The sequence below is a fragment of the Pristis pectinata genome, chromosome 4 (assembly GCF_009764475.1).
Source record: "Pristis pectinata isolate sPriPec2 chromosome 4, sPriPec2.1.pri, whole genome shotgun sequence".
NCBI classification, from domain to species: Eukaryota; Metazoa; Chordata; class Chondrichthyes; order Rhinopristiformes; family Pristidae; genus Pristis; species Pristis pectinata.
The window spans coordinates 51,521,881-51,577,133 of NC_067408.1; the positions used below are offsets into that span (position 1 = coordinate 51,521,881).

At 41.6% G+C, this 55,253-nt stretch overlaps 1 protein-coding gene across 3 annotated transcripts; it reads right to left on the reverse strand.

Annotated features, from left to right (window-relative positions):
• Positions 1-777: 777 nt before the first annotated feature.
• On the reverse strand, positions 778-38,568 carry LOC127569013 (putative pregnancy-specific beta-1-glycoprotein 7). Of its 3 annotated transcripts, XM_052013266.1 has the most exons (10): positions 38,274-38,568; positions 37,692-37,740; positions 33,987-34,108; positions 31,873-32,237; positions 27,474-27,782; positions 20,416-20,694; positions 19,702-19,956; positions 17,463-17,573; positions 14,669-14,730; positions 778-4,639 (listed from the first exon to the last, which is right to left on the reverse strand). In XM_052013266.1, exons 4-10 carry the CDS (start codon positions 32,000-32,002, stop codon positions 4,508-4,510), a joined length of 1,278 nt encoding a protein of 425 aa, XP_051869226.1. In that variant the 5' UTR covers positions 32,003-32,237; positions 33,987-34,108; positions 37,692-37,740; positions 38,274-38,568; the 3' UTR covers positions 778-4,507. The 3 variants fall into 3 exon arrangements, with proteins under 3 accessions (XP_051869226.1, XP_051869225.1, XP_051869227.1); XM_052013265.1 differs by lacking the exon at positions 37,692-37,740; XM_052013267.1 differs by lacking the exons at positions 37,692-37,740; positions 38,274-38,568 and adding an exon at positions 38,067-38,259.
• Between the last annotated feature and the right edge of the window lie 16,685 nt (positions 38,569-55,253).

Genomic DNA, 55,253 nt, shown 5'->3' on the forward strand with positions numbered 1-55,253 from the left:
TTATTTCTCACATAACGTCACTAAAAACAGAAATGCTGCAAATGATAAAGGCATTTTCTGATACAGGTCAGTAAATTGAAACTTTAATTACATTTCTCTATAATATTACCTAACATGCTGAATAAATGCATATTTTTTTTAAATCACAAAATTAAGAAAAAAGCAATTATACTTTTAATATCTCTAGCATCAACAGTATTTTACATCTATACCATGCAAACCATATTGCCTGGTCACTTATCTATTATTGCTTCTGATCCCTTGCTCTGGACACATTTCCCTGTATTATAGCAATGAATACATTTCCAAAAGGTTCCTTGATGTTAGAAGTACTGGTGAGCACCTTGAGACCTCCTAAGGATGAGAAAGCTAATACAGAAATAGTGATTTACATTCATGGAGTTAAATGGTCAAAGAGACCAGAAACAGGACCTTTGGCCGACCATGTCAATTCCAACTATTGAGACCCCATCTATACCAATCTCATTTTCCAGTAGTTGGCCTTCTTTGCCTTGGCTATTTAAGTATGTATCTATACACCTAAATGTTGTTAGAATTCTTGTCTCCACCACCCTCTCAGGTCGTGTGTTCCAGATCCTAACCACCCTGATTTCCTATTGTTTATCTAGTTGTTACAGGGAATTGAACCTGGATTAAGACAAGCCATCTTCAGAGATTAGTTTCAGCAAATAAATGCTCATTGTGAATGGGTTCCAACATTTTATTGATCCATCAGCAAGCAGCAAGATAACCTGTCATTTTGAACAAGTTTAAAAAAATTGAACACAACAGCTCTTAATAATCCACAGATTTAATTTATTTTTCAGGATGGGTTAGTGGTTAATCTGCAATTATATGATACATACTTTTTACATCATCTTAATGAACAGTGTAATTGATAGACAAAGCCCACAGCTGTACAGTCATAAGGCTACTTTCACTAAATATATAAAAAAGACATTGTAATATACCATACGTCCCAGGCCACTGATTACTGTTTATCAGTGGATCGAGCAAAGTCTGGTTATTTTATCTGTGGTTTATGACAATGTCAAATTGGCTCTTCCAGTGACTTCAATGGAAAGAAGGATCTGGTTGGATACATACTAGCAGCCAATTTGATATCAGCACTGTCCCAAGTTAAGATAACCCTGCAGAGTTATGCTGTATATTTGACTCTACTACAGAGCCATAGCTGTCCTGCATTTCATTGTATTACACTCTAACCAGGCACAGCTGAATGAATGTACCACTTCCTTTTTGCAGATTTGTTAATGATTATAAACATTGTAAAATTATTCAGATTCAGAATATTAAAACAACATCTTGGTGAAATGCAAATCTCTTTTCCACTGAAGTGGTGGTATGTTTCATTCCTGAGATTCAGTGCCTGGAGATTCAGAGCATTTCTAGTAACAGAAATCAGTTTTTGTATATAAAGAATAGTGTAAAAAAGAACAAAAAAATGATTAGTGTTGATTTGATAAAGTTCTGATTAATTATTGAAATATTATTTACTGATTTAAGTTGCTGTATTTTTAATGTTAGATTCTAGTTATAAACTCCTCCCTATACATGCATTGACAGACCATATCTTAATTGCAATTATTCCAACAGATGCCAAATTTAGTTCCATATAAGTTCTACAATGGAATGTTAAACTACATTCTAATGTAAGTTAAAGAGAATAAAGGAAATCAGAGAGTAAGAGCAAGAGAAATGACAATAGGGATAAAAAGGGAATAAGTAGGCCAATATGTAAGGAAAAAGAAAGGGAGAGAAACATATGGATACATGCATGCAAATAGAGAGATGGTGAGATATAAAGTGCAAGAATAACACAGAGAAAGAGTGAGAAATATAGAATGAGAGAATAGGGGAGAGAAAAATATTTAAAAATGTAAATGGATAGATCGATAGATGCAGAGACACATTTAGAGGTAGAGATAAAATATGTGGATAACTAGTGAGCAATATGGATAGATAGGGATATATATATATATATGTGTGTGTGTGTGTGTATATATATATATAGAGAGAGAGAGAGAGAGAGAGAGAGAGCGAGAGAGAGAGAGATAGATAGATAGATAGATAGATAGGTAGATAGATATAAAATAGCAACATAGAGAGATGGATGTCAAAGTAGATCATTAACAATATAGATAGATGTATAAGTAGATAGATGTATAAATGTATAGATAGACAGATAGATAGATGATAGATAGATAGACATACAGATAGATAGATAGATAAATATGGGTCCATGCAGACCAACACATAAGGGTTGTCCGCCTACCTGGATTTTCCTGGATTCTCCAGGAATAAAGATTAATACTTCAGGATATTGCTGACAGCAACCAAAAGAAAAACTAGCAGAGAGAAAAATCAATATTGGGGATCGATGAAAGAAGGCTGCCCGCCAGTGCATTAATGAATGTGGCTTTGCAGTTGGCATATGCAGTGATGACCTGGTCAGATTGATATTGGTGAGGGCAAAAAAGTGGGACAATTGGGGCTTACATTTTGAAGCTGTCTGGAAAATGTTCAAGCAGAGTTGGGAACTCGAGGCACAAGTTGAATGAATAGGAGAGAGACAGTGAGATAATAGTAATTGTGAGATGAAGGGATGTTAGCTTGGAGTGTTGGGAGCAGTTAACAACGTGATAAACATATACTCATACTTCTGTGAATATTTGCATAGGATTTGGGAAGGTCCCAACATAATAAATTACTGGCTAATATACGAGGGTGTGGTATTTATGAGAAACATTGACCACTTGTGGTTGAGAAGTGTATACAAATATCTACATGTGTTGTAAAAAGGAGAAGAAATTGTGACTAAAATAACTTTTTTTAAACCCTTCATGTATGTGAGTAATGAGGCAGGGTTGACACATCTTCATCTTTCAAAGTCACTCACACTATACCAGCCACCTTCTGCTGTAAAGTTTTATGTTCCAATGAATATTGCTCTTCATACGTGCTTTTAGTTGTTACACTTTGTGTGTATTTCTCAGCATTAATTTGATAATATTTTGCTTTCTAACATCAGAAGAAATTAGCACAGGGGAGATGATAAAGGGTTAATTTTATTATCATATTTTGCAGACAGGACAAGCAATTGCTGATGACCTTACAGAGCTCAACACCCGTTCCACTGTACCCACTGATTTCTGGGTGAGTGTTACTGATGAGCTAGTTCTTCTGGAACATCATGCATTAAGCATTCATGAATTGGATGTTTAAATACAAAATAAAGCTCCCTTTAACCTACATCCTTGTGAGTACCCTAGCCCACCCAAAGTGAGCCAAGACATTTGAGCAAGACTGTCACTTTTACAGCATCTGGAATTGTTTCACTCATTCTGCATTCACAAACAATTTAAATCAGATCAGTCTGTCTTGTGCCACAGTCCCATGATAAATAAAATTTGAATGCAGTTCACTTCATTCAGATTGTACCATAACAGTCAGTAGACTGAGAAGATTCTCATCCCAGTGAACATGGGATGAATTTATGCTCAGGATGTTTAAGGTAAGAAGCCAATATTTAACCCACTGCACTGTCCAAAACTGCATATGCACATATTTTCAGTACTTTGACTTTCCAAATGCAAAAGCATGGTAGACCCTGTTAACATCCAAGGTTCAAAACAGTGACAACTCTTTAGCTGAGTAGAATACAAACGTTAGAGTAAGGCCTCTGTCAATCAAGCATGATGACCACATAGCTGTAGATGCAGGTTGATTTTATGCACATAATTTACATGTAACATTGCTTCACACATTGTACTTTTCTGGAGAATTTATCTTACTTTTATTGGGAGAAGCTGCTGCAGTTTGTTTTTATTGCTCTTTCAGTAGACTGCTTACCTAGTTTGCTGTGTAATACAGTTTGCTCTGAGCTATACACTCTGCCCCAACTTCATTGCATTGGCTGATACAGTTTTGGAACAACTGCTCTGCACACCTAAGCTTAAATGTTGATAAGTACTTACAGTGCCCAAGTGTACAGCAAGATTTGTTCACCCATTTATGGGACATTAACGGATAATCCACAGCAATACTCACACGAATGAGAGTGAACATTGGTTTAAAGTTGGTAGCAGGAAAAATGTGATGAGCAAACTGGGATGGGATAGATAAAGCAATGTAAATAAATTAGTGGCGTGCAAATTCTGTGTAAGGAGAAAAGTGTGAAGTGGAAACTCATGATTGAAAGAACCTAAAGGAGAAAAGTAGAATTGGAGAAAGTTTGACAGGAGAAAGTTGCTACAAAGTTTGACAGGAAGTAAACTGCAGAAGGACACATAATCTGCCAGATTTTTGATATATTATGTAGATAACAGCCTGTGCCTATTTTACTTCCATTGCACAAACGTACAGTCAGAGTTTACCCGTAAAAGTTACCACGCACCACTTTATTCAATTTCAGTATCAGGTGTTGCCGACTTTGTGCTGCCGCTTGTGTTATTGAACTGATTGCAGGCATTGGTTCCATGTTCTTTCACACAGCTCCCAAGAACTCCACTCTGTCGCTCTGACCTTTTGCTTGCTTGCCATTTGATTCGTGCTGCAGGTTGGCATAGGCAAATTCCTTTTCTCGTCTGCCACTGGTCTCGGACTGAGTCCCCTGGGTCTGCAGAGAGAGGGACAGTTTGAGAAGCTACTAAAGTTCCATCCTCACTCACGTTATTCCCTATTCACTTATCTCCACACACCACCCCCCCCCCCCCGCCACCCAAGCTCCCTGACTCATCCTTGGTTTTCCAATATCCCCATAACCTCATTCCCCTCTATCTCCAACACCTCCTCCAGTCCTCCAGCCCTCCAGTATTTCTCCATTCATCCATTTCTGGCCTCATGTTGCTTCATTGGCAATTCTGGCTTGAGCTGATAAAACTGAGATCAGAAATTGCCATGTTAAATGCTTCACCTTACTCCAACTCTGCTCCTTTAAGACCCTTCTTCAAATCTACTTCTTTGACCAAGTGTATGGCCATCTGCCTGCAATATCAACTTATGTGACCTAAGTGAATGTCAAATTTTGCCTGAAATTTTTCTTATTTTAAAGGTACTGTATGCATGCAAATTGTTGTGTTGTTTTGGAACAATGATGGTTTGATGAGACTATGAACCCAATCTCACAGAATCTCTGATAATTAGGGTTGGAATTGTGTGTCAATAACTTAATTACCTTGTTATTTGATTCTGCACTCCCATTGTTAGACTCAGGATAATGAGCCGAACCTTGCAATATTTGTTTTACTTTGCTCATGGTAAATTAAATGAGATTAGTATTGATGGTGCTTGATGGTCACTATAGACATGGTGGGCTGAAGGGCCTATTTCTGTGCAGTATCACTCTATGACTTTATAAAATAATTTCTGACAACTCTACATTCAATAATTCTGTTTCAGTTTTGCAGCTGCAGATTTATTTTTAAATTGATAAAATACCATTCAGTTGTCCATTATTGGATGTTAGAAATAAACTGGCCAAGAAACTGATGCATCATTATAGGAGCTTTAAGCAATCAGTGTAGGCAGGCCAGAGGTCGGCTTGTACAAGGATCCATTGCTGCAAGGTGTGGTAGCTCATGAGGTAGCTCATCTGTGTGCTACTGAACAGACTGTACACAAGGAAAGGAAACAAAATCACTGAAGTCAAAGCTTCAAGGGTTAGGCTGCGGGTAGAGGGGACAGTTGGTGATTAGTTGGAGGGATTCACGACTAGAGATGAGAGGTAGCTGATATTTGGTGGTCTGAAGAGGTCTGGGACAGGTTGGCCAGTTGGAGGTCCAGTGGTAGGGAAAAGAGAAGGGGTGGTGGTGGTGGGGTGGGGTGGGGTGGGGTGGGGTGGGGGGGAAGGTGGTGGGCAGGTCAGCTGATCAAGGGAAGCAGTGGGGTGTGGTCCATAGATAGTTAAAGGGTGGAGTGGGCTCATAGCTGAGGGTTAGCAATAGGCCTGAGTGAAAGCCATTGCAAGGGGTAAGAAGCCTGCATGATCAGTAACTCATTCAGCACCCCAAATATTCATTTCCACCAGCAAGGGGGCACTGTGGTGCAGTGTGTACCATCCTTAAAATATATTACATTTACTCATCAAGAATACTCTGACAGCACATCCCAAACATGTAACCTCTTCCACTAAGGAAAAGGCAGCATGCACATGAGAACACCTCCACGTGCCTTAAGCCACACACCATCCTGACTTGGAAGTACTTTGCTGTTCCTTCATCATTGCTGGGTATAATTCCACGAATGGCCTCCCTAACAGTGCTGTGGGACCAGCTTCACCAAAAGGACTGCTGCGAGTCAAGAAGGTGGTCACCACTACCTCAAAAACAGTTAGAAGTAAAATTCCAATGCAGGAAAGGCAGGTCTCCTCTGACTAATACTGAAACTGACTTTGAAGAATGGCATTCTAGGGTCCTTCTGCCACTAGTCATTGGGGTACTAAGTCCAGGGTAGAAGCCCCTCAAACACTTGAAATGTGTATTATGGCATGATAGTGTAACGTTTACAGTGCCAGCGACCCAGGTTCAATTCTGGCCGCTGTTTGTAAGGAGTTTGTATGTTCTGCATGGGTTTCCTCTGGGTGCTCTGGCTTCCTCCCACATTCCAAAAAAGACATACAGGTTAGGAGTTGTGGGCATGCTTTATTGGTGCCGGAAGCATGGCGACACTTGCAGGCTACCCCCAGGACACTCTGTGCAAAGGTACATTCCACTGTGTGTTTCGATGTACATGTGACTAATAAAGATACCTTTTCTTATCATCCCACAAAGCCACATGAGTGGTAATAGTCCGATGTATGGAATGTGCAAACACTACTAATGTATAGAACTGTTTGTGAATGTATAAACTGAACAACACTATGAATGTAAAGAGACATGTATTGCTTTTTTTGTATGTATATATTTTATTATGAATAAAGTTTATTTTTGAAATAAGAAAATATTGAAGATGCCCTCAGAAACACTGTGAAGCTTTGCTTCTGCATGTGTGCTCTGCCATCTACTGGCACCCTTGTGGGACTGAACATTTCAGAAATGGTGTTCACCATGACTGCACTCAATAACACTACCATTCATGTCCATGCTCTCCCCACATTAACAAATCAGGCAAAACGAGGACTCAGAATTAACACTGAGTGTTGCGGTAACCTTTGGCTTTCCATCACCATTGATATTTCATTGAAACACAAAACACTTACCATCCAATTCATATACACTGTGGCAGAGTCTACAAGTACCAGGGAAATGTGAGCAAGATTTCAATGTGACCACCCACAGCAGTAGTATATCATTTGCCAACAGAAGATGGCAAGAGGATATGCCCTGATCAAAGCATCATGCAAAAACTGCTGGAGGAACTCAGCAGGTCAGGCAGTATCTATGGAGGGAAATGAACAGTTGCCATTTTGGGCCGAGACCCTTTATCAGGACAGTAAAGAAAAGCTTTGATCAAAGTCCAGTTGCCCAGTGAGGAGCAGCTTAGATAACCTTGGCAGATAAATCCTTCAGGACCAGACTGAGCAACCTTGGTGAAGATAGAACCATAGAACCATAGAACCATAGAACAATACAGCACAATACAGGCCGTTCGGCCCACCATGTTGTGCTGACCTTCAAACCACACCTAAGACTATCTAACCCCTCCCTCCCACATATCCCTCTAACTTAAATTGCTCCATATGCTTATCTAATAATCTCTTGAACATGTCCAATGTATCAGCCTCCACCACCACACCAGGCAGCGCGTCAATGCACCAACCACTCTCTGGGTGAAAAACCTCCCTCTGACATCTTCCTTGAACTTCCCACCCAATACCTTAAAGCCATGTCCTTTTGTACTGAGCATTGGCGCCCTGGGAAGAGGTGCTGGCTGTCCACTCTATTTATTCCTCCCAATATCTTGTATACCTCTATCATATCTCCCCTCATCCTCCTTCTCTCCAATGAGAACAGCCCTATCTCCTTTAGTCTTTCCTCATAATACATACTCTCTAATCCAGGCAGCATCCTGGCAACTCTCCTCTGCATCCTTTCCAACGTCTCCACATCCTTCCTATAATGAGGAGGCCAGAACTGGACACAGTACTCTAAGTGTGGTCTAACCAGAGTTTTGTAAAGCTGCATCATCACTTTGCGGCTCTTAAACTCGATCCCCCGACTTATGAAAGCTAACATCCCATAAGCCTTCTTAACTACCCTATCCACCTGCTAGGCAACTTTCAGTGGTCTGTGGATATGAACCCCTAGATCCCTCTGCTGCTCTACACTGCCCAGAATCCTGCCATTTACCTTGTACTCTGCCTTGGAGTTTGTCCTTCCAAAGTGTACTACCTCACACTTCTCTGGATTGAACTCCATCTGCCACTTGTCAGCCCAGCCCTGCATCCTATCAATATCCCTCTGCAACCTTCGACAGTCCTCCACACTATCCACAACACCACCAATCTTTGTGTCATCTTCAAACTTGCTAACCCAGCCTTCCACCCCCTCATCTAAATTATTAATAAATATCACAAAAAGTAGAGGACCCAGAACCGATCCCGGTGGGACACCACTAGTCACAGCCCTCCAATCCGAATGCTCTCCCTCCACCACATCCATCTGCTTTCTACAGGCAAGGCAATTTTGAATCCACACGGCCAAGCTTCCCCGAATCCCTTGGCCTCTGACCTTCTGAAGAAGCCTAACATGGGGAACCTTGTCAAATGCCTTACTAAAATCCATGTCGACCACATCTACTGCACTACCCTCATCAATCTTCCTGGTCACCTCCTCAAAGAACCCTATCAGGCTTGTGAGGCAAGATCTTCCCTTAACATAGCCATGCTGGCTGTCCCTAATCAGTCCATGTTTCTCCAAATGCTCACAGATCCTATCTCTTAGAATCCTTTCCAACAGCTTACTCACCACAGACGTAAGGCTCACTGGTCTGTAATTCCCTGGACTATCCCTACTACCTTTTTTGAATAAGGGGACAACATTTTCCACCCTCCAATCCTCCGGTACCATCCTTGTTGACAACGATGACTCAAAGATCCTAACCAATGGTTCAGCAATCTCCTCCCTTGCCTCACGAAGCAGGCTGGGGAATATTCCGTCAGGCCCCAGGGACTTATCTGTCCTAATGTTTTCTAACAACTCCAACACATCCTCTCTCTTAATATCTACATACTCTGGAACATTACTCTCACCTACACTGTTCTCAGCATCATCAAGACCCCTCTCCTTGGTGAATACTGAAGAGAAGTATTCATTGAGAACCTCACTCACTTCCACAGCTTCCAGGCATGTCCTCCCACCTTTGTCTTTAATGGGACCTACCTTTACCCTAGTCATCCTTTTGCTCTTCACGTACAAGAAAAAAGCCTTGGGATTCTCCTTAACCCTACTCGCCAAAGCCTCTTCATGCCCCCTTCTCGCTCTCCTCAGCCCCTTCTTAAGTTCCTTCCTTGCTACTCTATATTCCTCACGAGGCCTGTCCGATCCTTGCTGCTTACACCTTATGTATACTGCCCTCTTCTTCCTAACTAGTTGTTCCACCTCTCTCGTCACCCACGGTTCCTTCACCCTACCATTCCTTCTCTGCCTCACCGGGACAAATTTATCCCTAACATCCTGCAAAAGATCCCTGAACATCGACAACACCTCCATAGTACATTTCCCTTCAAAAATGTCATCCCAATTTACACTCTCAAGTTCTTGCCTTCTAGCTTCATAATTCGCCTTTCCCTAATTGAATATATTCTCATCCTCTTTGCTCCTATCCCTGTCCATGACAATTCTAAAGGTTATGGAGCAATGGTCACTGTCCTCAAAATGCTCACCCACCGATAGATCTGTCACCTGACCCGGTTCATTAACTAAAACTAGATCTAATATGGCATTCCCTCTAGTCGGCCTGTCAACATACTGCGACAGGAATCTATCCTGTACACACTTAACAAACTGTGCCCCGTCTAAACCTTTGGCGCTAAGCAGGTGCCAATCAATACTTGGATAGTTGAAATCTCCCATTATAATAACCCTGTTATTTTTGCATCTCTCCAAAAACTGCCTCCCAATCTGCTCCTCAGTATCCCTGCTGCTACCGGGGGGCCTATAGAATACTCCCAGGAGGGTAACTGCCCCTTTCTTGTTCCTAACGTCCACCCATATTGACTTTAGAGAGGTTCCTTCTACATTATACACCCTTTCTGCAGCTGTAACGGTGTCCCTGACCAGTATCGCCACCCCTCCTCCTTTTCTCCCCCCCTCCCTATCCCTTTTAAAACACTGAAAACCACGAATATTCAATATCCATTCCTGCCCCGATGTCAGCCATGTCTCTGTAATAGGCACAATATCATAGTCCCATGTACTTATTCAAGCTTTCAGTTCATCTCCCTTATTCCTGATACTTCTTGCATTCAAGTAAATGCACTTTAGCCCATCCGCCTTACTACTTTTGTCACCTGTACTCTGCTTCTCCTTCCTCAAAGCCTCTCTACCTGTCAGATCTGCCTTTTCCCCATCCCCTTCTTCCTCTGACCTACTCCTCCAGTTCCCTTCCCCCTCACAATCTAGTTTAAACCCTCCTGAACCACCCTAGCAAACCTGGCCGCAAGGATATTGGCCCCCCCTCAGGTTCGGGTGTAACCTGTCCTCTCTGTACAGGTCCCACCTTCCCCAGAAGAGATCCCAATGATCCAAAAATCTAAAACCCTCCCTCCTGCACCAACTTCTCAGCCACGCATTTATCTGCCATCTCCTCCTAATCCTACCTTCACTATCGTGTGGCACTGGCAGCAATCCCGAGATCGCTACCCTCGAGGTCCTGTCCTTCAGCCTTCTGCCTAGCTCCCTAAACTCACTTTTCAGGACCTCATCCCTCTTCCCACCTATGTCGTTGGTACCAACATGAACCATGACTTATGGTTGTTCTCCCTCCCGCTCTAGAATCCTGTGGACCCAATCAGTGACATCCCGGACCCTGGCACCTGGGAGGCAACATACCATTCGGGATTCATGCTCACTGCCACAGAATCTCCAGTCTGTTTCCCTGACTATCAAGTCCCCTAACACTACTGCCTTCCTCTTCTCTTCCCTTCCCTTCTGAGCAGCAGGACTGGTCCCAGTGCTACAGACCTGGCTACTGCTGCTAGGCCACGGCAGGTCATCCCCCTCAACAGCCTCCAAAGCGGAAAACCTGTTACTAAGGGGAACAGCCTCCGGGGTCCTCTGCTTTATCTGCCTGTTTGTTTTCTTTTTCCTTTTCCCTCCCCTGACAGTCACCATTCTTTCTACTTCCTGGACTCCAGAATTACCTGCTCTAAGGGGGGTGTCCGTCTCCTTATGTACAGTATCTACAAAACTCTCCCTCTCCCTGATGCTGCACAGTATCCTAAGTTATCCTAAGCATCTAAAAATTCAGTTGCACAGCATTTTGCTTCATCATTCTAGGACAGAAATTCAAATCCTTCCTTAAAAAATGATCAATTTATTTCACTTCTGATATTGGACTGGGTGTTTCTCGGCTGATTCTTGCTTGTGCGCCTGATGTGATTTTCCCGTCCGCAGAATATTGAGTGACATCAGAGCACCACAGGGAAAATTAGACCAATATATCCTTGGGTAAATTATTGTTGGGACAACTAGGTTGTCTGGATTGGGGACCCCGTATGTTGTTGCCTACTTTCACCCGTTGGGCACACAATCCTATCCCATTACCTGGCCTCACCATCAACTTCCAGTCTTAGCCTGCAGTACCAAAGACCAGGCTATGATCCCCCCTCAACCTGACTCCTGATCCCACCTCCTCCTCAAATCTGGTTCCTGAGCCCTCAATCTCTCTCTGACTCATGACACCCAGACCCTAAGTCTGGATCTTGCTCCTCATTGTTCTCTCCCCACCAGGCTAAAACTCAGACACACCGACCTTGTTCCCGTTCACCCCAATCATGTGCTCAACCCTTCAAGTGAAGTGGTTGGTCTCCTGCAATCGTAACACCCCCAATTCCCTCAAACACATGATTACTCTCAATCACATGCTGAACATCCTGATCTCATTCTCAAATTTCTCACTACATTGGAAGAGGCCATTTAGCCTATCAAGTTTATGCTGGCGCTCAGAACAATCCCATAAGTCCCATACCCCCATTTCCCAGTAACCTGTTCTCGCACACATGCCCATCAACACAGATCACTCAGATCACTTCAGATATCTTTACTAGTCACATGTACATCAAAACACACAGTGAAATGCATCTTTTGCATTGACTGTTCTGGGGGCAGCCTGCAAGTGTCGCCATGCTTCTGGTGCCAACATAGCATGGCCACAACTTCCTAATCTGTATGTCTTTGGAATGTGGGAGGAAACTGGAGCACCCGGAGGAACCCCATGCAGCCATGGGGAGAACGTACAAACTCAGCGGCTGGAATTGAACCCGGGTCACTGGCGCTGTAACAGCATTGTGCTAACCGCTACACTACCATGCCTGCTCAGTCTCTCCAATTCTCCCAACACCAGGGGAAATTTAGAATCATTGCTTAATTTACCTTGCGTCTTGAGATGTGGGAGGAAGCCTATTCTCTCTCTCATGTCCCTTAACTGCCCTTCATGAGGAATAATTTACATTAGCCAGTAAACCCACCAGCATGCCTTTGAGATGTGGAAAAAGCTGGAGCACTTGGGGGGAAACCCACACAGTCACAGGGAGAATATACAAACTCTGCCCAGCCAGCACCAGAGGTCAGGATTGAACTTGGGTCGCTGAAGCTGTGAGGCAGCAGCACTATCTGCTGAATCGCTGTGTCACTTTTGGTTAATTGATTATGATTATTAGCCAACAAGGCATTGTATCACTTGACAATCAGGCTGACAGAAGGTAGGTTGCCCAGGTGTTGTTTTCCATCTCAATCCCTAAGTGACAGAAATAAAATCAACACACCGCCTCAAGAAAGCAGCATTTATCAGCAAGGATCTCCACCACTCAGGCCATGCTCTCTTCTCATTGCTATCGTCAGGCAGGACGTACAGAACATAGAACATAGAACACTACAGCACAGTACAGGCCCTTCGGCCCACAATGTTGTGCTGATATTTTATCCTGCTCTAAGATCTATCTAACCCTTCCCTCCCACATAGCCCCCTATTTTTCTATCATTCACGTGTCTATCTAAGAGTCTCTTAAATGTCCCTAATGTGCCTGCCCCACAACCTCTGCCGGCAGTGCATTCCATGCACCCACCACTCTCTGTGTAAAAAACTTACCCCTGACATCCCCCTTATACATTCCTCCAATCACCTTAAAATTATGTCCCCTCATGTTAGCCATTGTCACCCTGGGAAAAAGTCTCTGACTGTCCACTCGATCTATGCCTCTTATCATCTTGTACACCTCTATCAAGCCACCTCTCATCCTCCTCCTCTCCAAAGAGAAAAGCCCTAGCTTGCTCAACCTATCCTCATAAGATATGCTCTCCAATCCAGGCAACATCCTGGTAAATCTCCTCTGCACCCTCTCTAAAGCTTCCACATCCTTTCTATAATGAGGCGACCAGAACTGAAGACAATACTCCAAGTGTGGTCTGACCAGAGTTCTATAGAGCTACAACATCACCTCACGGCTCTTGAACTCAATATCCTGACTAATGAAGGCCGACACTCCATATGCCTTCTTAACAACCCTATTGACCTGCGTGGCAACCTTGAGGGATCTATGGATGTGGACCCCACAATCCCTCTGTTCCTCCACACTGCTAAGAGTCCTGCCATTAACCTTGTATTCTGCCTTCAAATTTGATCTCCTGAAGTGTATCACTTCACACTTATCTGGGTTGAACTCCATCTGCCGCTTCTCAGCCTAGCTCTGCATTCTCCCAATATCCTGTTGTAATCTACAGCAACCTTCTACACTATCCACAACTCCAACCTTTGTAATCATCAGCAAACTTACTAACCCACCCTTCCACATTCTCATCCAAGTCGTTTATACATTTGTACATTTATGTACCGAAGCCTAAAGTCCCGCAGCACCAGGTTCAGGAACAGCTACTTTCCTACAATCATCAGGTTCTTGAACTGACCTGCACAACCCTAACACTATCTCAGCAACGCTACGGACCACGACTTGCACTACCATGGACTTGTATCTGATTGTGTTTTTTTTACACTAATGCCTTGTTTTGCACAGTCTTTTCTTCACTGTCTTGTATAATTTATGTTCAATTTATGTTTAATTTATGTTCTGTGTGTTTTCTGAATCTATGAGCCTGTGATGCTGATGCAAGCAGGTTTTTCGTTGTACCTAAACCTCACCATACTTATGCATGTGACAATAAACTTGACTTTGAAATCTATGTCCTGGCTTTCAGATGCCTCTAATATCCTTGTTAGTTTGTAAATCTACAACCTTTGCACCCCAACATCCCTCCCACACATTGCCATCTTCTGATTGAGGCTTTTCACATTTGCCTCTCTCTGCAACAACCTTCCTGTACCCCTCAATTCCTCTACCTTACTATCCCCGTTTTCAAAATCCATCTTGATCAGCCAAAGCCAAACAGCTTTTCCTTGTCACCCTTCTCTGTGACATGCCAATGCGTCATTTCCTCCTTTACGTTAATGCAGAAAGAAAGAAGTTTAGTTAGTTAGAATCAGTTTTACAAACCTTTTTTGGTGTCTGTACTTCAGTGTAGATCACTGGTTGGGAATCACTCTCCAACTCTTGACCTGAGGCAATACAAAAGAAAGGGATAAATAAAGATCAAATGCTAATTCACATGCTCTTTAAGCCCCAAGAGAACCTAAACTCAAAGAGGAACATACACTGGAGTAAAACAACTTCCTCATCTAATTCTCCGATCCACACTCGCTGGAGGTTTGTCTCTGGGCTGGAGGTGGGGAATCCACCCTAGCAGTGAAATCACTGGCTCAGTTGCTCAGTAAGAATCTGAGAGAGTGGTTAAGGTTTATGTGAGAATGGCACAGCCAGGAAGATTTTCCTGAATTTTATCTTTTACTTTGTGTCTGAACATCTGCTCATCACTGACACTTGCTGGTTTCATTTCACTCTATTTATAAAGAGCCAGAGAAGAATGTTCATGCAAAGATAACTCAGTTTAACATAAGGAGACACAAGAGATTGCAGATGTAGTATCCTGATGAAGGTAAAGGGATCACATACAGAATATACCTTCATGGATCTGTGTAATTCCATCAGTACAAGTGGCAGACTAACTCAGGAACTCTAAGGGTAGAGTATCTCATGGCGTGATGGCTTTTCATTTTTCCCACTTGTTTGGATAGAAAATCAAGATAGAAACTCTCACCTGCATTTGCTTTTGGAGTTACTGGTGATTATCTCACAAATAGTGAGTGTCCCCCAGTAAGTGGAAGCACGTTCATTTTGTCTGCACTAACAAAGCTTTTTAATTAAAAAAAACTTCCAGTTTTCTCTTTTCTAGCAGACACAGTTTGGCAGATATTCTGAGCTCAGGCCCTACTATATAACTGGTCCAAACTCGAGCTGATACATGTGTCTGGTTTTATTCTTCTAGAGTCATTGGACAGCGAGACTTTATTTTTAGGAACAGTGAACACTCTGTGATGTTACTTCTGCTCTCCAAATTTGTGGGAAGAAAGGAATTTTCGACACTTTGGGTCCGAACCCTATGTCAGGACTGATGTGTGATTTGTTGCTCCAGATTCCAGCAACTGTAGTCTCTTGTGTCTCGTCCAAACTTGATGCCTGTTCCCATCATCTTGTAGCCTGTGTGGCATTCTACTTTGGTAGACCTTGGTTTTGTGCCTGCTTCAGTGAAAGTCAGGATGATGTAAAGCAAGGGGTAGGGGGTGGCACAATGGTACAGCAATTACTGCCACTGTCTCACTGCTCCAGCGACACCGGTTCAATCCTGACCTCCAGTGTTGCTTGCATGTATTTTTCATGTTCTCCCTGTGACCTTGTGGGTTTCCCCGGTACTTTGGTTTCCTCCCACACCTCAAAGATGTGCTTTTCGGTGTGTTAATTGGCTACTATAAATAGTGCTTAAGTAGGTTGCTGTAGGCGAACCTGAGGGTGCGGTGAGGAGAAGTTGATGGGGATGCAAGGGAAAAGAGAACTAGTATAGACCCATGTTGATGGTCCTACCAGAGACAACTTGGACTCATCTCCCTCTTAATGTTCCACAAGGAATGTTTCATGGGGAATGATGTCCTCCTATACATACATGAGCTCACATCAAATGTGATCTACTCAATGGTGAACCACTCTGGGAGAACCACAGTTGAATCATCTGAACTGACAGGAAAAGACTTGGAATTGTCATTATTATTTTTCACTCTTAGTGTAGTCAATTTCCATTGCAAAATGATGAACAAGGTCCAATCAAATCACTAGACAAATGTTCCCAGAGTGAATATTTACCACTGTGATACACTGACCATGGATACTACCTGGGATCCCCAGCCTCTGGAGTTCATTAGGGATTCCAGATGCTTGGAGATCAGCAGGCATCCCTAGCTCTAGGCAATATTATGGGAGCCTCAGCTCCAGGAGATTATCTGGGAGCCTAGGCCCCAGGAGATCAGGTGGGGTATCCACTTTCTGAAGATCATCTGGGATCCCTATCCTTTGGAGATCATTTGGGAGCCCCACCCTCAAGACATCATCTGGGGTCTATTGGCATTGGTATTGGTTTATTATTGTCACTTGTACCGAGGTACAGTGAAAAACTTGTCTTGCATACCGTTTGTACATCATATCACCTCATACTTTCAAATGGTTGAAGAGATCAAGGTCAGAACAGTGGATTCAGGCTGAACCTAATGATCTCAATTTTAAAATAAGAACACAATTTGAATAGCATATAGATGCATTGAAATGCAAAACAATAAATATTTGAAATCTAAATAGAAACATATGAGAAGAGGGTGTATTTCTAGCATAGTTTCATTAGAAAAGTTGTAAATAAGTTGTGAATAAGCTTGATGTGACACTGTGGCATAAGTTTCCATTGCAACCAATTTTTGGGTGTTAGCTCAGACCTGCAGCCTTATAGTACTGCCCAGACTTAAGAAATTCAGAAGTCAGATATGTTAATCATCATCAAATCAAAACGCAAATTAAAGGAATGTAGCTCATCATAATACTGAGCAAATGTTCACATATTAACCATATTTCAGATACCTGCTTTGCTCATGCGTTATTTAATTAACACCAAGAAAAGGCTTCTTTGCTTAGAGGATGGACCAAACAATCGGTATTTGAATGCTCAAGATGGTGACCATGGTACAATTGTCATTGCTGGCCAGAAGTGTGCTCCACCCAAGTTTAGAATGGCCGTACAAGGGAAGTCCTTGAATCATGCAACATTCATGGCTTGTTTTGTTCAAATGAAGAGGGCTTATCACCTGTTGAAGTGTCCTCTCTGCCTAATGAACCAGAATCACAAAAAGCTTACCTTCAATCACTTCCTTCTTTCGCTTCCAAGCCACAATTACGAATATAATGATGACAACAGCTCCGCTGGCAATGATCCCAACAACCAGCAGTGACAGTTTTGTAAATGAACCTACCAATCAGAATGGCAGAGGTAAAGATAGGTCAGACTCATTCAAGCAGAGCACCATATGCATGAAAGTAGTGATCAAGGGAGGGATCATTAACTGGCCACAAATATTGGTATGGATAGAAATAAGGCTCTTATTCAAGTTAGTCTTTCCCTCTAAAATGTTCTTCCTCTAACCCCTGTCTCAGCCTTGCTCGCTGGTAATACTGTAATGACACTCTGTTTTTAGGCTGTCTTTTTCAGTATCATTGGGTTATAGAGAGATACAGCATCAAAACAGGCCCTTTAGGTCACTAAGTCTGCACTGATCCAATTTTACCCTAACCCTACCCTAACCCATTTTATTCTTCCCACATTCTAATCAACTCCCTCTGGATTCTACCACTCACTGACACACTGGGGACAATTTATAGTTGCCCTTTAACCTACCAGCCCATTTGGGATGTGGGAGAAAACTGGAGCACCTGGAGGAAACCCACATCATAGGGAGAACATGCAAACTCCACACAGACAGCACCCGAGGTCCGGATTGAACCCGAGCCACTGGAGCTGAGGCAGTGGCTCTACCAGCTGCACTACCATGCAGTCCAGTGGTATCAATGGTAAAAATAAGGTTAAAGTGACCATGGATGGAAAATGAGGTGAACCTCATTTTGACCAATATTTGATGAGGTTCTGTGGCCTAAAGCAGCATGCTATTGGATGGGACAAATCAGTTCCAGGTAACTTTAGGTGTTTGCTCTGTTATTAATAAGGGTTTGATAAAGCAATTCATTGTAAACTGTAGCTCAGAGATATGTCTGCATAGCAAGAGATTCTATAAAATTACATACCAGATCAGGAAGATTTCCTTTGAAGAACAACTTTGGACATTTAAAGATTCTATAGGTAGTGAGATTCTTTATGGAATAAATGCAGGAAGCTGAGTTCAAAGGGAGCAGTAGTCAGAGAACTAGCTCTACAGCTTCTCATCCTTAAATATGGGCTGCTAATAATTGACCCAACCTAAAAACCTGATCTGAGAGGCAGGTCTTTCAGATTGGCTGGTATCTGCCTTCTGTGTTTTGTCTCGGTCAAATAAACTCTTTCAGCTCTACCCACCTCTATCTCTTTTTCCTTCACTGTCCTGCAGAGATCGAACATTTCTTCAAATACATTAATATAAAAGCTCAATGACATGGAGAAGCCAAAATTGTTCTTTTAAGAGCATGAAGAGTTACAAAGAGTGTTAACTATTAATGTTTTGATGAAGTACATAAGGAGAGGCTGTTCCCAGCAGCAGTAATGAGAAATGCAGATTTAAGGCGATTGGCTAAAGAAGCCGAGCCTGCAAGGAGAAATCTATTTGTTGCAGGCAGTTGATATGATCTGGAATGCAGCGCCTGAATGAGTGGTGGAAGCAGACTAGGTAATGTCTTTCAAACAAATTGGACATATCTTTCAAGTGACAGGATTTAAAGGGCTATGGCATAAGATTAAGTGCTGGGACCTATGGACTTTTGTGCCATAACACCCAATGGCTCCACAATACTCATGCCATCTTGTTCAACTGCACCATTTCCATAAACTTCCTCATTGCCATCACTCCCACTGAAAAGATTTCTGCAAAATTCTTTATCTGATCTTGAATCTTTAGAGGTTTGCCCACAGTGGAAACTTTTTCCAGATCCATCATATCAAAAATCTTTGTAGTTTTAAGGTTTTTTTCCTCTTCATCTTACTTTGCAATGAAAAGCACCCAGAGTCTACTCAACCTCAAAGCTGCATTCTCCCAATTTATGTGACATATAATTTTTCTGCACAAAAATTACAATTTGTTTTCTGTACGGAAACCGCAACAGGACACAGTACTCCAGATGTAGTCTAACCATGACTCAGTGTAAATCCAACAATATTTATGATTTAGACCAGCATTTTTTTCCATAATTATTTCTTTAAGTGCTCAATTTTGGTACACAGCCTCAACGTAACAGTACTAAGGCAGTTCCCAAAGATTGAGACAAGATATGATTGTACAGTTAGTGTCTATGTTATGTAAAACTGTTTTTGCTAACAGCATAAGGATTAATTAAAGCAAATGTATTAAAAGTACTTACTCTTTGTTAACCTAGAAAACTTGTTTTACACTTACCAGGTGGGCACCTCTCCGTCACGGACACTCCATGCTTATTCTGAGCTAGGCACGAAACACAAAAGCTTGCTGTTGTTTCCAGTTTCAGTGTACTAACTGTATGAGTGCCATTGAATTCTGACTTTATACTGACCCTGGGATCAGTGAGATTTATACTGTCGTCACTGATCTTCCATGTGATGACTGCAGGAGGACTGGCCTCAGCAATGCACTTGTACAGAAGTTCCTGGCTAATTGTGACCTTGTCCGGTTTGTCTGCAAGACAAAATTAAACCTATTGCTTATAAAGATTAAAATGTGGCCTGAATGGGCTAATGTGCTGCTCTAAGTTCAGCCCTGACTCTGCAGGTATGAATCTTATTATAATATTGAATGTTCATTGAATATCATTTAATTCCATTAACTAATCTCATTCAGGATTCTCTGATGTTGTCTTCAAAACCTCCGGGTTAAGTAAGGAATCAAAATGCAGTTAGGATTTCATTTCCGACCATGCTTATTTATGGGTACAGTGTCTGTTTATTTGGACTGCATCTGTGTGTGAGTGTGTGAAATGTATATGTGTGTAACATATTTATTTTCTTAGTGTCAGGCTGAAAAGGTCAGATATAAATGAATGGAACTGCCACATGATGGGCCAGTCCCTGGTCATATCCATATTACTTTACAAATACTTTCCTTCAACATGGAGAACAGAGAATCCCAAACACTCACATTGCACATCAATTTCTACTTCTGAAGACAAACTGCTTCCCAAATAATTTGTAGCCATGCAGTTGTAGAATCCAGAGTTCTTCCTTGTAATTTTTTGGAATAATATATTGCTGCTTGCAGTATTCAAAATCTCGGTTTTATTTGTGGATCGGTCCTTCTTGTACCAGGTATAGTTAGCTTCAGGAAAACTATTTCCAACACACACAAGTGTAACACAGTCACCTTCTTTTATTTCCTCCTGTGTTGCATTCACGAGAAGGACAGTCTCTTTTGGAGGGTCTGGATGCATGAGAAACAATCGTGGTCAGTGACTTTTAAATCACGTGAAACACTTCAGAACAGTTAATAAAAAAGCAAGGTACTGCTGACAAATTTGACATTTGAAACAAAAACAGAAGATGCTGGAACTACTCAGCAGGCCAGAGGGGTCTTTGGAGAGAAAAATAGAATTGATGTTTTAGCCTGATAACCCTTCATCAGAACAGAATGTTCACAAAAGACTAAAATATTAACTCCCTCTATTGATGCTTACTGACCCTTTGAGCTTTTCCAACATTTCATTTACCTTGTAGCTATTGGATGACAATATAATGGGGAATGGGAGATGTCTGTTCCAGCATACAGTTAAGCTCTACAATTGTACTGGACCGCAGATACCTTCTCTCTAGATTTCACCCACTCAAATATCTTTAGGTGCAAGGAATATAAATATGCATACAGTGCAAGGGATACACTGTATGTATACAGTGCAAGGAATACATTCCATGTATATAGTGAAAGGGATACATTGTATGCATACAGTGCAAGGGATATACCATATGCATACAGTGCAAGGGATACACTGTATGTATACAGTGCAAGGAATACATTCCATGTATAATGTGCAAGGGATACATTGTATGCATACAGTGCAAGGAATACAATGTATGTATACAGTGCAAGGGATGCACTGTATGTATACAGTGCAAGGGGTATGTAGATAATAGGTATATTTATACATAACATTAGTTTTAGATTTAAAAAAAAAACACCACTACAATTTTAAGCCATCCAGAAGCTTTAGTTACCAGAGGTAGCATTGCATATTTGAACACATCATACCACCTGTGGGTCTACCATTAAAGTTATACGACTGCATGTGTATTCACAATACACCACCTACAGTTGCAAGGTAAATTGCTGCCTGTAGATACCATCTGCAGGAGGAGAAAAATCAACTGCATATTTATACACATAGTAATAATTTTAGGCACCAAGATGCCATTGTGTTCTTGGACATAACACATTCCCTGAAGTAGGGAAACTACAGCTTGTTTCTGGGAAATCCAATACCCAGAAACTGAGCAAAACACTGTATGTTTACAGACACAATGACATGGAGTCACAGTGCCATACAGCATGGAAATAGGCTCTTAGGCCCATTGAGTTCACAATGAATATCAAACACCCATTTACACTCATCCGACACTAATCCCATTTTATTCTCTTCACATTCCCATCAACTCCTCCCTCAGATTCTGCCACTCATCTAAACTATAGGGGGAATTGGCAGTGGGCAAACCTGAAGACCCGAGACCAGACCCGAAGTCTTTGGGGTGTGGGAGGAAACTGGAGCATGTAGGAGAACCGAGGAACTCACTCCACACTGACAGCATCAGAGCTCAGGTCTGAACACAGTCATTAGAGCCATGAGGCAGCAGCTCTACAAGGTGTGCTGCTGTGCCCCTATTGCTGCTGAGATCTATTACTATTAAACACATCACCGTATATTTTTACTGAACAGAACACTTGAGGGCACATGTGTGTTGTCATTTGCTTATTTACATCACATATAGGAACCAAGAATCTCAAAGTATCTTTTACAGCACACATCACCTGTTGAAAGGCAGACTCATGAATGTTTCTATGCAGCGTGCCACCTAGAGGGGGCGAGTTATATTACCATAGCACACTACCAGTATGTACCTATTGCCTGCTGATACTAAAAATGTCACTTCATGTTTGAACACAGCGCAACACAATGTACAGCAGTAACAGAATATACAGCATGGAAAAGGGTCATTCAGGCTGACTCACCTACACACTCCAGATAAGTGTCCTCCCTGCCTATTTACTTCCTTTCAGCCTTTTGACATATCGCGCCATTCTGCTGCAACAAACAATCTGCTGCAGGAACTCAGAGAGCCGAGCAGCATTTGTTGGGGGGAAAGGACAATTCTTTATGCCACACCCCCCCACCCCCCAGCTCCCACAGATGCTGCCCTACCCACCGAGTTCCTCCAGCAGATTGTTTGTTGCTCCAGATTCTAGCATCCGCAGTCTCTTGTGTCTCGCTCCATTCTGTTTTGTCTTGTATACTACATTAGCTTCCCTTGGTCCACCTGGCTAAGCTTCTGTGGTTCTCTAGTCATGCTTGCTTCTTTCTCATTTATCTCCAATTTCTTTGTATGCTTTCTCCTAGCTCAGCTTGTCCATGAATCCCATGTTCTGCTTTCTTAAGCCTGTTCCATCTTCCCCTTCCTGACTCTGTGTCGGTTGACATTGTGAATGGTTCTCTCTCAAGGCACTATCCTCTTCTTTGAGCTTATCATCATCATCCCTCTCCTAAAAAAAAATGACCTCTCAATCTTTGCAGACTGCCACTTCCTACTCAACCCTCCCCTTCCTCCAAATTCCAATCCTTTCTCCAAAGTTCAAACTTCATGAACATAATGACAACGCCTCTGAAATTAATTCCCTCCAATAGGGCTTCTGCCTTAAATGCAGTCCAGTAAGGTCCTTCTTTGACAACGGCACTAATATTCCATTTTGTGAGTCATTTTCTTGTTTTATTTAATAATGCTTCTATGAAGTACTGCGTGATGTGTTACTATATTAAAGATGTTCCATAACTTCACACTGCTGGTCTACACTACAAAATCCAAGCTTTTGACCCCTCCAGCATTCTGCTTTCCTGATCTTTCTGTTGCACCTTCACAGAATTTTATCATGGTAATCAAGCATGATTTAGCTGCATATTGTTAATTCTATATTCTACCTCTTGATACACTTCTATCCTTTCTTTTAGTTTAGGTGCTGCTCTTTATCCTGACTAGCTTGCAGGTTTCTATATCCTATCACCCTTTTCAAGCATGGGCAAACATGACCCTTCTACCAGTCCTCCTGGGTTTCTGCTGCTATCACTTCAGCCTCCTCCCATTACCATGGGGACATGCCATTTGGATATAGAGTTTTATTCTCTTTTAGTTTTGGCAGGTCATGAATTAACATTTCCCTTTTGTATCCCAAGTACTGTAATATTTTTAAACAAATTCTCAGTTACAAATCTACTTAGATTGTTTTTTTCATCGATAACATAGTCAAAGTAGTTATTTCATATCCATACAGCAGCAGCAATTGGCTCACTGACTAATGAGTCTGATGTTACTTTGGAGACATGAGAGACTGGAATCTGGAGTAAAAAACAAACTACTGGAGGAACTCAAGAGGGTCAAGCAGCATCTATGGAGGCAAAGGGATGCTGATGTTTTGGATTGAGACCCTGTATCAGGTCCAGGTGGCAGGGTCTCCACCCTAAACGTCTACCGTCCCTTTTCCTCCACAGATGCTGCTTGACCCGCTGAGTTTTTTCCAGCAATTTTTTATGTTCCTGAATGTTACTTTTGAAGGTGACCAATAGGCAACAATTAGTCTCACACCTACTTAAGGGCAATAAGCCAGAGGGAAGTGGTTCTCCCTACATGTAAACTCCTGCACGTTTATAGACATCAAAGAGAATACTCAAGTACAAATATATTACAAACACAGATATACACGAAGCAGCAAAAAACATCAAAATTATCAGGAGAAGGTTATTTACCCATTCTAGCCTGCTCCCACATTCAATATGGTCATGGCTAATCCTCTATCTTATCCTCCATATTCCCTGCTCTTTTCCCTGTACAGCATTTTCTGTACAGTAATTGTGGACACTAGAAATACTATTGCACGGTTGTAAACAACAAACCATCTATAAATATGAGTTATAACACGCAGAATACTGTCTTAGGCAGGAGAGAAATCCCACATGGGTATTCAAAAGTATATAGGTGTGAGGTAATCTTCATGTTGTTTTCTGAAGGCAGCAGCAATCAAAACCATCTGTTTATAGAAAACCCACCAGGTGCTGGCTATAACACTGTGTGTTTTAATTCAACATCCTTCCTGTATTTACAAGGGAAACAACTGCACGTGAGGATAAAATACTCTACCAGCATGCACAAGGTCAGTTTGTGGATATATAATACATTTCCTCTAGATTCAAGGAAGTTATAAAAAACATACACAATACACTGGCTGCAGGTTTAACCTAAACTACAGTGTATTTATACAGAACACAGCTATTACACTTCATGTTGTTATACTATGTAAAATGCAAGATAAAGATATTGCCATTTGTTCAACATGCTAATTTCTTCTATTACTTAAGTTTATAATTCTTAATTAGAAAATATCTCATCTACACTGGGAATTTATAGTAGCTCACCTTAGGTGAGAGAAAATCTTAAATGATGTATTAAGATATTTACTGAAGCTATTTGAAACTAAGTTAAAACCATTGAGTTACAAAGGAAACCTGGTATGGCTAACATCTACAGAATTGTTACACCCTTGAAATTTTAAGCCAAGCTGTAAGTTGTATTACAACGACAGACAAATGCCAGGAAACTGAAGTAATTCACATTAAAACAATCAAGCAGCAGGAGACACAGGACTGTGCTTGTAAAATAGTGACTCCAGAGGCAGGGGTGATAAAGCACAACATTTGAATCTGTTGGAGATGTGTTTTCCCAGGGCTGGAGACTGAGTCAGAGAGGATCTATGTTGTGTACAGATCCTCATGTAACTGGACAAGAGAGGTGGCTTGAATTAACTTGGTGGTTGACTGGAGAGATTGCTATAAAACAGTACAGTTTGGCAAAGTACTTTGTAGCTTAATGACAGGGCAGTGAAGCACTGAGATAGATTGGTCAGTGATGACCTAAGGACAAGGGGTGCATGCCTATCTACAACATCCTGTGGGTAATAAGGAAGACCACTGCATGTATGGGCATCAGCTGGACGATTGCATATGAATACCAAATGCACATACCTAGAATTTCATTGGTGTCCACTGAGGTATGTTAATTGGTCACTGTGTGGTCACTCAACAATTGTACTGGCCATGGGTCTGCAGCTATTAAAGTTAGTAGCTACTGAGTCTCAAGGATGCTGCTGAATCAACTTTACTCCAGCAAAGTCTGTTTGCAGAGCCTGTGAATAACAGATAAATCCAGGAATGTGAGGGAGGGAGATGGAGCTGGGTTCAGGCTTGGGGGGAAAGGTCATGGATTAGATTTGGGGTGGGGCAAAGGTCGGCTGTTAGTAATGGTGATATTGAGGCACGTAGTCACTGGTCTGGATGGGTTGATGACCCTTGGGGATTGCGGTCAGAATGGGACAGTATTTGTGATGGATGGAGAGTCCTGGGGGTAGGATTGCAGCTGCGTGATCAACACATGGTGTCAGTCTGGTTGAGTGTTCGGCATTGGAGGCAAAGGAAAAAGATGATTGATGGGAGTGTGGGAGGTGGTCAGGTGAGGGTTATGGGATTGAAGGTGATGGGGAGGTTACTGGTTGACCCAAAGGACAGCCGATAATTAAATAACTCAAAGGAACCCACTTGAGCCAGGTTTCCATTGGCTCCAGGGACCTGTTAAGGGAGGCCATCTTTAAATTCAATTTTAGTTGGGATATGGGTGACAAACAGCAGATAGGTCAATATTAATTAAGCATTGCTTTGGAAATAAAGCACTTTGTATGTATCCTATATGCAAACCAAGTCACTAGATGAATCATGACTGTCATAGAGTCATAGAGTTACAGCATAGGAGAAGATCCTTCAGCCCATCACATTCATGCCAACCTTTTGCCTATCTACAGTAATCCCAATTGCCACATTAGTCTGTATTCTTCTATTCTTTGCCTATTTAAGTGTTTATCTAAATGCCTGTTAACATTGGAATTGTATATGATTCCACCACCTCCTCTTTCAGCACGTTACAGATATCACCCACTCCCTGTGTAAAAAAACTTACTCCTCAGATCCTTCTTAAAACTCCTTCCTCTCACCTTAAACCTATGTCCTCTTGTTTTTGACACTCCTACCATTGCGATGTTGAATTTCTGGAGTGGTGCAGGTCTACCTAGATACCAGAGTACTTAGCGTTGGGAAACATCAATTTTCATATGTGTTGTGCTGGAAAATGCTATACCACTGAATTTTCAGGAAATTACCTACAGGTTCAGGGTAAATCATTGCATTTTTATATACAACACAATACCAAGTATGGACGCAGTAGAAACAACAACATGGTTATACACAACACACCTGTAAGGCTCAAGGTATACAGCTATATGTTTAAACAAAATGCTATATATGGCTTATATTCAATACACCACATGTGAGTACCAAAGGTACCAAGGCATGTTGTGATAAAAATAGCAATCATCTGAATAAATTAAAGACTACTACATGTCGTCGCACACACAACACAAATCGACGCAACATACATGCACGACAACCTTCCTGTAGATGCAAAGTTTGCAACTTGGTGTTTGAGTACAATACTCATTCTGCAGGTACAGGCGATGTTACTTCACTCAAGCTATGGCTATAAGGATACTACTGCACGTACATATATAATGCCAATGCCATTAGGTACCTGCAGTACCTATATATTAAAAAGACACCTGTCAGGTCAAGGTATTCTGCTCCATGTTTATTCATAGAACACTACCTGTAGTAAAAGGAAAAACCACTGCACATTTATCACTTTGTATAACCCAGCTCTAAAGCTTTTGACTCTATTTCATAGATTTTTCATAATCATAGATTTGCATTATCAATCCTTTTCATGACATTTCCTTTGTTTACTCAAACCATTCACAGTCCTGATGGAAGAGTTTTAACCCTTTCCATTCATGCAATCCAAGACTTTGCTGTAATTGAGAATAATTTGAAAACCATCTGAACTTACATCTTATTTGCAGTGTTACGGAACTTTCATCTGAGTATGGGTATGGCGTATATATGACCATGCATTTGATGAGCTGGTTGTGATATCGGTAAGATGGGAGGAATGCAAAGTTACTGTGGAGTGACCAGGAGTAACCAGCCCATTTTTCTTCAGTCCTGGGGACCCAATCCGTCAGGTCAGAGATACCTTCCCAGATCAGAGAAGCTTTTCCTCTTTGGTCAATGTTGGTGGAGGTACAGGTCAAAGTCACCATTTCATCACCTTCAATAACTTCCACTGGGACAGATATGTATGGTTTTGTTGGGCGAGCTGTACAGGTAGAAGAAGAAGTAAATTTGTTGAATGAAAACTTCACAGAACTTTTAAGTCAGAGAACAATGGAAAAATTGTGCAGTAATATTTATTGTCACGAGTGGGTGTGCAACAGATGTCTCTATACTGGATCAGGTAGTGTCATAGTTTGTCATCAAGGCAAGTACCTCAGCAGGTACCTCAACAATATTGGCCATCTTTGACCCTGCCTCAGTTTGTCTTCTCCTGAGATCCTGGTGCATGTGACTAACTCTTATTGCCTTTTTTAGTGAGCCAGCTAGCCACAACTCACGGCATGGTATGGCATGGTAGTGTAACAGTTATTGTAATGCTATTACAGTGCCAGTGACCGGGTTCAATTCCGGCTGCTGTCTGTAAGGAGTTTGTATGTTCTCCCCATGTCTGCGTGGGTTTCCTCCGGGTGCTCCGGTTTCCTCCCACATTCCAAAGACATATGGGTTAGGAAGTTGTGGGCATGCTATGTTAGCGCTGGAAGTGTGGTGACACTTGCGGGCTGCTTCCAGAATACTCTACGCAAAAGATGCATTTCACTGTGTGTTTCGATGTACATGTGACTAATAAAGGTATCCTATCTAATCTTATCTTACCTTTTCTTATCTTACAATAAATACATCACCCACATTTACAAAAGTACTGTGCATTATCTGAGACTGAGTGCTAGAAATGACAATGGAAGTGACAGATAGTGGTCGTTCTAACCAAAAAGTTGGGCATGGAATGGCAGAATAGGGCTGCAGGTAGTGCAGCTGCCTTACAACTCCAGTGACTAAGGTTCAGTTCTGACCTTGAGTGCTGTCTGTGTGGAGGTTACTCACTCTTCCTGTGAGCACATGGGTTTCCTCTGGCATAAGTTTCCTCCCACATCGCAAAAGATGTGCTGCTTGTTGGGTTAATTGGCCACTGTAAGTTACCCCTGGAGTAGGTGGCTGGAGGGAGAATAGGCAGTGTGTTAATGGGCATGTGTTAATGAGAGAGAATAAGTTGGAAGGAAATAAGTGGGGGAATGCGATTGATGCTCTGAGAGCTGGCATAACATTCATGGGCTGAATGGCTTATGATGTCATAAGGAAATAGAAACACACCAATGCCTTAATACTTCCAACAAACACCAATGCCTTAATACTTTAAAAAGGCTACAGCCTGGTTGATGTGAGAAGTGGAAGAATGTTGCTTATGCCAGAAGGACATGGGATGTGCTTCCAAGTATGACAGAGCTAAAGGAAGATCCACACTGTAATTTAGATAGTGGGTTGGGTACCAGTATTGGCGGGTGGTTTAAACTGATTCATGGTTGACACCTCATTTGAGTTGCAGGATGGGGGGAGAAATAACGTTCAATACATTTCTGTACGTACTGATGTGCACGGCAGTGACTCTTAATTTATTCTGTATGTATTTGCTACACACAAGGTTTCAGAAGATACAATTGTGGCAAGGTAAAACTTCTCTTCCCAGAAGTCCTACACGCTTACTTTTGTACTTCCTATACCTTCCTACAGCTGAAATCTACTGCAGTGTTAATAAGTTGAGCAAGGAAAATGGAGTGAGAACAGTACACTCCCAACTGCTTAACCATTCTGAACTTGACTCCACCCACACTGGAAAATCTGGGCTGCATCCAGCCATTGGATGCCTAAAATGAAAGGTCTAATCCTCCAGCAATACCAGATCACACTTATACGTCTCTGTGTTAAGGGTCTAGGGATCATAATTTCTACTTCAGAAACTTCATCTTAAAACGTGGTGCCTCAGTGCGGTACTGAGGGAATGCTGTATTTGCAAGCACACCGGCTTTCGAATGAGCACTAAAACCAAGCTTTATCTACCTTCTCAGGAGCTCACGTAAATATCCTAACCAATATGTTGAAGAACGTCAATAAGACCTAACCCAGTATCCTAGTCAATACTTAACTAACAGCAAATTATCTGGTTATTTGATAAGTATCATTCTTCTGTCAGCACATTGACGCATTATGAGATGAATAGATGTCAAAAACACTTTGTTAAGTTCAAAAGTGCCTTGAGGAAAGTGGGGCTAGATTTGATAGCCTCTGAAAATAGGTTGTGGGCCTCGTGATTTGTGCTTCCGTTTCCACATGGTTCTAACTTTGTATAATGCGGTGATTATTATGAATGCTGTCTACAACCAGAATTAACTGGCTGTGGTATGCCTGTATGCCTCAACAGGGGGCCTAAGATTATGAAAGCTAGCACCAACCATTACAACCTGGGCATTTTCTCTCCTTCCCCCTCCCATTAGGCACTTTCTTTGTAACTGCACTTTCTGTGACTGCACTTTCACCACTGCACTTTCTCTGTAACTGTAACTCTTCATTCTGCATTCTGTTGTTGCTTTTCCCTGGTACTACCTCGATGTACAATGTGATGAAATGATCTGTGTGGATGGCATGCAAAACAAAGTTTTTCACTGTACCTCAGTACATGTGACAATAATGAACCAGTTATCCAGTTTGCTCTAATATGTGTCAGCCTGCATCTCTTACATGGGAGGAGGATTGTGGCTGGAGGATGATGCTGGTTACACTAGGAGTAACCTCACTGCCGCACCAACATCTCACAGACTATTGGTTACTGGGCTTCAGGTAGGGGAATTGCTCCCTGAACCCCCTAAATGGAAGTGGCCTCCTACTGAAAATGCATGTCCCTCTCCTCCTTCCCTCCTCCTCCTCTCTCTGCAGTATGACTGGGAGAATGAACACAGGGCAGTTGGTCCTGTCTTCTACTCATTCTCCCAGTACATAGAACACAGAACGTAGAACACTACAGTACAGTACAGGCCCTTCAGCCCACAATGTTGTGCCGACATGTTATCCTGCTCTAAGATCCATCTAACCCTTCCCTCCCACATAGCCCCCTATTTTTCTATCATTCATGTGTCTATCTAAGAGTCTCTTAAATGTCCCTAATGTATCTGCCCCCACAACCTCTGCCGGCAGTGTGTTACATGCATTCACCACTCTCTGTGTAAAAAACTTAACTCTGACATCCCCCTTATACCTTCCTCCAATCACCTTAAAATTATGTCCCCTCGTGTTAGCCATTGTCGCCCTGGGAAAAGGTCTCTTACTGTCCACTCGATCTATGCCTCTTATCATCTTGTACACCTCTATCAAGTCATACTGTAATACGGTATTGCAAGAGAATGGCTACTAGTGTACCTATGCCTTGGAATTACTCATACATATATAAGTCTTGAAGTCATGAAAAAGTCCTTCAGCATCTCCACGATCGTAGCTTGCAAAACTTTAAAGAACTCTAACCAGGTTGAACCACTTGTACAATACCAAAAGCCAATAGTAATCAACTAACCTGCAAGTCATTATTGATCTCTTTAAATAACAATGAAGTAAGGGCCAACCCTGCATGATAGTGGGTACACATTTAGTTGTGTGCTTGCACCAGTGGCCACAACAATAAAACATCCAATGTACTTCATGTCACTAATATGAATGTGCGCACATTAGATTCCATGTTGGAAGTGAAGTGGCACCCATAGGGCTCTAAAACTACATCGTGCTCATTGCAGTTTTGTAATTAAACAGTTTCTGCACAAATATCCCTAGAGAGGGTTCAGAGGAAATTCACCAGAATGTTGCCTGGGATGGAACATTTCAGCTGTGAGGAGAGACTAAACAGACTGGGTTTCTTTTCTTAGAGCAGAGAGGGTGAGTGGGGAACCTGATAGAGGTATACAAAATTATAAGGTGCATTGATAGAGTAGACAATGAGAAACTTCTCCCTAAAGCAGATGTGTCTAATACTAGCAGACATAGGTTAAAGGTAAGGTTTAGAGGGGATCTGAGGGAGAATTTTGGAATCTGGGACAAACTGACTGAGGGGGTGGTGATGAAGGGTGGTACTTTCACAACATTTAAGAAAATTATCTACAGGAGTATTTAAACCACCAAGTCATAGAAAGTCATGGACCAAGTGCTGGTAAACAGGATTAGTTTAGATGGGTTCTTGATGGTTGCCGTGAATGATGGATCAAAGATCCTGTTTCTGTGCTCCATTACTCTATGACTTCATAAAAATTCCAGCTTACCGTACACATTGACACTGATTCCACCTTCTCCCTGACCAGTTGTTGCCCTGACCCAGTTCAAATCTGAAGTAGTAAGTCCCAGTGTCTGCTTTGTGGATGTTTTCAATCTGGAGTGAACAGTTTCTCTCATTCAGGTCACCGATTAGCTGTACGTCGGGCGACACTCCCTCCAGGTTCATGTTTGTTGTATATTTCAGCAGCCTGGTTGTTATTGGGAAAGGGCGAGTTCTTCAGCCACCTGGCGGTTACAGTGGATGGGTCTCGGACTGGGTCAGGGTATTGAAAGGAACAGTTCAATATCACAGTCTCCCCTTCCCAAGCAGAAACAGAACTATCAACCCAGACAGACCACTGGCAGAGAGACCCTGGGAAAGTAAACACAGGAAGGTTTGTCATGACTTGCTATCGCTTGACAGTGATTCATCCTGACTCAAAGCATTCTGCTACGTGCAATATCCAGTTTTAAGTCCAAATGTGACTGCCTATATTCTCACAGGTGCAAAGGCTTCCAGAATCCATTTCTTTAATGAGTTTCTAGCCTGGATTTTCTAAAGAATCGAGACTGGTTTCAAATGAGCTATTTCTCTTCTGATGCCTCAGCCCACTGTCCTTTCTTACTAGATGACTCCTGTGTTGTGAATTCAACAGGCTGATTGACCCAGAAGGTATTTCATCACACCCAGCATCCATGCAAAGTGAGGTTACAAAAGATGCTATATAAATGTAAGTTGTCCCTGCTGCACATTACTGATGCAGGAACAGTTGGTGCCCATGCTGTTAGTTCACGCTATGCCATTACAACTGCTGTTAATCAGGGCCCAAATCACAACTCGGGTAAATAACCAATCTTCTGGCTAACACACCACCCAAATTAGTTTGACTTAGTTTCACATGTGTAAAAGTCAGGAAAGAAATATGAAGCAAAACTTAAAGACCGATGACAAATTAACATAACACATTCTGGTTAATAAATAATTACAAAGAAATATATACAATTAAGTAAAATTAAAAATTTGGAGGAAAATGAACAGTTATTTTCAATTTTTTTCTCCCAGCATTCTCCTTTAAGGAATTGATTTAGATCAGGATATGGTTCCTCGACAGCAACATTCTGCCCTGTTCTTTTGACCCTTGTTCACATGCAGGGAACATCATAGCAATGTCTGACATGGCCCTCATTTGATGTCCCTGACACACTGAAGAATTCCAGTGAGGCTTCCCTAGGTGGTTATAGAATTATAAGGGCCTCATACTCTCGTCCTATTTCCCCATTCAAGTTGTAATGCAAGGCATTGCCAGGGGCTTGGAAGTGCATGCACTCTGCACGTGGCGCAGGCTGTGAATTTTGGATGAACTCCTCCCCTAGCATTAACTCAGCATGAGCTCACATACAAAGGACACGAGTTTAATCATCACTCATAGTTCTGTAACCATCAGAAGAAATAGGATAAGAGAGGGGAGGCTGAAAATATTTACAGGAAGGAAATTAAGTAAGTTTTTTCCAGAAGGTAGAATCTAGTATTATTCTTCTTGGAGTACAGAAGCTTAAAACAGGATTTAATAGAAGTCTACATAGTTATAAAGGGCTTTGACAGGGTATCACAGAATGGAATCATACTGTCATGGAGTCTTCCTGTTCAACAAGCTTCTGCTGACTCTTTGAAAAAACTGCTCATTAGTCTTGCTCTCCACTCCCCACTCTTTCTCATAGCTCTGCAATTGTTTGACATTTTCAAGTGTATATCCAGTTCCTGTTTGAAAACTGGTATGCTCCATTTTTCAGTAGCTTGTTAGGATCGGGCATTCCAGCTCATAATCTCAAGAGCAAATAAGTGTCTGCTGGTGAGCTGGCCAGAAGCTGCAGGGGCGAAATTTAGGATAATTGGCCAAAGAAGCAGAAGGATTGATAAGTTGAAATGTTTATTTCAAAGAAGTAAAAATAAGTTTCAAAATAGAATTGCATCCAAATTATAGGACTCTATGGAAATGTGTAATGTATAGCAAATGCACCATTCAAGGAGACAGCATGGGCTTTATGGCTTGAATGGCCACCTTCTCAGCTGTACCATCCTCTGATCTCTTAAGATTATGTATAGTGGTTGGTGGACACTTACCCTGGATGAGACACATGGCTATAAGTGCCAGGGTGCAGTGCAATGATGTGTTCATTGTGTCAATCTCAGCCTCGATGGGATGTGTACACACAGCAGCTGGGCACAATCAGACACATTGATACCTGCACAATGGACAATGGACTAGAGTCAACAAAGAGATGATTTAAGACATGTTTAGCAATGGCTGTTGCACAAACCCCCACATCTGTCAAACCAAGCACTGAACTCTCATTGTACTTGTGGGACTCTCCCTCCTCTCCTTTGCTTCTTTGCAGAAATTGCAAATATGGAATTGCAGGGATGAAATAATAACAGTTTTCGACAAAAGAGTTTCAGATTTTATGAAATAAAAACCTCCTTGTCCTCTTCTAACATTACATTCTCTTCTCTGCCCTCGGTTTTTGTGGCTACACAAATAGGGTGATTACTTTAGTACCTCATTCCAAATAGCCACTCCCAATGCACGGCAGGAAGTTCAACTGTGGAGGGCATCTCATGTGTGCTGATTTTCCCATACCTGCCAATCAATATTACTTTTCTGAAAGAAATCAGTGCCCATCTCCTCTCCTCCCCTCCCCCATCCTTTATTCCATTGTCCACTGGCCTCTCCTACCGGTTTCCTTCTTCTTCAGCCCTTGGCCTATTCTACCTATCACCTCTCAGCTTATTACATCTTCTTCCCCTCCCCCACCCACTACCTTACTCCTCTCACCTGGACTCACCTATCACCTGAACTCACCTGTCCCCTGCCTGCGTGTTCTCCTCCCCCTCTCCCCACCTTCTTATTCTCTTCCTTTCCAGTCCTGATGAAGGGTCTTGGCCCAAAACATCGACTGTCTATTTCCGTCCATGGATGCTACCTGACCTGCTGAGTTCCTTCAGCACTTTTCACGTATTGCTCCAGATTCCAACATCTGCAGAATTTTTTGTGTGTCCGTTTTGCTGCTCCACTGCAAAGTCTCTTCCAGGGATGCCTACCCTGAAGAACTTTTCCTCCACTCTTCGACGGGAGTTCTGGGAGACCCTGTCTCACTGCTCCCCTTCCGTAATCTCGGCTGCTCTCCAGCTATCACCTGGACTCACCTGTCCCCTGTCTGCATGAGCTCCTCCCCGTCCCTACACCCTCTTATTCTGGCTTCTGCCCTCTTCCTTTCCAGTCCCGATGAAGGGTCTCGGCCCGAAACGTCGACTGTTTATTTCCCTCCATGGATGCTGCCTGACCTGCTTAGTTCCTCCGGCACTTTTTGTGTATTGAGCCAGATTCCAGCATCTGCAGGATTTTTTCTGTCTCCGAATCATTAACTATCCCTTTGTCCCTACTGATGTTGCCTGACCTATTGAGTTCCTCCAGCAGTTTGTTCATTTGCTGCAGATTAGAACACCTGCATTTTTCGTGTCTCCATTCCTTCCATGTAGTCACTCTCCATAGCTCGTCTTTGACCATACCTTCCCGAGTATGATGTCTTGTAGTTTTTGCAGCTTTTTTTTCAATCTGATTATAAACTAATGAAAATTCACACTAACTCTGCCCTTACAGTTACGAGTTGCATGAAGATACTTTGACGTATTCAGATTAAAACCAGCATATTTTTCAAGTGCAGTGCAATCACAGAGCATTCCTATTTGGCAATGGAATGGCCCAAAGCCAAGCTTCAAAGGGGTTTTATTTAAACATCTTGAGCAGATATTGAAAGCAGGTCTTTGGTACCTCAAATACCAAACCAGCTAAAGAACAACATTTATGAAATAGGCGGCAAGAGGATAGGGACAGCTGTCACAGTAGTCCCATCCAAAATTCTCCAAGAATCCCCAGAAAAACTTAAAAAATGATTTTTTTTATAAAAGTGGAACACTAGCTTGACTCTGCAGGAAATTCTTTTGTTATCTCACCAGAGTAAACACACTCCGAAATCCTAATCCATTACTCCTTCCCCATACCCTTATCCAATATGCTCACCCCACTTCGAAAGTTCAAATTCCCCAAATCTATAATCAGTTATAACTCCTCTAGACTGTTCCACTCCCCCATACCCTCTTTCAATGCCATCCCTAATATCCCAGCCCAATTATTCCCTTTGTTTCTTGAACCCATTTCTCATTGCCTGCTTCTGAACCTGATAACCCTCATCAAACCCTTCCATCATAGATTGCTTCAATCCACCTCACTGAAGCCCACTCCATTACCCCACTCCAATTTTCCTTCCCAGTAGTCTATCATCTACCCCATAATCCTTTCTAATCTCTTACCCCAAAATCCACAGCAATTCCCCTTCCCTGTTGTGCATTCCAACACTTATAGCCCACCCTGACCCCATATTCCACTGGAATCCCCATTCTCTTTTACCCACGACAATCCCCTACTCCAAACCTTTCCTAATCTCCTATGCCCAAGCCCTCTCCAATTCACTGCCCCAAAACCCTCCCCAGTAGTCCTACCTCATTGTTCACACCAATCCCCTCCTCACTAATCCATTCCGATCCATTTTTCTTGATATATCACCCCAATCCACCTCCACGCTTCCTTGGACTTACCTGTGGCTTCTGAAAGTGTGCTCTAGTATGAATCTTCTTGCTTGGGTGAGTTGCTTTCAGAAGTGTGACAAATGACAATAGCACATGTGCGAAAGAAGCCACTGGTTTGGAAGCCCTTCAGTTTGCTGCTCGCTGCTTGCTCTGTGCTGAGATGTGGTCTGACCAAAATCCATCCCATTCTTAGGACATCTGCAGTTCAGTCTGTATTTGCCATCTTGCAACCTCCTCTAATTCTTATCAGAGATCACGACTCCCTTCTGTCTGGTTTGCAGCTCATGTGCCCCTCTTCAGGGGCCAGTTAAGACCAATGCCACCCTAGACAACAAGCTGAAACCCACTCTCCTTAGCCCAGGAGAGGAGATGATATTTGAAGCATCCGATCAGTGAGCTGGTAATATAAGACTCCGACTTCAGGTCTTTTGTCTGTGTGAGTTATATTACACCCAGCAATGGTAGCATCAACCGTGTGTCATTTAGTAGCACACTTGCTTCTCTGAGTTGGGAGCTTGTGAGTTCAGGTCCCTCTGTATATACCTTGGTGTGTAACATGTTCTGACATTTGAGTGTGTTCCAATAGCAGTGCAACAACATTAAGTGCTGCCTTGTGCAGGAGTTGTTAATCTGAGACATTGTTTATCCCTTACGATCTGCGTGAATCCTATCCCTCCTTTTGGTTTGTCCCAAATACCATTGAAAAGTAGCAGCCGTTTTCTTTGGCCCAGAACAATTTTTAACACTCAACCAAAATAAATCCAATTTTCTGATTGCCATTACATTCCTGCAACCTATATGTATGTAAATGTGTTGATTTCAGCAAACACTTATTTCCCTCTCTGCACCAGTGACTGTAATTCAAAAACGACTGTGCTTAATTGGTCATAAAGTTCTTTGGACATCCTGAGGTTTCGACACGCACTTTCTAACTATCAGCTCACTGACAACATTCTCTAAACTCAGCAAGGCAAACTACAGCTATTGTAAGCTCACACAGTATCTTTTAATGAATGCCTTGAAACAATTGATCTTGAAGCGTAAGGCTGGATCTAGTTTCAGTTCAAGAACTAACCTTGCACATAGGAAGAAAGGTTACCAACAATCACGTTACATAAAAAAACATATCTTTAAATGAAAGCACAACGAACACTGTATCATAAAAATCTAAATAGTACTTACAGTTGAATCCTTCCTCCTTCGAAATGGTGTAAAAGATGGAAAACCTTCGCTGTGTATAAACAGAGCAATGATGGAGGGAAGTGAAGAAATTGAACCCTTGTCCCAAAACAGAGGCACAGGAGGTTAAATAGCCTCTTCCTCATTGATTATAAACTTAAAGGTCACAAAAGCTCAGTAATTCCCTTCATGTTTTAAAATATAATAATAATACATGATACTTTCATTTCCAAATGGCTTTGTCATAAGAATTATGCATGGCAAAATGACATTTACGTTGTTAAACAGGCAACCCCAAGACACAAAGGCACCTTTGTTAGTTTAACCACAGCTTTCCATAAAATCTACATTGAACGGAAACCATTAAATCGTTCTTACTTTTTCATCAAGATATGTTTGAATAAATTTCTTTCCCAGTTAACCAGACAATAAGAGATATCATTAACTCTTCCGACATCAATCACATGCTCCATTGTTGCCCAAAGGTTGTCACTCATCATATTCGTACTTTTTCCAGTTACATTCCTTTTGAGAATTTTTTTTCAGCTAACACAATGCAAAGACAAACCGATGAGAATTCCTAACCTGCAGAAGATGCTTTGGAGACTGTCCACTTCAATGGTGCAGATTGCTGAGCATCATAAGGGATTGTTAGAGGTTTTGGGTGTGCATGGTACAATGCAGACTGAGAATCACACCACTGGCTCCTCACCACTCACAAAGAAAGGCTTCTGAAATGTGAGAAGAAGTCACAATAGAGGCACAGTTCACATGATGGGCACAGTCCAGCATGAAGGGGAGAGAGTGTCCGAGAGTGGGGCACTCTCAATCAACTATTTGTACTGCCCATTGCAGACGCAGCCTCAACACAATGCAGTCTAAGTCAATCCTCCCCCAGCTCTTGCTTTGTCCCTGACATCGCCTGCGCTGGTGAAGTCAGTTCTGTTGTTTGAAAATGGACTTCGTTTTGCTGAGTGCTCTAGCCGTTAGGTTGTTGCCATTATGTTTGGTCTTCGTTAAGGAATAGATTTGGATTTTGTACCATTGTGTAAAAGCAGGGAATATCTGATCACCAACCATTCTATAATCCTGTAGAGTTTATGGTCCCATTGGTCTAAAAACCTCCAGAGATGTGAAATGACCCATCACTTCTCCCTCATCCATTGCATATCACCGCACAATCTCAAACTTGTCGTCACTGTGACAGCCTCTGCCAATAAGTCCATAGTTCTAAGAAATTATCCTGCAGTACTTATCTGAGGTCTCTGGAACTGAGCTGTAGCTCAAAGAAGGTTTATTAGCCTGGTACCTGGATGAGGTGGGTTGTCCTGTCAGGATAGGTTGGACAAAGTCCTGGAAAACCCTCCCTAACTGCATTGTGGGTATACCTACACCTCAAGGACAGCAGTGGTTGGAGAAGGCAGCTCACCACCACCATCTCAAGGGCAATTAGGGAAGGGAAATTAAAAGCCCACATCCCTTGAATGAATAGTATTAAAACAGTCTAGGCTTGTATCCACTGAAGTTTAGAAGTGTGAGAGTGATCTTGACAGAGTGGATGTGGAAATGGTGTTTCATCTACATGGAAATCTGGAATGAGGAGTCGCCCATTTAACGCAGAGTTGAAAAAAAAATTCTCCAAGAGGGTGATGAGTCTTTGGAACTCTGTTCCTCAAAGGGTGGTGGAAGCAGAGTCTTTGGATATTTTTAAGGCAAAGGTAGATGTACAACAGTGGAGGCCCGACCATTGGAGGCATTAGTTAGGTATCTAATTAGTCAAGGTATCAAGGGATATGGGGACAAGGCTGGAAATTAGGGCTAGAAAGGAATAGTGTTTTTTTTTCCTTTAGCTCATGGAGCAGACTTTTTTCCCCCATTTCTCATTTCTTTTTTCTTTTTCTTTTTCCCTTTCTTTTCTTTGGAGCAGACTCGATGGGCCAAATGGCCCGCTTCTGCTCCCTTGTCTTGTGATCTTGTGATCTTGTGAGATGGATTCTTGATAAGCGAAGGGGTGAAACGTTACCATTGATTGAGCTTACAGTCAGATCAGCCGCAATCATATTGAATGGCTGAGCAAGATCGAGGGTCCGGGTAATTTATTCCTGCTCCTGATTTTTCTGTTTGATCCATTTTGTAATAATGTCACATGAAAGTTTGAAATTAAGTGACAGACAAAGTTAAAGAGATGCAAATGAATGTCAGTTGTTGAGCAGTCAGGAACAAGGGGGCAAGATTAAATGAAAGAAATTTAGCACAGATGGCAGGAAACTTACTTCATTGTTGGCTAGAGGTTGTAGGATGTGCTTCTGGGGTAGTTATCACAGGCAGAAATGATGTCAGCAGAGGAGATTGGACTAGATGTGTGAATCAAAGAAAAGTGGAAAGAAAGGATTAGGGAATATTGTTCACAGAGTTCCCTACCTTTCAACACTGTAGGTGTATCGTCACCAGGTAAACAGCAGTAGTTCAACACTTGCTCAAGGACAACAAGGGGCAGGCAATAAATAGAGACCATGCCACCCTTACTCATGTACTTGAAAGAGGATGCACAATAATGCAGCAGGTAGCGCTGCTGCCTCACAGCTCCAGCTACTGGGTTTGATCCTGACTTCAGGTGCTGTTTGTGTAGAGTTTACACATTCTCCCTGTGGTCATGTGGGTTTCCTTTGGGTGCTCCAGTTTCCTCCTGCATCTGGTTGGGAGATTAATTGGTTCCTGTAAATTGCCCCTGGTTCAGCTGGGTGGTAGGAAAACCAGGGTGGAATTGATTGGCATCTGGAGAGAATAGGTTGCAGAGTAATAAGTGGGTGAATGGGATTGATGGGCTTGCTTTGAGTACTGGCATATACTCAATGGGCCAAATGGCCTCCTTCTACATCATATGGGAAATACGAAACATGGGAAATATGAGAAATGTTTCAGAAAATATAATTTTTCTTGAGGTGAGTTACCAGGATGATACCTAGACTCCAAAAATTAAATTATAAAGAGGTAACAAAAATTGGGTTTGTAGCCCATGGAATTAAGAAGCTTAAGAGGTGATTCAACTGCAGTTTTCAAGATATTAAGGGGATCTGATAGAAGAAAGAGAAGCTGTTTCTGTAGATTGAGAAGTTTAAAACTGAGAGGTATGGTCTGAAGTTTAGAACCTGGCTTTACTGGAATGTATTTACAAAACCATTTGACCTGGATAGAGTGATGAAACTTTGGAGAGCTGTTCTGCAAATGCAGTTAGCCAATAGTTTATATCATATCTGAGATAGGTAGATTTTTCTTAATTAAAGATATTAAGAAATATGGGGAAATGATGGATCAACAAAACTATAAATGGATCAGCTAGGATTCTACTGAAAGCTGGAAGAGATCCATTGGATTAAATGGACAAAGTCTACTTCCACATTCCAAAATGAAATATTTTTCTGTTAAATGATTTAAAATAGAAACTTCTACAATTTTGTTTTTTCTCTTCATGATACTGTTAGTGGGCTACTGAACTGAAACACCAGCTGGCCCTTCCTTCCAATTTGACATGTTTCACATGTACAAGTTTGGACAGTAACACTCTGGGCTATTTGGCCATATTGGGCATCACAACCAAGCTCAATCATGTCATTCCTTTACCAGCTAAGAGTACAAGGGATAATGTTTATCAGTCAGGATTTCCAGACCAGAGAGCCTAGACTAATTAAGATCACCCAATGCCAGCCTGTCTTTACATTTTGCTGGGTTAACATCCAAACCAAATACTTCTGTGGGTTTTTAATTTCACAATTTTAGAAGTACTGACCTCTCAACAACATTATTAAAAAAATGTTAGAATCCCACACAAACAGTGGGTCTTTCAGCCTTGATTACAGTGGAGCATAAGAGTAACACTGTTTGCTTTGGGCTCATCCCTCTCCCCTTAGTCCATGTATATCAACAAAGTTTTATTTACCAAGATTTCTGTTATGTGGGAGGATTAGAGCAGCAATTGTTCTCCTTAAAGCAGAAAAAGAGGAAGAGTGATGTTAAAATTACAAAGGGTTTTAATAGGGCTGGCAAGAAGCCTTGTCTTACAGTTAGTTGTCCTATAAACACAGCTCATATCCATACTACATCACTGCTTGGCTCATGAGGCTTTACATATTTAATCACTCAAAAGTCCTGATCACTTTTTTTCTCTGCCTAGTTTCTAAAAGGGTGTACTGACATTCAGCCTTCACTCTGACTACAGGCAAAAGCCTGCATGTTTTGATGTTAATCATTGTTTGTCAGCCACATGCCTAAACCACCAATATCTTAAGACCTGCCTGAAGCACTCACACATCATCTCTGGTCTGACACTTGTGCATGTCTTAGTATCATTTGCAAACTTACAGATCATATCTCAAACATTTACATCTGAATTATTGGTAAAGATAATTAAGAGCTGCAGCCATAGAGTAATACAGCATGGTAACAGGCCCTTCAGCCCAACTCGTTTATGCTGACCAAGGTGCCTACTGAAGCTACTCCCATTTGCCAGTGTTTGGCCCATTTCCCTCTATATCTTTCCTGTCCATATACTTATACAAATATCTTTTAAATGTTGTTATTGCACCGGCCTCAACCACTTTCTCTGGCAGCTCGTTCCATAATCCTGTAGGATATCACTGATCACCAGTCCCCAAGCAGAATCAAATCCATCGATAAATTCATTCCAACCAGTTCTTATTTCAGATAACTAAGGTTTTCAGGCAGGATGGATGATATCTCAAGCATTGAGGGGATTATGTGTATCAGACTTTGACTGTTCCATCATAGTCATCATCTAAGGTCTCTGGAGCAGAAATGGTGGCTACACTTGACCACCGGGGAGAATGGGCAGCTTTGCATCAGCTCCCAGGGACCTGAGGTACAAGCTACCCATTCTCCCTGGCCAGGCTGCAAGCCCCTTATGACTACAACTTCCCACTTACAGGATCTATCCCTAAATCACCTTTTATTGCCATTAGAGTGCCAGAATCTGATTTGGTAGCTGCGAGAATCAGACCAAGTGACGGGGTGCAAACAATCTGCTGGGAGAACGGTGGGAAAAGGAATTGTCATAGTTTTGTGTCAAAACCCTGCATCAAGTCCTGAAACATTAACAATTCCTTTACTCCTACAGATGCTGCTTCCCCCAGAAGTTTGTTTGTTCTCCAGATTCGAGCATCTGCTGCCTCTTGCGTGGACACTTGAAAAAGATAGGGAGAGCTGTGATGAGGATAAAGGGCTTAACCATCTCGCAGAAGAGAAGTAAGTGTGCAACCCTAGGGTAAATGGGGTGTGAGAAAGAGGATAGGATATTGTCATCTTCCACAATCTCTGCACCATTCCCAATGGTCCCAATGGTTATGGCTGACCCCATGATTGTCACCATATTCCCTTCTGTATAATCTGGCCTATGAACATAATAAGGGTTATCCCCGGTCTCCTGGTACTGGTGATATTTGGAACCACCTTTCCTGAAAAAGGAGAGAAAGTTGTTAGTGAGTGTGCATTGTGTCTACCACAGATGACATTGTGAACAAGCTGCAAGATGTGCCTTTGATTTTGGAGAGATGGTACATATATTGATGTCTGTGGGCCATGTGAACATTTGATAAGGACAGTATATGATAGAGATTTTTGTTGGGACAGTTCTGAGGTGTGGTGCACTGAGCAATGCCCAAGTGTAGTTGCGCGGTTGCAGATGGATTAGATTTGCTAATACATGCAATTACCTGAAGATAGAACAGTACAGCACAGGAAAAGGCCCTTCAGCCCATGATGTCTATGATGACCATGATGTCAAAATAAACCAAGCCTTTCTGCCTGCATATGATCCACATCTGGCCATTCCCTGCATGTTCACGTGTCTGTACTTCTCTTGGATGTAGTGCAGAATCAATTCACTGGGATGATTCTGTGAGGAGAGGCAGAAGAAATTAGCATTCAGAAGCACAAGAAATTATCCCCTGGGTACTTAGAGGGGCTCTGAGAGGGATTGACAGGGCAGCTGAAGGGAATGGGGAATAGTTTTAGGATAAGAGCTTAGCAACTTAGGATCAAAAGGAGGAAAAAAAATTTTGCTCAGAGAGTTGTAAATCATTGGAACCCTTTTGCCCAGAGGGCTGTGGGTGCTCAGTTGTTGATACTCAAGTCTGAGATTGGTAGTTTGATTTTACACTGGGAAATCAAAGATTATAGGGAGTACAGGAAGGTCATATTTTTGAATGAAGGAGCAGGTCCCTCAAGTTGTGCTGGAAATTCCTGAGATTGCTCCTGGTTATTGCATTGGTTGCTACTTCAAAGTAACAATCAGTGCATGAAGTGCGTACCAGCTGTAAACAGCATCAGGATGAATCCAGTGCAAGTTCTGTGCCTCACTGCTTCAGTTAATGTTTTTATATGTAATCGAGTTTCGAGCCTTTACCGTCATCTGCATTAATATTAACAGTTTTATTATCAACAACATTCAATCATTAAGGAGAAATACCATCTTTGAGGGTGAAATCTAATGCAAAGTACTCATTTAATATTTCCACCATTCAATACATGTGCTTTGTAACTTGTCCATGAGCACGCTATAATTGCATGAAACAGCACTTTACAGTTCAATAACTTCTAAGTCAGATTTTTACCTTTCCCCTTTCTCCTGTAGGATCTGATACACATTTTTTTTATTCTTTAAACAAAGTTTAATAGGCAGAAAGAGTCAGCCTAGAATCAAAGTACAGTTACAGCGAAAGAAAGCCATTCAGCCCAGCAAGTGTACCCTGGCTCTATGTAAGAGCAATATAGCTCCCCACTCCCCCACACCCCTGCACTCAATAGAATTGCAAACTCTTTCCCTCAGATACTTATCCATTTCCTTTCTGAACACTACAAATGAATCTAGCTTCACTTTTACCCATGGCAGTTCACTCCAGATTCCAGGTACTCACTGACATTTTTCCTCACATGACCGTTGATTCTTTTGCCTGTCACCTTCACTCTATATCCTCTGGTACTTGACCACTTAATCAATGGGAACAGTTTCTCTTTACTTCCGCTATTGTGATTTTAAATAGCTCTGTCAGATCTCTTCACAACTTTCTCTGTTCCAGAAAGAATAATCCCAAATTAATCAGTCCAAACACAAAATGTAAGTCCTGGAATCATTTTGGTAAATTTCGCTTGCACCCTCTCCAAAACCTCTATATTTTTTCTAAAGTGTGGCTACCGAAACTGGGCACAATACTCCAGTTGTGGCCTAACCAAAGTCTTATAAAGGTTCATGCCTTGCCTTAGTATTCTGTGCCTCCATTTATAAAGTCCAATGTTGATATAATGATTGGGAATAAATTATCACATGTATTTTTCTTAATTTATGAATACTAAATATGCAGTTCCATAGTCCTTAGTCTACCAATGACTATAAATTCATTCATCTAATTGGGACATCAGTTAAAACAATTCAAATTTATTGCCTTACCAAAGAGAAATGAAGCAGCTGACCTATGTAAATGATGGTAATTTATAATGTTTGGCAGTCAAGACAATGCACGATAAGTATAAGAGGAAGGCTCTGTTCAGATAATTTTTCAATGAATGGAAATGCTTGTTTTTATAAAACAATCCACCAGCTTTAGTTCTCAGTTGACCGGAATGCCGTGGTGCTTCATCAATTGTTTGCAATTGGTGTTGTTAGAAATGGTATCACACCCTTCTTCCAAAGGTTGGGTCCCTTGTGGTTCAATGCACTTTCCTAATCACTTATTTCTTCCTAAATAAATGCTTGTCTTCTTGCTGTTTCCAGTAGTACTGAACATTTTGTGAAAATCAGAGCATGAGATATTTCCTGCAAGATATTCATTTAACTGGCTCCTCTCTCAGCTTCAATGCCGATCATTAAACGGAAACTCAGTTTTTGTGAGCATATATATAGGGATAAGAATAAAAGCATAAAACATTACAAGTTTACAAACGTGGCTGTTTTCACATTGCTTCAAAACTTCCAAAGTTACCCAATTTTTTAAAAATCCTGTCACCCATAATTTGCAGTATAGCATTTGTATAGCATATTAAAAGACTCTTCCTTTCAGAACAAGATGTTAAAAGTCAAATCATTCCTGTCCTCTTAGGCATAGAGGTAAATTACATGACACTTACATCCAACCTGAATTGTTTTATCAATTAATTATTACAGCTTCTAGTAAATGTACATGTGCTTCCAAAACTTATCTGATGCATTATCAGGGCAGAGAATTTTGTAGTTTAAAATGTTTGCAAGGTGTGCTGTAGTGTCAGAAACTTATCTTATTGTTGTCATGGTATAAATAAAAACAAAAGCTGTGAACTCTTCAGGTCTATCAAACAACTCCGGGAAATGAAAGCTCCTACATACAGCAAAGTGACAGCAACCAGTAATGTTGAACAATAGATAAATATTATCCAGGTTTAGCACAAAAAAAGTAGTACAAGATCTTTTATATCTGCTTGAGGGGGTTTTGATTTTACATCTGATATGGAACACATAATCCCTCACTAGTGCACAGATTTCAGAAGTAGGACCTTAATCCTGAATCCACAGTCTTCTTATTCAGAGATAAGAGTACTACCAAATAAGCTACTGCTGCCACATCCAAATCCAGTTATTGAGTGAAACCAGCTACTTCAAATAGGTTAATAAGATATTTTCTTCCTTTTCTGATTTTGAGGCCTGTACCTCATGGGTAAGGTGGGCCTTTATTGTTCATCTCTTCTCTCCTTTGTGAGGAGTAGTGAGCACTCTTTATTGTAGTGTATGTGTATTAGCATGAAGAATAATTGTTGAATTAATGTTAATGGCATCACTATTACCTTAAGGCACTATGTCAATTGGTTATGTATTGGATACTCTGTGCTTCAAGCAGTTTAGTATGGACTGATATAATACATAGGCATGTGTCCATGATAGTCCTGGTCTTTCTCGCTCCAGAGTTCAAGAATCCAATATGCTGCATTTATATGGCCCCTCTGGTGATGTTGATCCCAGAGTTTTGTTTGGTTGGAAGTTCAACAGTTTTGACCCAGTGATGGTGATACATTTGCACATCAAGCTAGTGTATGATTTGGGGAGAACCTGCAATTAGTGGCGTTTCCATGCAGCCCTATCCTTGTTCTAGGTAGTGGTGAAGAGATGGTCGGGACTCTTCAGGTGCTGCTAAAGAAGCTGTGGTGGGTTGTTACAATGCATTCTATAGAAGATACACACTGGAGCAATTTACTTATTTATCAACTGATGAGTCGATTGGTTGACCTTCAGTTCATTTTGTCCTTGTGCCGAAAGACATTCATGAAAAGAGAAATGCCCAGCTCCACAGTCACATGAACTATTCTGGAATAATGCCAGGCAGCTGCACGTTCTGGTCTCCCTGACATCTGACTTACTCACCATGGCGGTGCCTGGTACTAGAGGGGCAGACAGGCAAGGGGAGATGCAATTTCCATTCTCATGGATTTGAAGGTTCATACAACAGTGACTCAGTGAACAAAGATAAATTAACCAGTAAGCGGGCCAATGTAGTCCTTAAATGGGTGCCATGGTGTTGTGGTCATGTTGCAAAATGAATAAATTAGGGAATATACTGTATATTCAAATCCCACCACTGCAGTCTGAGCATTTGAAGCTAATTTAAAAGGCTGGTGTCAGTAGAAGTGACCATGTTGTTGTAAATGTCAAACAGCATTCGGCTATCTCAAGGTAAACCTGGCATTTTTTCCATTGCTATAACGAAAGAAACTTTTCCTCTACATCTAGTCTGGCTTAGATGTAGCTACAGTCCCACACCAATGTAATTGACCCTTACAGCCATCCGAACTAGCCCAGTATGTACAATACTACTGTACACTGAACGAGAAGGAGCTACTCCCAGCTGCTTGAGGAAACAAGCCTTTCTCTCAGTGGCAATATTCAGGAATATATAAAGGAAAACATGTACTCATCCTTTAACTGCTGTGGTCTGGGTTTCTTTCCAAACTGATGTCTGCTTTCTGTGTGAGAATGTGATGAAACATTGTCAGAACAGCATTATTGTTCAAAGAGGGGAGAAGTCAGAGATAAATCCCACATGATTGCTACCATGAACCACCTAAGGAGTGCAGGTTGAAGAATCTTTATGTCCGATGACAATGTGGATCCATAGTGGGTATATTAAATTCAGGGAAGAAACTCAGTTCAGTTCAGCTGCTTGGTGCCATGGTGCTCCATCACACAACACCTGCCCAAAACCGCCTTGGAACTTGAAGTCTGCAAAGATTGAGAGGGCCTGAAGCTGAAAGGTGAGAAGTCAGATACATCCCCAGCTGAGGAATGGAGCAGTGAGAGGGCAGGTCTGGGAAAGGTCTTGTGGACAGGAACAAGGGGGTGGAACCTGGGATGTCCTGAATTTTGTTTGTGAGATCCAGAGCACCATATCTATGTTTGTGCTGATACATCAGTGTTTGGTCCCTTGCCTTCCTCCTACCTTCCTTCTCCAAATACCTCAGCTCCCACAACTTTACCCACCACTTTTGCATAAGGCATAAGACAAGGTTTTTGAAGAAGACATTTACAAAGGTGCTCAGGTGACAATTGTAAATATTCCTAGAAGGAGATGAATGGTGCAATATCATGAGCAGTTGAGTAAGTGGGGTTTAAAGAAGTTGAGGGAGAGATAGGGTACCAGCTAAGTAGGTCTGAAGTAAAGAGAAGGTGGGAAAGTGCATTGGTGACAAAACGGGCTTGAGTGGCGTGGTGGGAACATAGATGGTGATGAGAGACATGGTGGGAGAACCGCTGGATGGGTTTGAGAAATATTGTGAGAATGTGGGCTGATGGTCTTGAAGAACATTGTGAAGGCAGGGACAGTTTGGATGAGAATGTAGATTGGTGGGGTCAAAGAATATGATGTGAAAGTGGGTGGATGTGATTTTTCTCTCTAAAATGGATAGACTGTCAGGTCCCTTTTCCCCTCCCCTGAATATCCTCCTAGCTCTACATTCTTCATTTACTCATTTACATATAAGACACCTTGTGACAGTAATAAGGCTGAGGTCATTTATAGATTTGTACTCAGTGTACTGATTTGTTCAAGGTACTCTTGGTAAACATAAACATCTTTGACGATATCTGATCTGGGACTTGCGCACTGAGGTTTAAAGCCTTCAGCGGATCTGGCAAAAAGAATCATGCCTTTGTCTAATCTCTCGCTTTAAACAAAGGGTTGATTGTGCTCTGTGGTTTGCTACACAGTGTTCACAATGAGGAACAGGCTCCCAAAAGTACCATTTACAGTTGTATTATGATAGATTGAGGGCTGAATTTTTAATTGCATTTTGCATTTAAAGATCTGGATTTTTCACTGCCAACATTTACATATTGGTTCAAAATAAAAAGAGAAAATATGAGCAACATTGTACCTTATCTCTCCATCTAACTCTCCTAGAAAAAGATCAATTTATCCCCAATCCAAATAATAACCCTTTTCCCTGGGAATACTTGGCTAATTCCATAAAGAGTGGTCCAGATCTATGAGAAAGACCACCAACAAGTTTTCTTGTCAGGGCATCAATTCAGAGCATATCTAACCCCAAACTATATTGTTGAGTCTGCTTTCCAGGATTTGGTTTGAAAAATATTAAAGACTGTTGTAAAACTATGTAAGGGATGTGGACAATACAAAAAGGGGACACAAGAGACTGCAAATACTTGTTTCTGCAGCAACAAACTATCCGCTGGAGGAACTCAGCAGGTTGAGCTGCATCGGTGAAGAGGAAAGGAATTGTCAACGTTTCAGGTCAAAACCCTGCATCAGCACTGAGAGAGGAGAGGGGAAGTAGCTAGTATAAAGAGGTGAAGAGAAGTGATGGTACTGAGGAAGGATATCTGGCTGTGGGATTGAGTCTTGGTAAGAATTTAGGTGGCACGGTAGCGTAGCGGTTAGTGTAACACTATTACTGTGCCAATGATCAGGGTTCAATTCCTGCTGCTGTCTGTAAAGAGTCTGTATATTCTCCCAGTGACTGCATGGGTTTCCTCCGTGTGCTCCAGTTTCCTCTCACATTCCAAAGGCATACGGGTTAGTAGGTTAACATGGGTGTAATTGGGCGGCGTGGGCTCGTTGGGCCAGAAGGGCCTGTTACTGTGGTGTATAAATAAAGTTAAAAAAAAATTTTTTTAAAAAAAGAATAAGGTTGAAGAGCTGGAGAACAATGGAAAACACAGAGGGGAGCAGTGAGAAAGGGTCTCACAGAACTGCCCTGGACAATTGAGGTCAGTTTTTGTTTTAACGCACAAAGCGCTGGAGGAACTCAGCAGGTCAGGCAGCATCTATGGACGGAAATGTACAATTGATGTTTTGGCCCGAGACCCTTCATCTGGACAGACTGCCTCCATTGATGCTGCCTGACCCTCTGAGTTCCTCCAGCGCATTTGTGTGTTGCTTCAGATTCCAGCATCTGCAGTCTCTTGTGTCCCAGTTTTCGTTTTGCCATCCATGGCTCTGATTTTGTGGTAGGCCCTCAGTGATGATACATAGGAGTTTGGTGTGATTGGCCAAGTTGTCTGTCTGGACAAGGTGTCCAATGAAATAAGAGCTTTCTGACCCTGATTCTTTTGGATACAGCCAGACCTTGCCAGGCAGGGTGTTCAAAGTACAACCTCAGGGTTGATTATGTGCTTGTTAAATAAGTGTGATGTAAACTTCACAGGTACCATTGTCTGGCTAATCAGATCTTCCAGGATCACAATGGCAATAACGCTCTGTCTCTATCACATGTACATTCTTATCTGAAAAAGGAGGACATCTTGGATGTCCTGGAGTGGAACGCCTCATCACAAAAACAGATGCGGTGGTGACGGACGAACTAAGGAAAGGGAATTTCATCTTTGCAGGCGACAGGGTGACAGGATGGTATTTGATTACCCAGGGTCATCACTACAATCTCACTTGAGAATCAGTGAGCTTTTACTAACTGTTTGAAATTGCATAATTCGACAGGATTTTGTCTCAGTAAGATCAGTATCAGGCATTGATGCAAAAAAACAGAAAGCTGATAGTGAGTGCAATGTTGACAATAAATATTACGCACAACATGCTCGCACATGCACATGAATGCACAGAGGCACAAAACAGGCTTGCAAGAGAAAGAGACTGAAAAACATTATCAAAAGCTCCTTTGCGACCTCAGTAACTCAAGCTCCTTTGGGAAGCACTTTAGTCCTCCTACAGAAAGCATGGAAGAAATCTGAAATATTTGACTGAAGTTCAGCTTGAAAAACAAATGATGGATTTTGGCTCTGATTGCTGGCATTCTTTTTAAAGGCTTCAGAAATCCATGTCAATGGAACTAAATGAAGCAGAGAAGATAAACTTAGCAGGCAATGTCTTGGTTTTAAAAGGCAGGCTCAGATAGATATTTCCTTCTACAGTTTATGGACCCTAGAAATATTTGGATTAGACTGTGGATCAAGTTGATACAGGAATGATGGTTATTACTGGACTGGTATCCAGAGATTAGGCCATTCATCTGGAAACTTGAATTTGCATTTCATGTGGCAACAGGGGAATTTGAATTCAATTAATTAAATAAATGTGGAATTAAAAATCTAGTATTAGTTATCTTTATCTTTATTAGTCATATGTACATCAAGACATACAGTGAAAGGCATCTTTTTTTGCGTAGAGTGTTCTGGGGGCACCCCACAAGTGTTGCTACACTTCCGGCACCAACATAGCATGCCCACAACTTCCTAACCCGTGCGTCTTTGGAATGTGGGAGGAAACCAGAGCATCTGGAGGAAATCCACGCAGACATGGGGAGAACATACAAACTCCTTACAGACAGCGGCAAGAATTGAACCCAGGTCGTTGGCACTGTAATAGCGTTACACTAACCGCTACACTACCATGCCTGCCCACATAATGGCCCTCAGCAAAGGATATCTGTGAAAATTTACTTCATACCCCCGTGTAGTTTACTCTTGTAGTTTACCCCGTGTATATTTACTCTTAAGGACATTTACAGCCAGTATTTTCCAGTGTTGTATCAATTGTATTTTTCATCTTGAATGACTTAAGAGACGACTTCAGATGGCATTGAGACTCAGAGATATATTGTGAGATTAGATTCACTTCATGGTTATGATGGCTGATTCCTTGTTCTGAATAACATAGGTGAATCACTTGTATTTTAAAGTCAAGTTTCTATGCTTATTTTTCTGATATTAGTCATCATTTATCAAATCCAGTTTCACAACTGTTCAAGATGGGATTTGAACTCAAGTCTGTGTTACTCATCCAATACTTTCAAGGTCCAGTAAATCATCACTCTATCAATATTCTCTCTATCATGCATTGAAGTCCATTGTGGGCTCTAAGTCCACCACCTCCATGAATCAGAGCTGCAAATGCCACCAATACATGTGTGTAGGATAAGATATTTGGAGCTTAAAAAGAACGAGAGAATGAAGTGCCAAGGAACAAAGGCCACCAACTGTTTTTGTTTCCGACATTATTCCTTCCCTATAATCAGCTGTATCTTCTCTTTCCTCTTGGACAATGTCCATTTCTAATGCCCATTTCCAACCAAATTTATTTCAAACATTCTCTCACATTCACATCGACAGATTACACTTGTTAAAATTCTTCATCCTTCCCTACATAATTTAGGTTAGTGTGCTATATTAACATACAAAACCCAACAGAAAAGACCCAGTAGTCTATCTAGCCAGTCCCACACGGTGGGAAAGATTAAAGGGTATTCTATGTTTGTAATGAACCAGTTCTGTTTGATTCAGACCACTCTTTGCAGTTGCCCCTCCAACTGTTCCTGCAGATGCACTAACCTTTGGCAGCCCAATGGTCTAGCCCTTGTTGCTGAGGCTGTCTTGCAAAGTGGAGAGGCCTGTGAGGGGCAACAAGGACTCAGGCAGCAGATCCAAAGGCCCTACCAACCCCCAAAACTGATCTGATGGCTCTATGAGAGCTCATGCTGTCAAAGACCCTTCTTAACTGTTTCAAAAGGGCTCTGATAATCAATCATCTGAAAACAAAGCAAAAGTTAAGTAAACAAAGGAAATGTTGTTTTTAAATGGTAAGATATATTTACATAAAAATATGCTTAAGTTATAAAAATGAATTTAAAATGCTAAGGCTGAGTAAAATTTAAAAAAATACACTTACTTATACTTTGCCTTTTCAAACCTGGTTAATGACACCAATTGAATGAAAGGGGCCATGCCACATATTTGTTGCTGAGTCTGGCAGTGTAGCAGAAGATCAGATGTACTGGCATCTGACGTCCAGGAAGTCCTTGACTTCCATGTTGCATGTGCGGATGCAAGAAATGCTTTGATTGATGCACTGCATCTAAGTGATGAGATGTTGATTCTCTAAGGAACTACAGCTAGCCGTCAGTACAGTCTAGTCCAATGCTTTGAATGATGAATTTTAACATCCCATGCAGTGGGTAAGAGAAGATTACTCACTTGGTGGAAAATTAGCAGCAAAAGTGTGGTCCTTTGCTGTAGGAGTCAATGGTATAATCAGTTTAATGATCTCACCAGACTGGGGAAATTAAGCACTGTGACTTAGTTTGCACTTAACACAAATATAACACATCATTCTATTGCTTATTTACCTTCATAAATCTGTCTACATGCTTCCTCATTTTCCTGTCTGTATGGTAGATGACATCATGCATCATTTTTCTGCACTAACCACAGACCCTTGATTCCTTTAATGTTCAAAAACCTACAGGTAACCAGATCTCTGATTCGAAAAATGCTCATTGACTGAGTTTCCACAGCCCTCATCACTCATGAATTCCAAAGATTCATTACCTGTTGGGTGAAGAAACTTCTTATCTCAGTCTTGAATGTCCAACTCCTTATTTTCAGACTATAACCTTGGTTCTGGACGCATCATCCCTGCATCTGCCCTGTCAAACCCCATAAGACTTCTGGAGACACACACGTGAACATTGAATTTTCCAATTTCAGGCAACCCACACACCTTGTGTTCCTACCAGTCCACCTGGTTTCTCTGTTGACCTTTTCCATTCCCCTCCCTCCCATTGCCTAGATCCTTACCCATCCTGACCTGGTTCAATTTACCCGTCACCCACACTCTTATCCATCTGGGTTTCTTCTCCCTTGACCTACCCTTCCTATCCCTTTCCCCACCTGGGTCCATTTGCCCATCATTCCTCACCTCACCTCATTCCACCTATTACCTACCAGCCCCTGTCTCATCCCTCCCTTTCACCTCTTTATACCAGCTATCTTCCTTCTGCATTCTCAGTCCTGATGAAAGGCCTTGACCCAAAATGTCACCCATTCCTTTGCCTCCACAGATGCTGCTTGACCTGCGGAGTTCCTCCAGCAGTTTGTTTTTTGCCCCATAAAAATTCTGTATGTTTTGATGAGATCATTTCCTAATCTTCTAAACTCAGGACATTAAAAGCTTAATCTACTTATCCTCTCTTTATATGACAAACTCTTATCCCAGGAATAAATCAAGTGAAGCTACATTGAATCTAGTTTCAAATTATAAGTTCAAGTTTCAAGTTTATTGTCATTGGCATACATACCCATGGTATAAATGGCATGAGAATTTTTGCAGCAACAGCACAGTACATTACAAACATGACAAACATAAATTAAATAAACGTAATTAACATAAATTATACATAAATTACACGACAGAATAAACAAAAATAAACATAACAACATTAGTGCAAGTTGAGGGAAATATAGTCCAAGGTGGAATTAGGGTTTTTCAGGTCAGTTCAAGAACCTGATGGCTGTGTTGTTGTTGAACTGTTGTTGAATTGAATTGAATTGAATTGAATTGAAGAAGCTGTTGTTGAACCTTGAGGTGTGGATCTTCAGGCTCCTGTACCTCCTGCCTGATGGCAGCAATGAGAAATCTACCATAAGTTCATGCTTCCTTGGTTAGGGAAAACAGACCTACATACAATAATCCAGGTATAGTTTACCAGCGCCCTACATAAAGTAAGATGTCACTGTTATTTAATTATTATTACACAGGCACATCCGACCCCACCATTTGTAGTATCTACAGGAGGCACTGCCTCAAAAAGGCAACATCCATCATCAAAGATCCCCACCATCCAGGCCATGCCATCTTTTCACCGCTACCATCGAGCAGGAGGTACAGAAGCCTGAAGTTCCACACCACCAGGTTCAATAACAGCTACTTCACTTCAACCATTCGGTTCTTAAGCTAACTAGCAAAACCCTAATCACTATAGTTTAGCAACACTGTGACCACTTTGATCATTTTGCACTAAAATGGAGTTGGCTTTTTTTTGTTCTTTCTCGTAAAAATTGTGTATAATTTATGTTTATGTTTTTCTTGTGAGTGCTGCTGATATACTGTTATATGCCTGTGATGCTGCTGCAAGTAAGCTTTTCATTGCACCTGTGCATATGCTGTATGTATTTGTACATATAACAATAAACCTGACTTTGACTTTGAGATCCTCTAGCAGTAAAAACTAACACACTATTTGCTTTCCCATTTGCTTGCTGAACCTGCATGTTAACCTTCAGGG

What these genes read in the sequence shown, in the direction of transcription:
- LOC127569013 (XM_052013265.1), bottom strand. Translation starts at nt 32,002, where the DNA reads ATGAGAGAAACTGTTCACTCCAGATTGAAAACATCCACAAAGCAGACA. An exon ending in CGTAACACTGCAAATAAGAT is followed by an intron (nt 20,695 to 27,473) that starts GTAAGTTCAGAT and finishes TCATGCATCCAG; the next exon opens with ACCCTCCAAAAGAGACTGTC. An exon ending in AAAGAAGGAAGTGATTGAAG is followed by an intron (nt 14,731 to 17,462) that starts GTAAGCTTTTTG and finishes GTATTGCCTCAG; the next exon opens with GTCAAGAGTTGGAGAGTGAT.